We start from the raw sequence: 72,089 nt of genomic DNA, 5'->3' as shown, positions 1-72,089 counted from the left end.
TGGGGATTCAGAGACATGGATAGATTCGCAGGTGACTGCAGCAGTTTGGCTTAGTAAAATACACTATTGTTGAGTTCTGGATAGATGGGAGTGTTAACACATGGGAAATAGCTCTCCTCTTTGTCAGAAATGGAATACCAGAACTAATAGATTGAGGTGCTCATTTTTAGATTGAATTATGTGATCAGATGTGGCAACATGGGGAATATTCTCAATCAAGGGCAGGAACAGTGGCCTACAGTTATTTACCTAATGATTTCAGAAAGGTTGGTGCCAGAATGTAATCAGCTTCACCAATTTCTTAATGCATGCATGTGCACATAGTGGGTGAATGGGCCATATTATTACATAGAAGAGCTTTTGGCAATACATGCACTGTACAATGTGTTCTTGAGTGTTACTTAGTCTCACTCCATGATTGAGTAACCGTTTCTTACACAGGGTCACTTGGTGAATGAGTTTAAATACCTGGATCCATCTGGGAGATTAGACTGTTGCCGGATGGATAGATATAATTCACAAATTATTGTGCTGCTACACATTGCATGGACCAGGCGGGCATTGATGACGTTCTTGTGCCGGATTTTACATGGGTTTTTGCACTTTAGACCAGACTACAGCACTTGGCAATACTGTGGTTTCATGCTTTTTGTTTACAGAGTTAGAAGTAAATGCAAGTGATTTGAAGGAGGTTCCGAGGTGTTCACACCTTTGTGTGGTGAGTATACATATTATGGACAACATTTGTTCATAGTACAGATAATGATAGTACAGAGAGTGAGTTCACGTTTCTTTTATTTTTAATGCAGAAATGAAAGATGACTTTGAGCCTGATGAGACCTGAACAATAATGACAGGTCGAAACGTCAACTCCCCACCTTGGCTGGTCTATATATTTAAATTATGAGAGATATTCTATACTACAAGATACAAACCCAATTTAAAGTATTGACAATCATATGACAACTAGGAAGTTGTATACAATGTCATTGTCAAGGTTTTAGCATAAAGAAAAAGTACATAAGTGTGTACCAGGAGAACTTATCATGTACTGTGTAATAAGAGAGTTGTATTTGAGTACATTCACAGGGTCGTCCTTGTAACAAATACCAATCTCGTATATTTAAAAGACAACAATTATAATGCTTTTAATTAATTGAACAATAACATTTCCTTACACAAAAAAAGAATTGGGCTCTACAGAGCGCATTTCTCGAGTTGACATATACATGTAAAGTTCATTATGGCGGTGATAGTCACAGATGGACACATATAGCAGTTTATTTTCATATTTGATCACTTTTGAGAATGCAATATCTCAAGATTTTCCATTATGGCTGTGTTTTATGGTAAACTTCTGTTCCTTAACTGCCATGTGTAGGGTTTCAAAACATTCTCTAGCCCATGAATCCAACATTTGCAGACCTAAGCTTTTATTTTTCAAATCGTACTTAGTCGAATAATTGGCTGTAAGTATTTTATCGGCTGTGTTCAGCTGTTTTTGATGCAAGTTAGGCACACAGTTTTGAGGGCCGTTTTTTAATACACCGAATAAAAGTCTCGTTGATGATGGCAACTTTTGCTTTCAGTTGTGCTTGTCTAAATACTTCAACTTTCCCTGGACACCAATTACTGGAAAATACTGATTTGTTAAATGAAGATGTAAGATTGCAAACAAGGTGTCCGGGTGATGTGGAGTCATCTGGTAACCTTATGTTTGTGCTCCTGTTTGCTGATATGCAATGAATTTGCTTTGTGAAATATTGTCATCATTTTATGTCTTTGCTTGATCGCGTGTGTTTTTAAGCTATTAAACAATGTTTATTCCTCAGGGAAAAACAGGGCCTAAGGCTGTCGTCAGGCAGATTTGTTCACACCCCCTGATTTTCCAGATGAAGCTGAGTAATAAATGCGGACTAGAATGATCACCTTTGGGCGTAGCAGCGTCATAACACAAAATGATTGGGCCTCCGTGCAGAATATGAAGAGGGGCCCTTGGGTCTCTCATTTCTCACAGATATTCATTGGCCTTGTGCTTCTTGGGGTACCTCCAAAGATATTTGGGGTCCGTGAAGTGTTGGGGGCCTCCATGTATCACATGGAATGCAAGGGTCTGCATCACACTCCTGGAGTGTATCCCTGAATCCCAGATATAATGTAGAGTGAAGTTATGAAATCCACACTCTCACAGGTTAATCTGAGATAATAGGTGATTAAGTCTGAGCCACTTGCAAAAACCCTTCCACGCTTATGCACATTGTAAAGTTTATGCGGCTGAAAGGTATTTCCCTCTGTCAATTTAGCCAAGACTTTTCTCAGAGCTTCTTAACAATGAAAGTAGTAATATTTCCAAGTTCAGTTTTCCATCCATGTGCAGGAAAGGGAATACTTCCTTTGCTACTAAAGGAGTAAAATTGTTGTGTAAGTTACTTTAACACATAGGTACTTGCAAACATTTTCCAAGGGGCCAGAAAGTATGCTCTGTGGTGTAACCAAAAGTTGTATTCATACTAACGGGATCCACTTTTGCAAGCTAAGGGTCAAATTCCATGGGCATCACTCACTCCTTCTTGGATCAAGAAGGAATTACCAATTTTAGACATCAAAAACATGCATGGGGAAGCTAAGAAAAATGTTGAGAATAAAAGTAAAATAGTTGTGGAAGGCGATCAGCAATTTGATGGTCTAGAAAATATGTTCTAAGTTGGAGTTTGTGTTAAAATTAAACTACTCTATCATGTGAAGAAATGTGAATCTAAGTTTTCAAAGCCTTTCAAAGTTATCAGAATAGGTAAAGCATCTGTTAAACTCTATAATAGATCCCAGTAGAATAACAACAAATTAGCTAAAGTTGTAGAGAGGCATGTTGCTAAAGATAGAGATGATAATGGTTGTGAGAGTGACATGTATTCTTCTTCACAAATGCTTTATTTTTCAGATCTTAAGGCCAAATTGCAACTTGAGGAAGGTGGCCCAGGAGGAGGTTCAGGTATTAATGACTTTGAGCCCACTGTTTTAGCTGGTTCTAGTGATGATTTTGTTAAAACCAAATGCTCTTCTGACTCTGAATTTGAGGTTATTGAACCCAACACTTCGTCTTCTTGTAATGATCACACAGGTGACCATTTTTCAAAAACTATGAACCTAATATTTTGTCTGTCTGCTTCTAATGATGATTCTTTTCGCACAGGTGGCTAAGTTGTGGGAAACCCTTTCCTCAAAAGAAAGATCCCCACTCGCAAAAACCTTTTGGATTTTGTGTTATATTAATTTTGTTACTTATGACTTGGTTTCAGATTTGTTATGTGTAAGTGAAGAGATATGTTGTAGTGTGTTAATTGTTCTCATTTAGTTGTTAATTGTATCAGTTGTAACCACTTTTTTATATAACCTTTGATGCGCACAAGATGCTTGTATTTTCTTTCATGAGAGGATTTTCGTATCTTGGGTTCTATTGCTTGTAGCTATGGAATGTTTATGGAATGTTTAAGTTTAAGTTCAGTTCCCAGTCTGTTGGAGTTTGGTCATTCATTTGGATAGTAGTTACCTCCATTGCTGGGGACACTTACTTGAATAAACTCATTCTTCAGCACATACTGATGTCACTCAATCCTTACCACACATAGCTAAATGCATAATAGCATGGTAGGATGCCTACGATGGAAGCGAGTGTGTGATGATCTTATTGATTGGCACTATTGACATGACGTAGAACAGATTCTGCTGTGCATCTGATGAGGATCTCACTATGCCCCATTTTCTCAAGATAGTGGTAAAGTTTTCGGTCTAGTTATTTTGGACAATTGGGAGAAAAAGCAGGAGTGTCCACGACACGTCTTCCTTGATTCACACCACAATGGGGATTCAGAGACATGGATAGATTCGCAGGTGACTGCAGCAGTTTGGCTTAGTAAAATACACTATTGTTGAGTTCTGGATAGATGGGAGTGTTAACACATGGGAAATAGCTCTCCTCTTTGTCAGAAATGGAATACCAGAACTAATAGATTGAGGTGCTCATTTTTAGATTGAATTATGTGATCAGATGTGGCAACATGGGGAATATTCTCAATCAAGGGCAGGAACAGTGGCCTACAGTTATTTACCTAATGATTTCAGAAAGGTTGGTGCCAGAATGTAATCAGCTTCACCAATTTCTTAATGCATGCATGTGCACATAGTGGGTGAATGGGCCATATTATTACATAGAAGAGCTTTTGGCAATACATGCACTGTACAATGTGTTCTTGAGTGTTACTTAGTCTCACTCCATGATTGAGTAACCGTTTCTTACACAGGGTCACTTGGTGAATGAGTTTAAATACCTGGATCCATCTGGGAGATTAGACTGTTGCCGGATGGATAGATATAATTCACAAATTATTGTGCTGCTACACATTGCATGGACCAGGCGGGCATTGATGACGTTCTTGTGCCGGATTTTACATGGGTTTTTGCACTTTAGACCAGACTACAGCACTTGGCAATACTGTGGTTTCATGCTTTTTGTTTACAGAGTTAGAAGTAAATGCAAGTGATTTGAAGGAGGTTCCGAGGTGTTCACACCTTTGTGTGGTGAGTATACATATTATGGACAACATTTGTTCATAGTACAGATAATGATAGTACAGAGAGTGAGTTCACGTTTCTTTTATTTTTAATGCAGAAATGAAAGATGACTTTGAGCCTGATGAGACCTGAACAATAATGACAGGTCGAAACGTCAACTCCCCACCTTGGCTGGTCTATATATTTAAATTATGAGAGATATTCTATACTACAAGATACAAACCCAATTTAAAGTATTGACAATCATATGACAACTAGGAAGTTGTATACAATGTCATTGTCAAGGTTTTAGCATAAAGAAAAAGTACATAAGTGTGTACCAGGAGAACTTATCATGTACTGTGTAATAAGAGAGTTGTATTTGAGTACATTCACAGGGTCGTCCTTGTAACAAATACCAATCTCGTATATTTAAAAGACAACAATTATAATGCTTTTAATTAATTGAACAATAACATTTCCTTACACAAAAAAAGAATTGGGCTCTACAGAGCGCATTTCTCGAGTTGACATATACATGTAAAGTTCATTATGGCGGTGATAGTCACAGATGGACACATATAGCAGTTTATTTTCATATTTGATCACTTTTGAGAATGCAATATCTCAAGATTTTCCATTATGGCTGTGTTTTATGGTAAACTTCTGTTCCTTAACTGCCATGTGTAGGGTTTCAAAACATTCTCTAGCCCATGAATCCAACATTTGCAGACCTAAGCTTTTATTTTTCAAATCGTACTTAGTCGAATAATTGGCTGTAAGTATTTTATCGGCTGTGTTCAGCTGTTTTTGATGCAAGTTAGGCACACAGTTTTGAGGGCCGTTTTTTAATACACCGAATAAAAGTCTCGTTGATGATGGCAACTTTTGCTTTCAGTTGTGCTTGTCTAAATACTTCAACTTTCCCTGGACACCAATTACTGGAAAATACTGATTTGTTAAATGAAGATGTAAGATTGCAAACAAGGTGTCCGGGTGATGTGGAGTCATCTGGTAACCTTATGTTTGTGCTCCTGTTTGCTGATATGCAATGAATTTGCTTTGTGAAATATTGTCATCATTTTATGTCTTTGCTTGATCGCGTGTGTTTTTAAGCTATTAAACAATGTTTATTCCTCAGGGAAAAACAGGGCCTAAGGCTGTCGTCAGGCAGATTTGTTCACACCCCCTGATTTTCCAGATGAAGCTGAGTAATAAATGCGGACTAGAATGATCACCTTTGGGCGTAGCAGCGTCATAACACAAAATGATTGGGCCTCCGTGCAGAATATGAAGAGGGGCCCTTGGGTCTCTCATTTCTCACAGATATTCATTGGCCTTGTGCTTCTTGGGGTACCTCCAAAGATATTTGGGGTCCGTGAAGTGTTGGGGGCCTCCATGTATCACATGGAATGCAAGGGTCTGCATCACACTCCTGGAGTGTATCCCTGAATCCCAGATATAATGTAGAGTGAAGTTATGAAATCCACACTCTCACAGGTTAATCTGAGATAATAGGTGATTAAGTCTGAGCCACTTGCAAAAACCCTTCCACGCTTATGCACATTGTAAAGTTTATGCGGCTGAAAGGTATTTCCCTCTGTCAATTTAGCCAAGACTTTTCTCAGAGCTTCTTAACAATGAAAGTAGTAATATTTCCAAGTTCAGTTTTCCATCCATGTGCAGGAAAGGGAATACTTCCTTTGCTACTAAAGGAGTAAAATTGTTGTGTAAGTTACTTTAACACATAGGTACTTGCAAACATTTTCCAAGGGGCCAGAAAGTATGCTCTGTGGTGTAACCAAAAGTTGTATTCATACTAACGGGATGAGGGGAGATGGGAAAACCTTCAATCAAACTAAACACTTGTATTAAATATGTGATAAGAGAACAGGACTGTAACTTCCATTTCACCCATGGCGGGGAGAACTCCCTGCAGTTCACTCACTAAAATATGGTGTACAAATTTCTATCGAGGACTCCTGCACCGAGATGTTGGGTCTCTGGCTTTACCAAATTGTTTGATAATAATCAAGTTATATCCTTCCTACGCTGTTGTCCTCATAATTGCCTTTATGTGACAGAGGTGTGAAATGCACTGAAGGTGTGCGCAAAACTCACAGCAGATATTTGGTTCTGGCACAGCTTGTGGTTCTCCTCAATCCTGTAGCCCAAAACAAGCCAGGCTTTCATGTGGCTTTCGTCTGCCACCTATGCTCTAACTTCTTGTGCCAAGAATTAATGATAAAGCATTACATTTTGATGTAAAACAAAGGTGGAAAAGAGATACCCATCTAGTGGCCAAATTGTGCAACATGAAACTATTTTACCCATGGGCTAGAGATCACCCTGTTTCACAGTGCACTCACTAAAATATGATGTATTGATAAAATTACTAATTTTGTAACAAGGACTCCTGCACTTTGGTGTTGGTACTCTGGCTTCACCCACTCATTTGATGATACACAAATCATATCTCTCATATGCCATGTCCTCATAATTGCCTTTATGTGGTGGAGGAGGGAAATCCACTAAAGGCTTGAGCCAGGCTCACAACGGATACTTGGCTCTGGCTCAGCTTGAGTTTTTCTTGGATCTTGGAGCCCAAAACGACCCACACTTTCATGTGGCTTTTGTCTGCCACCCATGCTCTAACCTCATGTGCCTAGAATTAATGGCAAAGCATTACATTTTGATGTAAAACGAGAGAGGGAAAGCGATACCCATCTAGTGGCTAAATTGCGCAAATGAAACCAGAAAGCCTGGAAGCAAACCCTGTTTCTCCACTTGGCCACATTTTGTGACCATTGGAACCTGTTTCATTTCACTTTGCCTCCATTTTCTTTATTATCACATTGTGAACACAGATAAATGCATAAGCTCAAGATGGGAGCTATACAAAACCTTCTCTTAGTTTTGATTTAATGAACTATAATGGTGAGCATTGTATAATAACAACCTCGGGCACCCAGAGAGTGCACATGGCAAATGGCTTTCCTCATAGTTTACTAACATGATTGTTGTCAGAGCAGAGGGAAATATGAATATTTTAAACTTCTCAATGCAGTGATATAGGGCCTAATTATGACATTTGTGGTCCTAGGACCGCCAATGCTGTGAAGGCAGTCAGACCGCCCCACTAAAGGTGGTCCAACCCCCATATTACAACCCGGGCGGTCGTACCACCAGGGAACCACCATGCCCACCAGGGACATGGTTTCCGATGGACTGACGGCAGTCGGAGTTGTGGTCAGCCATAGTGGCACTGAGTTCAGCGATGGCGCACTGATCACAAGTACAGTTTCTGCCAGCCTTTTCATGGCGGGGACCCCTCCATGAAAAGACTGGCAGAAACACAGTACATGGGGCCCCCTTTCCCAGCATCCTCTTTTTTGCAGACAATGCACTTTCTGAGGGTGCTGGTGGGCTGTGGTATTAGCCTCAGCTCCGAGACCAATACCGTAGCACTGTTCCTGCCAGGCTGACCGGTGAGAATAATGTAATACAATGTTCCTGTCGGTCAGCCCAGTGAGGACATCGTAATACGGCGAGGGTGAGGCAGCCAGGTTGATGGCCACCACATCGCTGCAAGTTTGACAGTCAGCTCATCCGACTGCCAAACATCTTAATGAGCTTCAAAGTCAGATGTGATTCCTGATATGTGTGCATTTTTATTTTTTCGTGTTGTGCTAGGCGCAATACTTCAGTTATTTTTTTGTAGCTCTTGACCAGTTTTTTTACCCTTTATTTTTCTTTTCCTGAGTGGAATTTTTAGCAATCGGTGCATACAAGACTGAGCTAAGAAAGCTGCATAGAATAGGCCGTAAATAATGTTTGTGTAGGTTTCTATAGAAACCACAATTTCCACATCTGTAAAAATCATATTATTTTGGGGTTCAAACTACTGTATTTTTAGGCTGAACAATTAGTCCAATTAATTTTTTTACATTATATATTGACAGACTAAGTTGCAAAACAAGAATGGTTATACAAACATTACGGTTTAGACGCAAGTGCCCCTAATTCAGAAAGTTAAAAATGATTCTCCCAACACAAAATCTATGCCTCACCCCCCAAGGCACCCAGCACTCTGTTCCTCCTTCCAAAGCATATGAATTTAATCTGCCTGTAAATAATCAAATGTGTTCAAGGTCAAGTGGGTAGGAGGAAGCTCCCTTTTCCTTCAGTTGGCACGTGTGATGTGCTAGGATGGGCGCCAAGTGAAGCGCTGGCTTCTCACAAAGGAAGGCAGCATGTGCCAAGTGATGTCAGCCTGCCAAAAAATGAATCAAAGTCTGCTGCAGCGAGCATGGCTCACAAATTGAAGACAAAAACAATCATGTGTCAGAAAGTCTCTTCTTTCCAATCTCCTGCAATAGCCCCTCGCAAACGTTGAAGTTTCCCTGCCAATGCAAGGTACACGAGTGGTTCAAAAGTGACCACAACCCAGGCTCCTCAATAATATGTCTCCATATGTTAATACATGATATTTTAAATGGTGCTAACCAATCAATTTTGATGTTCTTAACAAAAAGCTGTTACTCTTTACGCAGACACTGGTCCTTGTTTCTATCTACATGGAAAAGATGAAAGGCTGAACAGCCTTTACCGGTTTCTGCAGATCACCAATTTGATTCAATTGACTTAGGAACGTATTTACAAGCCCCTCTGCACCGCCACAACATCACTATTAATGATGGTCCAGCGGCGCACACTGCAGAGCCATATCTACAAGGCCACGTACTGCCACCCTGCATGGCTCTTCATGGCCTTATAGATATGGATTGAGGCAATACAGCACAAGTTGCTGCATTACCTCTCCTTGCAACAGGGAGGCGTGCCATCAGTGTTACGGTGGATGTCCCCACGTAACACACATGGCATTAGACACATTCCCAGATTTACAAGATTTTATAAAGCTGAGAATGTGTTAAAGGCTACTCTTTCCCAGGGGATGCGTAAAGGAGGCACAAAGAGGAGAAATACCTTTATTTCTCCTTGTTCTTTTCCTTTTTTTGGGTGCTACATTAGAAAGAGGAAACACCTCTTGTGATTTTTTTTGTGCAGGAAGGTGTCACTTCCTGCACAAAAAAATCATCCCTGCCTGGCGTTTCTGCCCTTTTCGTTTGATGCAGGGCAGAACAAAATGAAGGTTTGAGGCACTGCCTTGCACTGCCTTGCACCAAAAACCTGTAAAGATGACTCTTAGGGGGTCATTCTGACCCCGGCCGGCGGCGGAAGCCGCCGGCCTGGTGGGGGCCGCCAGAATACCGCTGCGCGGTCAAAAGACCGCCACGGTTATTCTGGGTTTCCCGCCAAAAGGCCGCCCGCCAGCCCAGCGGGAAACACCTTCCCACGAGGAAGCCCGCTCCGAATGGAGCCGGCGGAGTGGGAAGGGTGCGACGGGTGCAGTAGCACCCGTCGCGATTTTCAGTGTCTGCATGGACATGCAGACACTGAAAATCTTTTAGGGGCCCTTTTACGGGGGCCCCTGCAGTGCCCATGCATTTGGCATGGGCACTGCAGGGGCCCCCAGGGGCCCCACGACACCCCTCACCGCCATCCTGTTCCTGGCGGGCAAACCCTCCAGGAACAGGATGGCGGTGACGGGGTCTGTTGGAAAATGGGTTATTGGTAAGGGCAGGTAGGTACCTACACCTAGCAACAAGCCACTAACCTCCACCTAGGTACAGTTAGGTCTCAGTAAATTAATCCCAGCTCAACCCTTGGTAGCTTGGCAACGAGCGTCAAGGCTTAACTTAGGAGACAAAGTGTAAAGCATTCAAATATCACAAAACAGTAATCAAATAAAACACAGGAAACAGATTAAAAATCCAAAACCAATTTATAAAAATAGTTTATATTTTTATCTTTAAAATGACACAAAAACGATTAAAATCGGTTCAGGGGAACCGGAGATATGAATTTTTAAAGAATTACTATTTTTCTAGCGCTTAGAAACAAAAAGCGCCAATCGGGTCATCTGGTTGCACCAGGACCGGGGCAAAGTCAAACTTTCAGGCCGACCGCGATGGAGCCCTGCTCGGCTACAGGTCGCGGGAGGCCTCGGTTAAAAAGTTACCTTCTGACTTAGTCTTTATTTTGAAGTTTTTCTTCACCGGGACGAACCTGCCAGTTGAATCCGACCTCCTGGAGCCCTTGTCCGGATACGCGATGTGGGTTTCCTCGGTGGAGACTTTTACCTTCGGACTTAGTCGTTTTTTCGAGATGAAAATCCTTCGACCGGGGTAAACCTGGATCTTGATCCGACGTCCATGGAGCCCTTCTCGGATACGATGGCTGGGAGGTCCCGGTCAACTTTTTACCTTCGGACTTAGTCTCTTTTTTGGATGTTTTTCTTTACCGGGACGAACCACGAAGTCAGGCCGGGTCGCGGTTGAGGCAAGCCGGCTAGAATTCCTGCGGCGGGTCGGTCCCTCTCTGGAGCTTTTTTCCAAAAATTCTCAAATCTTTTCCAAACTTCTGGGGCTTCACCCAGATGTTCTTTTAAGGTTCTTTTGGGGTCCACAGCTCACCCCAAGGGTCCAGAAGTTCTGTGATGGTCCTTGGGGGGTGCGGACTTCAACTCCCAGAATGCACCTGGTGCAAACTCCTTTTTGGCCTCTGGACAGTGGTCAGCTGGTCGCTTTCTTCAGGAGTTGGTGCAGGGGACTCTGGTTAGCAATTTTTCACCTGTAGCAAACAGGGAGTCCCTCCTTGAACCAGTTGAAGCCAGGCAAAGTCCTTCTTGTGGTGAAGCCCAAGTGTGCAGCTGGTGCAGTTCTTCTGAGTGCAGGGTCCAGGTGCAGGCCAGGGGTCCAGCAGGGCAGTCCTTCTTCTCCTTAAGTTCTTTCTTCTTGAAATTTGGTGGGGATCTGAGGTGTGGGGGCAGGTCTGCCAGTTTTATCCTTGCTCCTGGGTGAAAAGCAGGGGGGCCCTGGTTCTCCAATCAGGGACAGGGTCGTCCCCCTGTGATGACCACTTCCTGGGAAGTGTGGCAAAAATCCATCCCAGAAGGCAACAGTCTCTAAAAATCCAACATGGATGAATCTGATTTTTGGAGGTTACATCTGGCTGAGCCCACCCACTGGTGTGGCTAAAAATCATAAACACACCCCTCTCCTGCCCTCTCCTAATCTAATCAAGGGGGCACCTAATTGTCTGGGGTTGCAGGATGTGGGGGTGTTGCTGGGTGCTCCAGATGTCCTTCTCTGCCTTTGAAGACCAGTTTGGCAGCCCTCCCCCTTCCTGCCTCACCATCTGCTGAGGGGAGATTCTCTCCCCCAAGCACATTCCTTTGTGTGAAGCCTGGCCACTTCACACCTCATCAAGGCAGCCTGGCAGAAGCTGCTGCAGGCTGGCCAATCAGAGCACAGCAGCAAAAACAATGCAGAGCTGAAATTGGCAACTTTTTAAGTAAAGTCTAAACTTTTTACCTGAACAAGTTATATTAAATCCAACAAATGGAAGTTGTGGGATTTATTACAACAATTAATTTGATACCAAATTCTTGGTATGTAACATTTAAGGAGACTTTAAAATTTAAAATAAAGTCTGCCCATTCTAGCCTATGAAGGCCATTTACTTCAATGAGGGAAAAACGAATTTGGCTGTTTTTACCTCACCAGGGCTTATAAATCTATTTTTATAAAGTCCCTGCTTATAGTTACATGGCACCCAGCCCTAGGGGCACATAGGGCACACCTTAGGGGTGACTTATATGTAAAAATAAGGTAGTTTAAGACTTTGGAAGTACCCTTAATTCCAAAGTCGAATTTGCATTTAACTTTAATTTAAAAGCAGCCAGCAAGGCAGGCTTGCTTTTAAAATGACACTGGGCACCTCAGCAGTGCACCTAGGTGTGCACCACTTATGCTGTGGTCCCTAAACCTACATGCCCTACCATATACTAGGGACTTATAGGTAGGTTAACTTAGCCAATTATAATTAGCCTAATTTGCATATCCATTTTACACAGAGCACAGGCCCTGGGACTGGTTAGCAGTACCCAGGGCACCATCAAAGTCAGGAAAACACCAGCAAAAAGAGGAAAATGGGGGCAAAAAGTTATGGGGCCTCTGCAATCAGCCCTGTTTTCTCACACAACCCCCCCCCCCCAGCCCACACGCCAGGAGACTCAGCCCAACCCTGGGAGAGTCTTCCTGGCTTGTTAGGCGAGGAAGACAGTGAAGAAAACTGGCTGTCCCTTTGCAGGGCCTACTCTGCCTTATATCCTCCTGTCAGGGTCACTCCCTATGGGTAGTGAAGCCATCCCAACAGTAAAAGGACCCAACTCAAACTGAAACTTTCCTCTAGGGGGGTCTTCCTCCTTTCTCTCTGCCAACTTGGGTAGTGAGGTGCCCACCTCCCCTACTCCAAACTTTGCTAGGGCAACACCTAGCTTACCCAAAGAGGTCACCCAACACTTGAGCAACCCCACCATGACCAATAGGGTCAGGGGGCCTACTTTGCTATTGGCCCTGGGGTCTGCCTCCCAGGCCAAGTACAGTGCTGCCAGGAAGGCTAGCACCCAGCAGAGGCTACTGACAGCTGTCAGTACCCAGAACCACACCCTAAGCTCTCCACTGACAGGTGGCTGAGCTGCTTTAGGGGCATCTTTGGGGTCCTGGCACCCCTCTTGCTGTCTAGAGTGGGGGGCTACCACCTCCTGTGGCAGACACCCTCCTTCCACTCTCCCTTCTGTCAGTGCAGGGGCAACACCTTGCATCTGGACAGCTGCCTGACTACTCAGGACTTCCTTGGGGTCAGGTGAGGCCTCACCAGTGCCAGTTCTGGGCTCCCCCCCTACTGGGGCAGAAGGCCTTTGGCTCCCTGGAACTCTCTTTAAGAGTGGCCTACCCTTCCTTTTCTTCTTTCCTTTTCTTGGGGATCCCTGTCTCCTAAATGTAGGGACTGACTCCCCAGGACTTTGGGTTGGGGGGGCGCCCTGGGCGACCACCCCATCTGTGACCAGACTCACCTCTGGGAGGTCATTGCCCAGGATACAATCTAGGGGAAGGTCAGCACTGACTACCACCCTAATCCAGTCAAGGATACCCTTCCTCTCTAGGGGCACTATGGCTACAGGTTTGGAGGTGACCTCCCCTGTGGCTATCCTGACTTTCCTTGTCTCTCCTGGGACATACATGTTTGGGGTCACTAACCGGTCACTCACTATAGTGTGACTGGCACAGGTGTCTCTCAGGCCAGTGGTAGGGATCCCATTCACTTGAATGTGGTGGAAGTGCCTACTCCCACCCTCAGGGATCACCAGCTTACCATCTGGTCCTGTCTCCCAGCTCAATGCTAGGAGGGCTTCATCATCTGAGGAATCCTCCTCTATGGCTACACTGGACAGCCCAGTGCTAACCACCTTCTTTGGACAGGCTGCATCTCCTCTGAAGTGACCTGTCTGCTGACAGTCAAAGCAAGCCCTACTGTCCAAGAGCTTTTTTAACCCTGGGTCTAACTGTCTCTGCTGGTCAGAGTGGGATTTACTCTCCTCCTTCTTAGGGTTCTGGGGTACAGAGGGAGTCTCTGTGGTGGGCTTACCACCTCCCTCCTTAGGTTTTTGGGGACCTGTCCCCCCCTTCTTGGAGTCTCCCCCCTGGGACTTGACAACCACCCTGGTTCTCAACCACTCATCAGCTGCCTCCCCTAGCTCTCTAGGGTTGGTCTGCTTAGAGTCCACTAGATGCTGGCGTAACCTTTCTTGGGTACAATTGGTCCAGATGTGCTCTCTCATGATCAGATTGTATAACCCCTCATAAGTATCTACTTTGTTACCAATAATCCAGCCCTCTAGTGCCTTTAGTGAAATGTCCACAAAGTCAACCCAAGACTGGGTACTGACCTTCTGGGTGTCCCTGAACTTCATTCTATATTGCTCTGGGGTCAGACCAAACTTCTTGGCTAAGCACCTCTTCATACTAGGGTATGAATCTGCCTCCTCCCCACTTAAGGTCAGAAGCCTATCCCTCCCTGAGTTGGGGACCAACTCCCACAAAAGGGAACCCCAGTATTGAAGCCTAACCCTTCTCATTTGGAGTGCCCTCTCAAAGGCCCCCAGCCACTTATCTATGTCATCCCCCTCTACATAAGCAGGAACCACCCCCTTGGGTAATCTGGGGCAAACTCCCCCACCCATGGACACCTCAGCTTCTTTATCGCTGCTTCCATCTCTTTTCTCTTTGTATGCCCACTTTTTCTTTTCTAGGGCCAGCTTCTCTGCTTCCAAAGCTATGTATGCTAGCTGGGCCTCCAGCTCTCTTTCTCTGATGGATGGGTTCTCTCCTCCTGAAAGGACCCCCTTCCCACCACTAGCTTTGGATCTGCCCCTAGTGACTGTATTTACTGAGGACCGTTCTTCCTCATCCTCACTTAGGCTCAGATGCCTTCCCTCCCCTGAGTGGTTAGAGCTAGCATCCTCCCTTCTTTCTCCCTCCTCTGGAGCTTCCTCTGACTCTACCTCTTGGGCCTCAGCCCATGCTGTCAGGGATGTGATCAGGATTTGCTTCCTGAGATCAGTGGTTGCAGGCAACCCTCTTTCAATACACAACCCCCTAAGCTGGACTACTGTCAGTGTGGGTAGGCTAGCCAGATCAAGCTCCATGGTTCCCTAGTTTTGTGTCAACAAAAACTTTTTGCAAAAATTGGAAACAAGAATTTAGAAAAATTACAAAAATTCAATAATTGAAATTAATCCAAATTAAAAATTAAAAACAATTTTTGCACTAGGACAATTTAAAGGATTTTTAATTTGTTTTACCTAAAACTGTAAAGTGATATTGAACACAAGTACAGGATCCCGTCGCTGCTTCCAATTATGTTGGAAAATGGGTTATTGGTAAGGGCAGGTAGGTACCTACACCTAGCAACAAGCCACTAACCTCCACCTAGGTACAGTTAGGTCTCAGTAAATTAATCCCAGCTCAACCCTTGGTAGCTTGGCAACGAGCGTCAAGGCTTAACTTAGGAGACAAAGTGTAAAGCATTCAAATATCACAAAACAGTAATCAAATAAAACACAGGAAACAGTTTAAAAATCCAAAACCAATTTATAAAAATAGTTTATATTTTTATCTTTAAAATGACACAAAAACGATTAAAATCGGTTCAGGGGAACCGGAGATATGAATTTTTAAAGAATTACTATTTTTCTAGCGCTTAGAAACAAAAAGCGCCAATCGGGTCATCTGGTTGCACCAGGACCGGGGCAAAGTCAAACTTTCAGGCCGACCGCGATGGAGCCCTGCTCGGCTACAGGTCGCGGGAGGCCTCGGTTAAAAAGTTACCTTCTGACTTAGTCTTTATTTTGAAGTTTTTCTTCACCGGGACGAACCTGCCAGTTGAATCCGACCTCCTGGAGCCCTTGTCCGGATACGCGATGTGGGTTTCCTCGGTGGAGACTTTTACCTTCGGACTTAGTCGTTTTTTCGAGATGAAAATCCTTCGACCGGGGTAAACCTGGATCTTGATCCGACGTCCATGGAGCCATTCTCGGATACGATGGCTGGGAGGTCCCGGTCAACTTTTTACCTTCGGACTTAGTCTCTTTTTTGGATGTTTTTCTTTACCGGGACGAACCACGAAGTCAGGCCGGGTCGCGGTTGAGGCAAGCCGGCTAGAATTCCTGCGGCGGGTCGGTCCCTCTCTGGAGCTTTTTTCCAAAAATTCTCAAATCTTTTCCAAACTTCTGGGGCTTCACCCAGATGTTCTTTTAAGGTTCTTTTGGGGTCCACAGCTCACCCCAAGGGTCCAGAAGTTCTGTGATGGTCCTTGGGGGGTGCGGACTTCAACTCCCAGAATGCACCTGGTGCAAACTCCTTTTTGGCCTCTGGACAGTGGTCAGCTGGTCGCTTTCTTCAGGAGTTGGTGCAGGGGACTCTGGTTAGCAATTTTTCACCTGTAGCAAACAGGGAGTCCCTCCTTGAACCAGTTGAAGCCAGGCAAAGTCCTTCTTGTGGTGAAGCCCAAGTGTGCAGCTGGTGCAGTCCTTCTGAGTGCAGGGTCCAGGTGCAGGCCAGGGGTCCAGCAGGGCAGTCCTTCTTCTCCTTAAGTTCTTTCTTCTTGAAATTTGGTGGGGATCTGAGGTGTGGGGGCAGGTCTGCCAGTTTTATCCTTGCTCCTGGGTGAAAAGCAGGGGGGCTCTGGTTCTCCAATCAGGGACAGGGTCGTCCCCCTGTGATGACCACTTCCTGGGAAGTGTGGCAAAAATCCATCCCAGAAGGCAACAGTCTCTAAAAATCCAACATGGATGAATCTGATTTTTGGAGGTTACATCTGGCTGAGCCCACCCACTGGTGTGGCTAAAAATCATAAACACACCCCTCTCCTGCCCTCTCCTAATCTAATCAAGGGGGCACCTAATTGTCTGGGGTTGCAGGATGTGGGGGTGTTGCTGGGTGCTCCAAATGTCCTTCTCTGCCTTTGAAGACCAGTTTGGCAGCCCTCCCCCTTCCTGCCTCACCATCTGCTGAGGGGAGATTCTCTCCCCCAAGCACATTCCTTTGTGTGAAGCCTGGCCACTTCACACCTCATCAAGGCAACCTGGCAGAAGCTGCTGCAGGCTGGCCAATCAGAGCATAGCAGCAAAAACAATGCAGAGCTGAAATTGGCAACTTTTTAGGTAAAGTCTAAACTTTTTACCTGAACAAGTTATATTAAATCCAACAACTGGAAGTTGTGTGATTTATTACAACAATTAATTTGATACCAAATTCTTGGTATGTAACATTTAAGGAGACTTTAAAATTTAAAATAAAGTCTGCCCATTCTAGCCTATGAAGGCCATTTACTTCAATGAGGGAAAAACGAATTTGGCTGTTTTTACCTCACCAGGGCTTATAAATCTATTTTTATAAAGTCCCTGCTTATAGTTACATGGCACCCAGCCCTAGGGGCACATAGGGCACACCTTAGGGGTGACTTATATGTAAAAATAAGGTAGTTTAAGACTTTGGAAGTACCCTTAATTCCAAAGTCGAATTTGCATTTAACTTTAATTTAAAAGCAGCCAGCAAGGCAGGCTTGCTTTTAAAATGACACTGGGCACCTCAGCAGTGCACCTAGGTGTGCACCACCTATGCTGTGGTCCCTAAACCTACATGCCCTACCATATACTAGGGACTTATAGGTAGGTTAACTTAGCCAATTATAATTAGCCTAATTTGCATATCCATTTTACACAGAGCACAGGCCCTGGGACTGGTTAGCAGTACCCAGGGCACCATCAAAGTAAGGAAAACACCAGCAAAAAGAGGAAAATGGGGGCAAAAAGTTATGGGGCCTCTGCAATCAGCCCTGTTTTCTCCCAGGGTCGGAATCCCCATGGCGGCGCAGCAAGCTGCGCCGCCATGGAGGATTCCCATGGGCAGCGGAAAACCGTCGGGAGACCGCCGGTTTTCCGCTTCTGACCGCGGCCAAACCGCCGCGGTCAGAATGCCCATGGGAGCACCGCCAGCCTGTTGGCGGTGCTCCCGCGGTCGTTGACCCTGGCGGTCAATGACCGCCAGGGTCAGAATGACCCCCTTAGTGTTCATCCTTAGGAGTAGGAGTAGGATAAATTGCTCACCTTTCATTTTGATAATAATAGCGGCAATCTTCCAAGCAATATTTCACTTTCTGCACAATATTATTTGTAGAAATAGTAGTAGTGGGATAATCAACATCATCATGAATAATAATGTTAATAATATTTGATTTTGCTGCTATTTGTTTCTATTTTTATATTTCAATTTATTATTATTAATATTAGGAAGAAATCTGCTGATAGTACTCCTCCTACTACTACTTCTGTCCCCTATCACTGTAAATTATTTTTATATATTTATTTCATATTTTAAACATACAACAAAGGAAAGAAAAAACAACTGCACTATTAACTTGATTCTGAATTCACTTGTTAATTAAATAAAATATATTATATTAAAGAAAAATATTTTCCTGAAGTTTAAATTAAAAAAGAAGGTCCCACTTAAAGTACAACATTACAAATTGTATTATGCGTTAACAATGATTAAAAGTGATGTATAGAATTAACTAAAATTAATTTACCAATATTTTATTAAACCATAAGTGTACATTATTTTTTTATTCAGAAAACGTTGTTTCAATCTTTTATAATTATTTAATAAACAAGTTAACTTTAATATGCGTGTTCATTTGTATTTTTAACTACTTTAAATATTTAATGTATTTAATCTTTCTTTCCTATCAGGTTTTATTTTAAATCCCTACCCCCAATCTTTCTCTAGGACGATTTTAAAGTACCAGTGGCTGACGATGTCTGGTGCTGGACTTACTTTAACTCCGAGCCGGAGTAATTAACTACTGTTTCTGGTTCTTCCAGATAAAACAGAGCATCCCTGTTGGTTCAACAAGCATGACTTAACTTTTGCACAGCACGGGAGGCCACTCCGTATGCATCTGTACTATGTTTATCTCAAAGGGTCAGACACCTTTTCTCCCCTCACCACGATGCTTAACCTAATTATTTTCACAGCAAATTCTCATTGGCTAGAGGGTTCAATTAAGGGCAGTGCACATAAGAGTGCCATTTGAGAGTTATTCAAGTTTGGGGAGGCACTGGGTCAGTCAAGTCTAGACATTCTGCAATATATGGCCAAGGTAAACTCACCACAATGTGTTTAAACCATACATATCAACATTCCAGATTCACAGCAGTGCCCATGCAACAAACATCACATACATCATTATGACACCCAATTCCAGTAGTGCCATGATAACACAAACCTCACTACATATGAATTTCCCATAAATTATGGCACAGAATTCATTGAATGTGCTGCCATATATAGTGTCTGTGTACTAACTCTTGCGTAAAAGTCAGATGCTCAGTGTAGGCAACAGTGTGGCATACTCCACCCACATGTGGGACCCATGCCATTGCATATGAAAAGAAGCACGACTGCATGATGAAAAAAGTTTTTGACATTCAAAGGCTAAGGAGCTGATTATGAGTTTGGTGGTCCTGTGACAGCCAGGTTGGTGATGGCAGTCCAACTGCCAACAGTCTGGTGAAGTAGACCGCTGTATTATGAGTTTGACGCTCGATGAAATAGGAGATCTCCAGTGGTCTGTCGCCACCACCATGCAGCACAGTCCACGGGGGTCGACTGGAGGCACAAACAACCTGCAGAGACTATGGTGGTCATTACAACCCTGGCGGACGGTGTTAAAGCGGCGGTAAGACCGCCAACAGGCCGGCAGTAAAAAATTTGGAATTACGACTGTGGCGGAAACCGCCAACAAAGACAGCCAATTTAACACTCCGACAGCCGCGGCGGTACAAACAAACAGCGCGGCGGGCACCGCCAACAGACAGGCGGAGGACAATGTACCGCCCACACTTTTATGACAGGCCAATCCGCCACCTTTTCCGGGGCGGATACACCGGGATAAAAACACGGTGGAAAAAGGAATTTCGAAGGGAAAATGCTCACCTCTACACACTCCACGAGGAAGGAGGACACCATGGACCCGGAACTCCAAATCCTACCAGCGATAGTCTTCCTGCTCCTGTACCAGGAGCTCCAACGCCGGCGGCGAAGACCACGGTGAGTACTGCACCTACGACACAGGTGAGGCAAAAAACAGGGACACACACACGCAACACTCCCACCCCCACCCTCACCCACTACAACACACACACTAATACATATCTATACATTATAGTTACACCCCCCAAACCCCCCGGAAGAATGCAAAGACAAAAGGAAATGAGTGTAACCATTGTAATATATCAAAATGCAGTAGGCAAAAATATACATATATACACTATCAACAAAATGTACACCAAGAATAGTAGTCCAGGTATTGCACCACTCATAGTCCATGGACCACTGGGCCCAAAATGCATGGGCGAGGCCCACACACGATACTAGATCAAAACAGAGAGAACACTGCAGGGGCATCAGATAGAAATACAACAGGCACCTCAGGTGGAAGGGAAGGGGGGGCACCTCAGCCGGATGAGTGCACGACGCCAGATCAACAAGGGGGCCCCATGCCCATTGATGAATCCTGGGGAGTGCAAAGCCAAAGTCTCTCAAGTCTCTCCAGTGGGTGGGTTGCCCACTGTTCAATCCTGGGGAGTGCAAAGCCACAGTCTCTCAAGTCTCTACAGTGGGTGGGTTGCCCACTGTTCAATCCTGGGGAGTGCAAAGCCACAGTCTCTCAAGTCTCTACAGTGGGTGGCTTGCCTACTCCATTATCCTGGGGAGTGCAAAGCCACAGTCTCTCAAGTCTCTCCAGTGGGTGGTTTGCCCACTGCATTATCCTGGGGAGTGCAAAGCCACAGTCTCTCAAGTCACTCCAGTGGGTGGTTTGCACACTGCATTATCCTGGGGAGTGCAAAGCCACAGTCTCTCAAGTCTCTCCAGTGGGTGGGTTGCCCACTGTTCAATCCTGGGGAGTGCAAAGCCACAGTCTCTCAAGTCTCTCCAGTGGGTGGGTTGCCCACTGTTCAATCTTGGGGAGTGCAAAGCCACAGTCTCTCAAGTCTCTCCAGTGGGTGGTTTGCCCACTGCATTATCCTGGGGAGTGCAAAGCCACAGTCTCTCAAGTCTCTACAGTGGGTGGTTTGCCCACTGCATTATCCTGGGGAGTGAAAAGCCACAGTCTCACAAGTGGATGACAGTCTCCACTGGTTCTGGAGGGGGACTGGTGCCCAGAGTGCTTCATCCTGTTGAGGACAGAGGTAGTGGATGCATGTCTCCACTGGTTCTGGAGGGGGACTGGTGCCCAGAGTGCTTCATCCTGTTGATGACAGAGGTAGTGGATGCATGTCTCCACTGGTTCTGGAGGGGGACTGGTGCCCAGAGTAAATCACTCACCCCGTTACGGTCCCAGTTGCGTCAGTGCCCCAGCCGCTTATGGGCTAGCGGTGCTTGAGTTGGCGGCGCCTTGTTCAGCGGTGCTTGCTCTGTTCAGCTGTGCTTGATTTGGCGGTGCCCTGTTCAGCGGTGCTTGAGTTGGTGGTGCCCTGTTCAGCGGTGCTTGCCCTGTTCAGCGGAGCTTGAGTTGGCGGTGCCCTGTTCAGTGGTCCTTGATTTGGCGGTACCCTGTTCAGCGGTCCTTGATTTGGCGGTGCCCTGTTCAGCTGTCCTTGATTTGGCGGTGCCCTGTTCAGTGGTGCTTGAGTTTGCGGTGCCTTGTTCAGCGGTGCTTGCCCTGTTCAGCGGTGCTTGATTTGGCGGTGCCCTGTTCAGCAGGCCTTGATTTGGTGGTGCCCTGTTCAGCGGTGCTTGAGTTGGCGGTCCTTCATTGCCCAGCTGGGCTGGGGCTGGCGGTCCTTCATTGGGCAGCTGGGCTGTGGCTGGCGGGGCCCTCCTGGGCAGCTGGGCTGTGGCTGGCGGGGCCCTCCTGGGCAGCTGGGCTGTGGCTGGCAGGGTCCTCCTGGGCAGCGAGGATGGGGCTGTCGGTGGCCTCCTGTGCAGCGAGGATGGGGCTGGCGGTGGCCTCCTGTGCAGCGAGGATGGGGCTGGCGGTGGCCTCCTGGGCAGCTGGGCTGTGGCTGGCGGGGCCTTCCTGGGCAGCTGGGCTGTGCCTGGTGGGGCTCTGCTGGGCAGCGAGGACGGGGCTGGCGGTGGCCTCCTGTGCAGCGAGGATGGGGCTGGCGGTGGCCTCCTGTGCAGCGAGGATGGGGCTGGCGGGGCCCTCCTGGCCAGTGGTGATGATGGTCTTCTCCGCCGTGTTGCTCCTCCCAGACTTCCCGGGTTTCTTGTGCCCCTTCCCCACCTTGGGAGGAGTCACAGCTGAGTCCACACTCCCACCGGGACCCCTGGGAGCGGCTTGGGTGGCTGGAGTCTTCCCCCTCTCCCGCCGGGCACTGGCCAACTTCTGGTGCTTCACAGGGGGGGGACTGGCTGTGCTGTGGCTCCGTGCCACACTGGCTGTCCTGGTGGCCGGTGCACTCCGCATACCTGTGGGAGTGGAGGAAGAGGTGGTGGTTGTAGGAGGTGTACGTTTAGTGACTTTGGGTGCAGGTGCATGCGCTGGAGGCTGTCGTGAGGTGGATGACTGTTGGGTGGGTGTGTGCCTGCGTTTGTGTATCTTAGGAGTTGGCGTCACAGAAACACTGGGAGAGGACACAGGGGACGTGTGTATGGTAGTGGGGGTGGTGACTGCACGTGAGCGGGGTGTGCTGGTGAGGGACGTAGTGGCTGTAGAGGTAGTGCATGCAGGTGTGAGTGTAGACGAGACTGGGAGGGAGGAGGGAGACGACGACGAGGGGGACACAGTGGAGGCAGTGGATGTTAGTGTGCCTGTATGTGTGTGATGCTTGCGTGAGTGCCTGTGGGATGTGTGGTGCTTATGTTTGCCTGAGCTTCCCTTGTGTGGTGAGGTGTGCGCAGGCTGGTCTGATGGTGTGCTTGGGATAGGCAGAGGTACAGGGGATTGGGTCTGGGTGGAGGAAGTTGGAGGGGGGAGGCTAGACACAGGGACAATGGCTGCCATCAGTGCTGAGGCCAGAGTTTGAAAGGATCAGTGAAGGGCCGCCTGACCAGAATGAATGCCCTCCAGGAATGCATTAGTTTGTTGCAACTGCCTTTCTACACCCTGGATGGCATTCAAAATGGTAGACTGCCCAACAGTGAATGACCTGAGGAGGTCAATGGCCTCCTCACTGAGGGCAGCAGGGGTGACTGGGGCAGGGCCTGAGGTGCCTGGGGCGAAGGTGATGCCCATCCTCCTGGGTGAGCAGGCATGGGGCGAAGGCTGAGGGGCTGCTGGGAGGGCAGTGCTGGTAGGGGGGGTGGTGGCTGTACCTGTAGATGTGGGGGGCAGAGATGTTGCCGCCACCACAAGGGAGGTCCCATCAGAGGACGAGTCCATGTCTCTGGTTTCAGCTCCTGTCCCCGCCGTGTTGGTAACCTTGCCCTCTGTCCCACTGGTGAATTCAGAGTCCGTAGTGTGGCCCTGCATGGCCATGTGGGATGCAGCTCCCTCGTGCTCCGGTGCCACTGCTCCTCCGCCTGATGATTCTAATGCACACAAGAGCAGGGAGACCACAAAAAAGGTGGGGGGGAAACAGAAGAAAGACATGTTGAGTACATGGATTACCGCTACCGTTGGCGGAGAAGACAGACACAGAAGCCCCATGCACTATGTCGCGCTCTTGGGCTCTACAGTGCAATTCCTGGGAAATGGCCTACAAGGCTATGGACGACATCTGCACACATAGATGACACAGGTGCATGAATAGCTGTACTTGCCACTCTACAGAGGTGGGGTGGGGGGCCACAGGGCATACCTTACGGAGGGGCCTAGCCTACGGAACCCGCCCTGGCCTAGGAAAACCCACAGCCCTCCTCCCCCACCCAGACACCTTCACTGCGCGCAAAGTCAGCAGAATGAGAGTGTACTCACCCCCTTGTGTCTGCTGTGATGCCCTCAAGGCCTATCCAACTCCTGGCCACCGCCAGGATCCTGAACATCAGGGGGGTCATGGTTCGACGGTCACCCCTCACACGTTGGGAGGCCATCCCCAGCTGAGCCTCCGCCGTCTTCTTGCTCCAGCGGCGAATGTCCTCCCATCTTTTACGTCAGTGGGTGCTCAGTCTGTGGTGGACCCCCAGGGTCCGGACGTCCTTGGCGATGGCATGCCAAATATCCTTCTTCTGGTGGGCGCTGACCTACATGAAATGTACAGGGGAAGAAGAGAACTCATTACCAACTGCGCCGTCAATGTGAGTGGCCCCCATCCCTACCCTTGCCATGTGGCACATGCAACCACCGTCTTTCATGCACGCAGAACTCTGCTCCCTTCCTTCTTACTACCTGCCCTCTCCACACAGGCATAGCCCATACAACATGCTCCCTGTGTACTTACCTGTTGGTCTGGAGGACCAAAGAGTAGCGTGTACTGGGGGAGGACCCCATTGACGAGCTTCTCCAACTCCTCCGATGTGAAGGCAGGGGCCCTTTCCCCAGACGCACGAGCCATTGTCTCTTCCAGACCGAGGTCACAGCAGCACTTGTAGTGTAAGTCATCTCCTGTCGAAGATCAGGTATCAAGTGATTATACAGATAGAAAATGGCGGTCACGTCCGCGGCGGTCACGTCCGCGGCGGTGCGTAACATCACCGCCGCCGTACATCGTCATTGGCTCCTGGGACCCATAGGGTCCAATGTTAACCAATGCAGCATTGCGCCGCGGTCTTCGACCGCCTACTGCAACGGTGTACAATGCCAGCGCAGTTACCTCACATCCCATTGTCCCACTTCAGAGGTCAGGAAGCCACCATTTCAGGGGCCCACATGGCCTAATTTCCAAATGCGTCACACATACCTAGGCCTAGTCTCACCACACATACAGGCCACATTTTGTGTATGATTGGTGTTCTAGGTAGACTGTGGGTGCATATCTCTGAGTTGTTTGACTCTGTGGTCGCTGTTGTCCTTCATAGGCACCGTCCGCTGGGACATGTGAGGAGATGGCGGAATCCTCCGGTGTACCGACTGCTGGTGGACCTGTCGACAATGGAGGAAAGAAATTTGATTATCACCTACAGGTTTGACCGTGCCACAATCCAGGAACTGTGTACCCAGTTGGAGCCTGACCTGATGTCAGCAATCCTCCTTCCCACAGGAATCCCCCCTCAAGTGCAGGTGCTATCAGTGCTCCATTTCCTTGCAAGTGGGTCTTTTCAAACAACAGTGGCCATGGCATCAGGGATGTTCCAGCCTATGTTTTCCAACGTGTTGTCCAGAGTGTTGTCTGCCCTGCTGAAACACATGCAGAGCTACATTGTTTTCCCTCAGGTGGAGGATTTGCCTACAGTGAAAGGTGATTTATATGCCCTGGGACATATCCCCAACATCATAGGTGCCATTGATGGGACCCATGTGGCTTTGGTCCCCCCTCACAGGAGTGAACAGGTGTACAGAAACCAGAAGAGTTATCATTCCATGAATGTACAGATGGTATGTTTGGCAGACCAGTACATCTCCCATGTGAATGCCATGTTCCCTGGCTCAGTGCATGACGCCTACATCCTGCGGAATAGCAGCATCCCTTATGTGATGGGTCAACTCCAGAGGCACCGTGTGTGGCTATTAGGTGACTCTGGTCACCCCAACTGTCATGGCTACTGACCCCAGTGAGGAATCCCAGGACAAGGGCAGAAGAACGCTACAATGAAGCACATGGGCGAACTAGGAGGGTGATCGAGTGGACCTTCGGCCTCCTGAAGGCCAGGTTCCGCTGCCTCCATATGACAGGTGGATCCCTATTCTACTCACCAAAGAAGGTGTGCCAGATCATCGTGGCCTGCTGTATGCTTTACAACTTGGCTTTGCGATGACAGGTGCCTTTTCTGCAGGAGGATGGTCCAGATGGCGGTGTTGTTGCAGCTGTGGAGCCTGTGGACAGTGATGAGGAGGAAGCAGAGGAAGAAGACATGCAGAACAGGGACTCAGTGATCCAGCAATATTTCCAGTGAAACACAGGTGAGAATACATTCCTGCCTACTACATGTACTTTTACACTTCTACCTCTATCCTGTCTGTCGTTTTCACCCAGTGTATGGTCACTGAGTTGTCACTTTCCCTTACGGTTTCACAGATGTGGGTCCCAATGTGTCTCATCTGCTTAGATTCCTCATGGACTAGAGCTGTGTGACATAGGTATGTTGACATTACTATTTCAGGATCATTTTGTCACTGTAATTGCAAATACACTATTTCGAAATCACAGACAGACTCCAGATTTTTTGGTGCTTTAGGTGTGTTTATTTCAATACAAAATATTGGAGGGGTAAGTTAAATGGTGAGGGGTGATGGCAGTGGAGTGTCCATGGCAGAGTCCAGTCTATTAGTCTCACGGGTGCATTGCCCATATGGGCATAAGAAGTGGAGCTGGGGTAGTTTCAATATGGACAGGATGACAAAGTGGGACAGTGGGATGACAATCAGGGTTGTCACATTTCTTGGCGGGGGTCTTGGCATCGTGCTCTGTCTTGTTCCTGGATCTCAGGGACCGTTTGCGGGGTGGTTCTCCGTCTGCAGGGGGTGGGTGTGCTGGTGTGGTGGTCCTGTGTCCACTAGCGCCGGCGGAGGTGGTGGGCAGTTCATCGTCCATGCTAGTGTCAGGGGCCCCTTGTGCCACAGTGTCCCTCCTGGTGTCGAGTACTTCCTTCAGCACCCCTGTGATGGTGCCCAGGGTGGAGCTGATGGTTCTGAGTTCCTCCCTGAACCCCAAATACTGTTCCTCCTGCATCCGATGGGTCTCCTGAAACTTGGCCAGTAACGTTGCCATCGTCTCCTGGGAGTGGTGGTAGGCTCCCATGATGGAGGAGAGGGCCTCGTGGAGAGTGGGTTCCCTTGGCCTGTCCGCCCCCTGTCGCACAGCAGCCCTCCCAGTTCCCCTGTGTTCCTGGGCCTCCGTCCCCTGGACTGTGTGCCCACTGCCACTGCCCCCAGGTCCCTGTTGTTGTTGGGGTGGTGGGTTCTCCTGGGTTCCCTGCAGTAGTGGACACACAGCTGATTGACGTGTCCTGGGGACGGAGGTATGGGCCCGCTGGGTGGGTGCTGTGCTGGTGGTGCCTGAGGGGGGAAGGTCTGTGGTGGCCTGTGCCTGTGTGAGGGGAACCGACTGTCCCGAGGCCCCCGATGGTCCGGGCTGGTCATCTAGATCCAGGTGGACAGAGCTGCTGTCATCACTGTGGGCCTCTTCTGTGGGTGGAGTGGACATGTCTGGACCCTCCTGTCTGGTGACGTTGGGTAGTGGTCCTGCAGGGGTGGAAAGGCATGATTATTGCATCTGTGTGTGTCATGGTGTGCAATGGGTGGGTGACCGTGTACCCCAGTGCTGGCATTCCTGTGTGGGAGCTTGTGTGATGATTATTTAGGGGGGTGTATGGGTATGTGCAGTGGGCATGCTTTAGTGATGGGTGTCCATGCCTTGTTGTTGCATGCAGGGCTTGGTGTTGGGATGTGTGGTTTGTGATTTCTGGTACATTTGTGAGGAGTTAGAGTGATAGGGGTGAGGGCGAGGGTGGGGGAATGTGATGGCATGCAGGTAGGGTGGGGGTTGTAATAGTTAAGATGTGACTTACCAAAGTCCATTTCTCCACCGACTCCAGCGAGGCCCTCAGGATGCAGAATCGCCAAGACCTGCTCCTCCCATGTTGTTAGTTGTGGGGGAGTAGGTGGGGGTCAGCCTCCAGTCCGCTGAACCGCCAGGTGGTGTCTTGAGACCACGGAACGCACTTTCCCCCGTAGGTCGTTCCACCTTTTCCTGATGTCCTCCTGATTTCTTGGGTGTTGTCCCACTGAGTTGACCCTGTCGACTATTCTTCGCCATAGCTACATCTTCCTTGCAATTGAGGTGTGCTGCACCTGTGCTCCAAATAGCTGGGGCTCTACCCGGACAATTTCCTCCACCATGACCCTGAGCTCCTCCTCCGAGAACCTGGGATGTCTTTGCCGTGCCATGGGGTGGTGTAGGTGATGTGTGGGGTGGAGTGTGTGGTGATAAGTGTGGTGACATGTAGTGGTGTGTTGTGTGAGGTGCGTGGAAGTTGTGTGGGTGATGGTGTTGTGTGCCTGTGGATGCTAGTTTGTTGATGGTGGTGTCTCTCTATGGCCTTCGGTCGTGAATTTTGGTCGTAGGGGTTTGTGGGTGATGTGGGTGTGTGTTTTATATTGTATTGGGTGTGTGGAAGTGGTATGTGTATGTGTATCAGGTGTGTGTATTTCGAATTGTCCAATGTGGCTGTGTTTTGTAAGGGTGTGTGTATTTTGAACGCGGCGGTGTGTACCGCCAATGGAATACCGCGGTTGAAAGACCGCCGCGTGGATTCGTGTGTCGTGATAGTGTGGGCGTATTTCTGTTGGTGTGACGCTGTCGGTTTTGTTTTCGCCAGTTTATCACTGACCTTTGGTGTGGCGGACTTGTGTGGGTGTCTGCATTTTGGCGGATTCCGAGATGTGGGTCATAATAGCTGTGACGGAATTCCGCGGCGGTGTGTTGGCGGCCTTCTGCACGGCCGTAAGCGACTTTTACTGCCAATGTTGTAATGACCCCCTATGTTTCTGCCAGAACTACTACAAGGTTCACACTGCCAATGTGACCGCCGCTTTCCAATCAACACGTATCAGAAGGCAGAAACAAGCAGTTTAAAGACACTCACCTGCAGACAGCAACACACGTCTGGAACCGCCTACTCTGAAACTAAATGGTTTCGGTATTTTTTCTTTTTGCAGCTCGTTTTCCTTTAAGGAAAACGGGCTGCAAAAAGAAAAAAAAAACCTGCTTTATTTAAAAGCAGTCACAGACATGGTGGTATGCTGTCTGCAGCAGGCCACCATCCATGTGAGTGCCTAGACTCGCTATGGGGTCGCAAACTGCGACCCACCTCATTAATATTCATGAGGTGGGTCTTTGCAACCCCATAGCGAGTGGCAGAAGGTGTCTGAGACACCTTTCTGCATTTCATTTTGCGAGTTGCAAATTGCGAGTCGCTAGTACTCGCAATTTGCAACTCGCAAAATGAAACCTACCTACATCTGGTCCTAAGTCCCTGATATGGCTATTGATATGGCCAGAGATGCCCACATCGTGCAACACAAAAAATATACATACCACTGCAAACACAACACAATGCCATGACACCAACATTGCAGCAATACACACATACCGATTACACAACACACACTCCTCCCTTGGGGGAACAGCACAAAACAAACTTACATACTTCAGAAAACACCGCGTGGAGCAGCAAGCAGGCCAAACACACAGAACTACAGACACATAAACAATGTCACCCAGGAACAACAGAAATCTAAGGAAGGAAATGCAGGACAAACGTGTATCCAAAACACCAACAACTAGTTTGGTTTCTCCAAGAAACTGTTTTGTAGTCGAAGCCCATATGCCAGTCCAAAAATGTACACCCAAAACGCACAGTGTTGGGCCCCTACTCGACTCCTGAATGCTATGTAGCCTCCACAGGTAGGTGCATCAAGGGGGCAGGCATGCACCTCAGGGATTATTTGGACTTTGGAGGGGGGTTGTGTTTGAGCTTGGGAGGTGGTAACCTTCTTGGGTGGGGTCAACATTTTCATGGCAGTGTGGGGGCATGGGTGCTTGAATGGAGGCAAGGGAGGTCTTGGAGGTGGAAGGGATACCCTTGGGGACGGAAACAGATCTTTTGGGTGTGGTATGGGGGAAGAACAGAGGTCAAGCTCACACAAGAAATATTTCATTGGCACATGGGGACAGTCATCACAAGGGGTATAGGGATTTGGAGGTTGAGGGAGTGCTTGTCTGTTGTGTAGGTGTGGATGTTTTGGGTGTGTATTTGTGGGAGGTGTGCTTGTGTGTGGTGGGTGTCTGTGGGGTGGGTAAAACAGGGTGTTTATATATTTAGGGCAGAAGGGGGTGGAGGTGCTGGGGGATGCCGTGGTGTGTGCGTGGGTGTCTGTTGAGATGGTGACTGCAGGTATGGTGCATGTCCTGCATGTACGTGTGTATGTGGTTGTGGTGTCTGCTGGTTTGGTGACTGTGGTGGATGTCTGATGGTCTGCTGGTGTGATATCTGTAGGTATGATAGGTGTGGTGGCTGGATCAGTGACTGGTGTTGCGGTGTATGTAGGTGTGCCTGATGTTGTGTGTGTGATGTTGGGAGTGGGGGCTGTCAGGGAAAATCGTGACTGTTGCTGTCTGCAGGTGGATGTTGTTTGTGTGCGTGCTGGTGGTGTGTCTTGTGGTGCTTATGTTTGTGTGCGCTAGCCTTGTCTGATGTGGTAGATGCATGCAAGTCAGTATGTGTGCTTTGGGTGGGTCGGGAAGGGGGGATTTGCACTGGGAAGAGGAAGTGGGGAAGGGGACTGAAGACAAGGAGTGACTGGTTGCAATCAGTGTAGAGGCCAGAGCCTAAAGTGTTCTCTGCAGACCAGAGTTTTCACCATGAATGCTCTCCAGGAATATATTGCTTTACTGGATCTGGCCTGTCAGTCCTTGGATGGCATTCATGATGGCTGTCTTGAGATTGACCTCAGAGGACAATAGCCTCCTCACTGAGGGCAGCAGGGCTAACAGGGGCTGAGGCAGAGGTGCCTGTGGTAAAGGAGACACCCACCCACCCTCTTGGGTGAGGGGGTATGGCAACAGAGAGGGCAGTGATAGAATTGGGTGTGGCAGACAGAGATTGTGAAGTGGTGGCCCCCAATAGGTCCACCACCACTAGGGAGTGGCCACTGGAGGAGGGATCCGAGGTGCCAGATCTGGTCTTCCCCATGGCACTCCCATTACCCTCCGGCCTCACTGTCGGTGGTCTTGTGACTTGAGGTCCCTTGGCCAAATTCTTCCTTACTTGGCTCAGCCCCATCTCCTTTGCCTGCCAGTACTGATGCTGTGAAAAGAAGGTGAAGTAAGGTCATAGCATACACATGATGGCGCATCAATCACAACTTTGAGAGACAAAACATACTATCATGTCAAGTGGCCTACTGCATAAAGTGAGAGCAAAGTGTCAGCATCATGTGTCAATACAGAACCATGCATGCCATCTGGAATCACAAAGCTAACACGAGATAATCTTTGTCTCCGATAACTACAATAGCATGGATGAAGTGTAGCTACCACACTAACCATAACCTAACTGGGTGACCACTCCACATCAAACTTGTGCCACATGCAGCCCACCACAAGTAAGCAGTAGCCAACAATTGGATACCGTGGGAAGGAGCCCTAACAATTCCACTCACACAAGCCTATGCACACATCTAACTTGCACCAATATGATGTCTATACAATAAGTGATGTTGGTAAAGAAAGGCAGACAACACTGGTTAAAACATGTCATACCTGGATTAGGTGAATGAAAATATCCATGTCACAATGGACACACCCCAACAATGTACAGCTCCACAAGCCACACCTTTCATAAATGAGTCAAGGAGGTAGTAGTAAGGTCACCCAGATGTGCACCACGTGTGGTTTTGCATGGAACAGCAATGAAGTCAGGTCCCAAACCTAATGGAGAGATGTCTCCAGAATACACACATGAATGGCCCTGTTAGGCCCTGGATATCCCCCACCAACGTCTCACACCTAGTTGCATGTTTACTTCTGAGTATTGGTGTAGTAAACAACTGTACAGTGCAGGAAGGAGGGGCACAGACTTTCCTGTCACTATTAGGAGGAAACCAAATTGTTGTGTAATGAGAATCAACATCACTACCCACATAACAGACATGACAAGCATCGCATCTGTCTGTGGATGAATCCCTGACCCCAAACACATTTGTTTCAAACATCACTGCAAGTCACTCCATGATGCAGACAAACAGTCAGGGCACAATTCTCAAACAACACACAGGTGCTGTTGACCTACAACCATCATCCCAAATCAAGGGTACAAATTATCAACACCCTTCCATCCTAGCTACCTCAGTTACACATGACTTATGACATACTATGAGGCATGCATCTTTCTGTATGACAAGATATGATGATCACACTGCCCTGTCTGGGGCATCACAGTAAATGGACAACCACTGCAGATGTATCAGAATAACAACAGGACCCCATGAACATATATGTAAGAGTTGTTCAAAATCATCCCATATACATGGCTAGCACATGCCATACATCTAATGCATATATATATATATATATATATATATATATATATATATATATATATATATATATATATATATATATATACAATATATATATATATATATATATATATTCTGGAGGGAATAGAGCACATGCAGACACATTGGCACAAGGTATGTTTACTACACTGATGACAAATCACCCATGACAATGCACATTCCTCACTTACCAATGCAATGGAAAGTAGTATGCTACAGCTGCCAAGATTATACCATGTAAGTCATTTCACATATCCGATGATTACCCATGCATCACAGACTCACACAGGCACCAGCACCCAATATATAATGAAAAAGTTTGCACCTGGTTTGAAGATATCAACCCACACATATCCCCTGACACATAACAGAGGACAGTGGCTCACATCCTACTTACCTTTGGAATATAACATTTGTCAGGAGTGATCTGTTGGTGGAAACTAGCAACCACCAGGGCAGTTGAAACAGGATGTCTGAACACTAAACACAGATATCTGCTCCATGCTGGGCATTTCGACCAAGGTTTTGACCATAATTTAGTCCTAGGTCCCAGCTCCAAAAGGATGAGCACACTAGTTGAAAACACATGTCCCGTCTACACCAATTTCATCCCAGAAGATATGTGACACATGACACATGCTACATTGTCAGGGGTGCAGTCTATCCCTCCCTCCATCACCTGCTAAAGATTTGATCATGATTTTTCTATGTACTCACCCCCTTGTGGCTGCTGTGCTGACCTCAAAGGCCCATCCAAGGCCAAATAGGCCACCATCAAAATGGCAGCAATTCGGGAGGTCATGATCCAATGGGCACCCTGTCCTCATTGGGAGGACATTCCCAGCGGGCCTCTGTGGTCTTCTGTGTCCAGTGTCTCAGGTCCTCCCACCTCTTCCGACAGTGGGTGCTCCACAGGATGTGGATCCCCAGGGTCCACCCCTTCTTGGTAGTGGCTTTTTAAATCCCCTTCTTCCAATGGGTGTTGACTTGCATTGAAGCAAATGACAAGACAAAATATTATGTCTACAAGTTCCATACAAAATAGCTGAGTCACACGTCAGTGCACCTAGTTAATGACATTCTGTCCACCTGTGGCACATAGCATGTATTAGACATAGGTACATGACTGCAAACACTCCCGATTAATGTGCACAATACACACTTCCCAGCTCAGGCCTTGCACTGACCAGGTAGAAAAGCAGTGACTTTGAGGGGACATGAGCCAATCACATGACATTGACCAAGAACATGTCTCATAATGTGGCAGTCCACAGGCAAAGCGCACAACAAACAATGTACAAACATCCACTACCTCTAAATGTCACCCACTGCATACAGTCCTGACATGTCACATCAGGCCTACATACAGACCCGTAGAGTTTGTCCACTTTGAAGGAAGTGACATGATGAGCACACAAAGAGGCAAGCCTGTCCATGTGTGGACATGTGCAGATAAAGATGCAAGCAACTACTAGTTCTGGTTGTGGTGTTCTGTGTGTCACACCAACATTAAGGAACACACATCCACACATATGTGTTCACAAAACCTATAGTACTGAAAGAGAAACTTGTCCCTGCATTGTAGATGTTCTGCTTCATAACCATAACAACAGATTTGATGCTAGGGGGTAGGACCTGCTTCACCAGCTTCTTCAGATCTTCAGGTGCGGAAGCAAGGGCCCTATCACCTACAGGATGCAGCATGATTGCTCTGAGAGATGTTACACAGCAGCTCAGGTCATGGAGGTCTTCCTGGCAGCAGTGTCCAGAGTCAAGTGAGAGCATCAGCAGAAAATGCCGTCCATGTCCACCACGTACGCAGCCATCACCGCCAGCAGACACTGCCATTGGCCCAAGATGACCACAGGCAGCAATGTTATCCTATGGCTGTGATAGCATCTACCTACCACCATGCTGACTTCCTCTGGTGGTCGCGGGCGGTTCCTAATGTCCAGTGGAGTAGGTCAGGCAGCCAATATTTTAGAGGTATACAATGCAATTAAATGATATATTTTGATACGTCACAAGTATCAACATTCTGTCCTTGCGAATATTGAGTGTTGGCGTTGTCCTGTCATGTAGGTCAATCGTTTCCATTATAATATAGGTATGTGGTCATGCTGATGTGACAACATATTTTGGGGGTACAGCTACCACCCTGTCCCACATCTGTAATCCAGGATTTGGGGCATTGAATCACAGGCAGTTTATGGAATAATTTGGAAGTGAGGTTGCTGACCAGATAGAGGTTTTGTACACATATGTAGATAAGCAAGGCGTTAATGTTTCACAAATGTGCAAGTTTTATCCCTGATGTGTGTTGTGTATCATGTTTGCAGTGACTCACATGACATGAAACTTTTCATATCTGACATGCATGATGTAGTTTGCTAGGGACACATTGAGTGACTGCCTTTTTTTCTTATTGGCCCACGTAGTTATCCTGAGAGGAGAAGGATCAGACACCCTCCTGTGCACAGTCCACTAGCAGACCACAGAGAACAGACATGTCATACAGATCCACCGCCTGGATAGGCAGACAATCATGGATCTCTGTCATCAGTTGAAGTCAGAAATGATGCCAGCCATACATCATCCAAATAGTATACCACCCATAATACAAGTCTGATGTAGCCAGAAAACCTGGCCTGTATGATGCATAGCATGAGATGTGCTGTCTCATGGTGTCAGAGATACCCTTATCCACTAATCCTGAACCCTATAGTACCTCATGCAGTCACAATAATCACAGAACATCATATACGTACATTCAAGTGAAGTACTGATTGATGAGATCAGCCCACGTCTCCATCTTCATCCTCATCACTGTCATCCTCAGCTGGCATTTCAGGAGGCTCATTTGGTGGGACTGCCAGCTCCCCTTCATTCTGTATATTGTAAATAAACATTTTGGTGTGAGTGACCACTTGTGTAGTTATGTTGCTAGGAATCCTCAGCCTGACACTGCCTGTGACATATCCCTCCTTCCATTACCATCTTAAGAGTTCCTCATTTGCGACACATGATTTTCACATTGAACATCCCACAATGATGAAAAATCACTATCAGGCATTGATTGCATGCTAGTTGTGTTTATTCACATGTGCTCTGAGCATAAAGTTGGAAATTGATTTAAAACATACATCAAATAGTGAAGGAATCAATCATGATGGGTGTAATCAGTAGAGGAGCTACCACAACATTTGAAGTCCAAAGTCCAGTGTCCACCTATCCTGGAAAATGGATAGTGATAGTGACAGTGAACAGTCAACAGAGTGATTCTGTGGCACACAAAGGAGCTTTATGAGGAAGGGTAGCTTCCTGGCAATAGCTGAGGTCTTAGCATCTGCACCTCCTGGATGTTTGGATGAACGTTCCCGCTTTTGGGGATGTTCTTCAGCTACAGAGGCAGCGGTGTCTGAGGCAAGTCCTTCCATTGGTAGGGCCTCCCTTCCACTGGCTGACACAGAGGTCGATGGGGCAGATGTGACTAGGCCAATGTGAGTGGTCTGGGGTTGTTCTCAATCCCTGCTCAGGGGGGGTGTTCATGGCCCTCAGCACCCCTGTCAGGGAGGCCAAGGTGGCATTGTGGACCACCCACTGTTGCAATATTTCATGGTGGTAATCCATCTGTATCTGTTTGATCTCCCTGAGTTTGGTGTGCACGTGGCCCATCAAGCTTTGGGATTGTTGGTAGGCTCCCAAAACTTGGGTGATGGCGTCCTGGGCAGACCCATCCCCAGCAACCTCATGCAGCTGGTGCACCCTATCCCTCCCACAAAACCTAGCCCCATGTGCCTGCACCCTTGGCACAGTTTGGCCCTTACCACCATCAGTGTCAGAGGTGTCTGGATGTAACTGAGGTACCTGGATTGAGGGACACAAGATTGTTGATTCTGTCTTCTGGGCCCAGGTTTGGGGGTGATTGGCTGCTAAGATGTTGATGCTACAGGGCTGGGAGGAGTTGATGTTGTCAGGGTGAGGCTGACAGGTGTCATCTGACCATGTTCCCCAGATGGCCTAGCGCTGTCCTCAACGTTCACACATCCAGGAGTGGTATACTCACTGAGGCCATTATCCATGGGGGGAGCATCAGTCTCTTGATAGGTGTCTGTGTAGCCAGTGGCAGGTAGACCTGTTGAAATGAGAGACAGAATGTTACAGGTTCCATTATGACATGTACCTACAACAGCTTACAGTGACATATGATTAAGGCCATGTACACATTGGCTTTGCATGTTTCCCTTTTGTGAGAGACACACCTGCTATCAACTGTATAGACCTGACAATTGTGGAACAGAACAATTCCATTTCAAGTTGCCTTGATACCGAATGTCTGAGTATCTTGGCACTTGGATGTCCGTTCATGGACTCCTACCTTTCCAGCAGTGTAGTCAACACAGTGGCTGTGCATGATGTGCCTTAGGTCACCTCAAGACCTAGTAGACTGTCATGCAGGCAGACCTGGATCCTTGTTGTATATGTTAGTTGCAACCATGTGGTCAGTGCACTGTGAATATGTGTTCTGCCACAAGCATTTAGATGATGCATCTTGGTACCATTGAGTTGTCCTGCATTCATTGGGCATATAGGTCGGGCTGTCTTTCATGTCAACATTATTTTAATCTTGGCTTATGTACTCAAGATAGATGGAGCTAGTTGATTTGGCACATCACAGAGTGTACTATGATCTGTATGTTGGTCCCTCCCAGGTAGGTAATCTGCAATTGCAAACTGACAGACAGCAGCACAATGTCACTGTGGACAGTGTCCTAGTACTGGAGTTAAAGGGACTGTACTTCCTTGGACTTACAGTCATGTTACACCAAGTACTATACACAGCATACATGTCATCTTCTCAGGTAAGAAGACTTTCATAGGGAGTTGATGTACATGGAAGTTAGGACAGATGAACAGTGAGCATGTGTTTTGCAATGAGTAGATAGTGCCTTCTGACCTTGGCATTACTGTCTTGGCCTTTTCTACCCACATCCTATACAGTTGACATCCCCATAGGTGAGTACATGGCAAAGGCTGAGTAGAGGGGGAATGGTCTTAGTAGCAGAGAACACAGTATTGGCTGAGTGGAGTGATATTACCAGTGCCTTCTGACCTTTGCGGTGCTGTCTTTGTCTGCCCCATCCACAACCTACACAGTTGACATCCCCATAGGTGAGTACATGGCAAATGCTAAGTAAAGGGTGAATGGTCCTAGTAGCAGAGAACACAGTATTGGCTGAGTGGAGTGACTTAACCAGTACCTTTTGACCTTGGCAGTGCTGTCTTTGCCTCTGCAAAATCCTTTCAGGTGGTTACACTCCAATGTGGATTTGACAAAGGTAGTGATTTGGACTGGGCTACACTGTTCTGGTATTAGTGAGAGTGGAGCAGTGCCTGCTGGGAGTTGTAGTGCTGCCAATTCTTGTACTACACCTACCATACAGGTATGTTGTCCCCCAGGTGGGTTTGGTTGGCATGTAGGAGGCCATAAAGGGGTTTATGGACAGGTGGACACTGGACTGTTGAGTGGTGTGACATTGTAGGTGGGGAAATGTGATCAGTGAGCATGCATGCCAATCCATTTTGTAAGGAAAATGTTGTTGATGTGACTTACCCGACTCGACTCCCCCAGGTATTGGACCGCCTCTTTCTTGCCCTCCAAAGTCCTAGTGATGTTGGGATACTGGCTGTCGTATGGCAGTCCTGGCTATGTATCTCGTAATACGGCGGTCTGTATGATTGCCAAAATGGCAACCACCATTGCGGTGGTCTTGCAGTCAGAGCATTAAACCTGTAATGAGCCCATAAATCTAACATTAGGAAAGGTAGCTTTCAATATACATTATGAAAGCAAGGTCCTGCTGCATAATGTCAAGATTAAAAATTTGCAGTTTAGATCCACTTGAATGTTGTTAAAGTTATCATGGGCTGAATCATGCTCTCAATTGAACCTATAGATGCTTACAATATTTAAAAATCTATTTAAGTTTAGCATAGGATAACTTGAAAATTGATTCTTGAGATATATAGATGATGTGAAAAGTTTAAAATCATTGGCATACATACATTTTGTTTGTATATCACAAGAATGACATTTCACTTGAGAAAAGGTTAATATGTTACTGCATTTAATAAAACAGTTTAGAACCAGATTGTTGTATTTAGATGCTTCTCTGGCTTCCTGTAGCTAAGCCTTGTTTTCTACCAGTCCAATGTCTCCTACCACAAGGGGCAAACATGAATTTCAAAAAGTTCATAGATCTGGTCCTACAGAGCTTCCAGGATGTCAGCCCCCTCCTTTATGATAGCTATTAGTCTAGAATGAAGACAAACAATGCAGGAGCAAAGGTACCACTTTTCAACAGTCAGCACACATGAAGATGTATTCTGCCTTTTAAGTTCAAACTGCATGCTACAAATGAACCTCCTTCATGAATCCCTTTGATGTAGGGATTTACATAAACAATCAGGTATCTGACTTAACCCCTTCGCTGCCAGGCCTTTTCCCCTCCTGTGCTGAGCCTTTTTTTTGGCTATTTGGGGCAGTTCACGCTTAGGCCCTCATAACTTTTTGTTCACATAAGCTACCCACGCTAAATTTGCGCCCTTTTTTTCCAACATCCTAGGGATTCTAGAGACTTTGTGGGTTCCCCTCAAGGAGACCAAGAAATTAGCCAAAATATAGTGAAAGATTTGATTTTTTCAAAAAAATGGGAAAAAAGGGCTGCAGAAGGCGGCTCGTGTTTTTTTTCCTGAAAATGGCATCAACAAAGGGTTTGCAGTGGTAAGATCACCATCTTCCCAGCTTTCAGGAACAGGTAGACTTGAATTAGAAAACACAATTTTTCAATACAATTTTGACATTTGACTGGAACATACCCCATTTTTACTATTTTTTGTGCTTTCAGCCTCCTTCCAGTGACCAAAATGGGTGAGAAACCAATGCTGGATCCCAGAAAGTTAAACATTTCTAAAAAGTAGACAAAAACCTGAATTCAGCAAGGGTCATTTGTGTAGATCCTACAAGTGTTTCCTATAGAAAATAACAACTGAAATAAAAAAATATTGAAATTGAGGTGAAAAAAACAGTCATTTTTCTCCACGTTTTATTCTGTGACTTTTTCCTGCGATGTCAGATTTTTGAAAGCAATATAGTCAGCTGGACTCTTCTGGTTTCGGAGATATACAGGGCTTGTAGGTTCATCAAGAACCCTAGGTACCCAGAGCCAATAAATGAGCTGCACCTTACAATGGGTTTTTAGTCTATACCGGGTATACAGCAATTAATTTGCTGAAATATAAAAAGTGAAAATAGGTATCAAGAAAACCTTTGTATTTCCAAAATGGCCACAAGATAAGGTGTTGAGAAGCAGCGGTTATTTGCACATCTCTGAATTTCGGGGTGCCCATATTAGCATGTGAATTACAGGGCATTTCTCAAATAGACGTCTTCTTTACACACTGTCTTAAATTTGGAAGGACAAAATGTAGAGAAAGACAAGGGGCAATAACACTTGTTTTGCTATTCTGTATTGCCCCATGTCTCCCGATAAAAATGGTACCTCACTTGCATTGATAGGCCTATCACCCGTGACAGGAAATGCCCCAAAACACAACGTGGACACATCACATTTTCACAAAGAAAACAGAGCTGTTTTTTGCAAAGTGCCTAGCTGTGGATTTTGGCCTCTTGCTCTGCCAGCACCTAGGGAAACCTAGCAAACCTGCACAGTTTTGAAAACTAGACACCTAGGGGAATGCAAGATGGGGTGCTTGTGAGGCTCTGACCAGGTTCTGGTACCCAGAATCCTTTGCAAACCTCAAAATTTTGCCAAAAAAACACTTGTTCCTCTCATTTCGGTGACAGAAAGTTCTAGAATCTGAGAGGAGACACAAATTTCCTTCCACCCAGCGTTCCCCCAAGTCTCCCAATAAAAATGGTACCTCACTTGTGGGGGTAGGCCTAGCGCCCGCGACAGGAAAAGCCCCAAAACACAACGTGGACACATCACATTTTCACAAAGAAAACAGAGCTGTTTTTAGCAAAGTGCCTAGCTGTGGATTTTGGCCTCCAGCTCAGCCGGCACCTAGGGAAACCTATCAAACCTGTGCAGTTTTGAAAACTAGACACCTACGGGAATCCAAGATGGGGTGACTTGTGGGGCTCTGACCAGGTTCTGTTACCCAGAATCCTTCGCAAACCTCAAAATTTGGCCCAAAAAACACTTTTTCCTCTCATTTTGGTGACAGAAAGTTCTGGAATCTGAAAGGAGCCACAAATTTCCTTCCACCCAGTGTTCCCCCAAGTCTCCCGATAAAAATGGTACCTCCCTTGTGGGGCTGGGCCAGGTGCCTGCAACAGAAAAAGGCAAAAAACTTGTAGAGATTGAGAGGATAGCACAGCGAGTTGATAAGCACATATTTTTCTTTTATACATCTTTTAGGTTGACTATGCTTTGGGGACCCATGCAAGTGAGGTATCATTTTACTTGGGGGACTGAGGGGAACGCTGGGTGGTAGGAACTTTGTACCGCAGTGGTGATCCTACAAAGAAAGTGAGGAAAATATGATTTTTTTATGCAAATTTGAGGTTTCTGGGTAAGAAAATGTTGGGGGATCCAGGCAAGCCACACCTCCTTGGACTCCTTGGGGTGTCTATTTTTAAAACATGTCTGGGTTTGGTAGGTTTCCCTAGATGAAGGCCGCATCGGGACCAAAACCATAGGTGCCCCCCCAAACACAGGTAGTTTTACAATAGATCATTTTGGTGTATCCACATACTTATGTGATGTTCCAAACACTAAAATTGTGAAAAGAAATGCACTTAGGTTTTGTTAAAAAGACCATTCACCCACCAACTAAGTTGGTGGCATGCTTCGTCATCGGGGTCCCACCCGAGGCACATAGCGTGTCACAGGTGTGCTGCGACGTCTGCTTACAGCGGAGCTGGTTTTGTAATTTTATCCACACACACTGGTTGGATTTGGCACGAGGGTGAGTGATGGTTCAGTGGATCACATTGTATTAACAGGAGATTTCCCCAAAATGAAATGCACTGTTAATAACTGAAAGGCCAAAAAACGGAACCAATGACTCACAGCTCGTAAGCTGTAAAGCCACGGTAAGGCACCAACCGCTTTACAGTCCATTCACACACCTTTCATACATGACATGCACAAGACCCTTCACGCTGCCAGCCACTGGCCCAGCACATTACAACATTTGCATCTACAGACAGCGCCACTCAAGGGCCCATCACTTACATATGCCCACATGCCTGATACACCAATCACACCAGCTGATGGGAGTGTGTGGACTGGTGTTTGGCTGGCAGTGTGTTGCAGTAGCCAACAGCAAGTAAATATGTACACCGTCAGCCAAGCGCCACTCCACACACAATGGCATCACTTTTTTTTTTTTTTAAACAAAGAAACCACTAACTAATTAGAAATAATTACAAAACTACAAACACAAAAAGTCTAACTAAGTACATGACAGAAATGCCAACCATGAAACTGAACACATGAAAATACAAAACAGGGAGTTTACACTCATGGTTGTTCCCAGTAATTCTTCTAGGTGTGGTAATTCTTAAAAACAACCACCCACACACAGCCCAGGCTTTGAAGGACAATCTGGGCAGTATATTTGAGTCTCCCTCCGGATACCTCTTCGAAAACACACTCTACATTTCTTAGCTGGAAAGTCTTTTTTGGGTGTGGGAGGAATGTGCTCAGCAAAGTGGTGATCTTTCAATCTAGCCACATCCTCCACCACTGCTTCTCTAGGAACTCTGGCCTGTTCCACCACAATAAGGCTCTCTATCACTGACTCTTGAAATTTCACAAATGTCATCTTTGACTCTGGAGACCTATCCTTAAACACAATAAAAGCATTAAAAGTTGCTAAGTGTAAGAGGTGAATTGCTAACTTCTTATACCAAACGTAAGACTTACAAATAGCAGTATAAGGTTCCAACCTCTGATCAACTCTATCTACACCTCCCATGTGCTTATTATAATCTAAAATGCACACAGGTTTGTGCACTTCAGCAATCTAGCCCCAAACAGTCACGGGGGAAGTACTCTCATCATGGATGGTACTTACCATGTAGACATCCCTCCTGTCTGAAATTTTCAAAGCTACCAACTCATCATTCCGCAAGGCACTGCACTGTCCTCTCTCAAGTTTTTTACAGACAAGCTCCCTTGGATAGCCTTTCCGGTTACAACGAATTGTGCCACAAGCAACAGTGTCCACTCTAAACAATTCCTTGAACAACTGCACTCCAGTGTAAAAGTTATCTACATACAAATGGTGACCTTTGTTGAACAGTCGTCTACCAAGTTCCCACACAATTTACTCAGTAACTCCAAAAGTGGGAGGACAACCAGGAGGGTCAATACTGAAATCCCTACCAGTGTAGACACGGAAATTATACACATATCCTGTACTACTTTCAGACAGCATATACAATTTAATTCCATATCGTGCCCTCTTGCTAGGAATGTACTGCCTAAAAACCAAACTACCCTTGAAGAGGACCAAAGACTCGTCCACAGCTATTTCTTTGCCTGGAACATAGACCTCTGAAAACCGATCTACAAACTGATCAAGGGCAGGCCTAATCTTACAAAGACAGTCAGAATCAGGGTGATCTCGTGGCAAGGCTAATGTATTGTCAATAAAATGCAGCATCCTAAGAAGAAGCAAATACCGATTATGACTCATGGTTGCAGGAAATATAGCTGTTGCCATCAAGGGACTAGTAGACCAATAAGAAGCCAGTGACGGCTTCCTTATCAACCCCATCAAAAGAGTCAAACCCAAAAACCTTTTCATCCCCTCCAAGTTTGTGGGAATCCACTGGGTAGCTCTAGAGTGTGGCCTAAGTCTAGCAGCATTGTCCCTCAAATACTGCTCCGCATACAAATTAGTCTGCTCAACAATCTCTTCCAAGAACACATCATCCACAAATAACTCAAAGAAATTGACAGGCAAAAAGTTCTCTGTATTGTCTCTACACCCCGGAAGACCAGTAAAGGCAGGCAACTCTGGCTGCTCCATGTTTGGGGCACCCAGAGTTCAGGTCTTCTAACGGGAAACCTTTCAGCCCCAGGTCGCTGCACTAATGGCACATCAGTGTCCTCCTCTAAAACAGGCCCTTCATCTGCAGTGAGTGTGGCTTCCTCATCAGAAGATTCCTGTCCGACAGAAACTTCACTGCCAGAATCTCTCACTTCCTACTCTGCCTCAGATGCAGAGTCTGTCTCATAATCATGATTAGACAATGACTCAAAAACCATACCAACCACTTGCTGAGCGGTCATCCTGCAGCTAGCCATGATCTTTCCTACGGAAATTAACTCGACAAATGCACCACCAACAACCAGCACTGTGTCAGATAAGTAATTAAGTGTAGCTTTATTAGTAAGAGTTATAAACTCAAAAACTATACCGCTCACTTGCTTGAAAAAGCTTGAATCACTAGCAAGTACTCTGTACAGACACAGCATTCACCAATGATATCCCACTAAAAAGAAATAAATAAAAGCAAATTAGAAATAAGACCACACAAATATCATTGTGCACAAATCTAAGGACAATTTCACGTAAACCTGCATTTAGTACACCACCTACAAACATGTCATTCATGCATAGCAACAATACTCCTTTGGAGTAAATTGTTTTAACTTACCTAAAACATGCAACTATGCAAACCGCAGGTCAACCACCACCAAAACCGCAAGGAGCCACAGCAAAGAAAGCAAAAGCTTTGAACTAGAACAAAAAGGAGGACAAAAAATTATCACAAATGCAAATACTTCGACAGTTGACAAATATCCCACCATCAAGCATTTAGAAATTGGTGCCTAACTAGATTCTGCCATAGTGGCAGATAGGTCTACTAAAAAATAGGCCTATCTGCCCCAAGGAAGGCAGAAAATACCTTTAGTAGTGTGTCCCTACGGGGAGCGACCCTTGCCCAAGGGCCCACCCACAAACAAAAAAACCAAACACACACACTATCCCTGGTGCCTAAGTGGCTTTTGCCCCCTTGGGGACAATGGGCCTAAAAAAAAAAATAGGCCCATCTGCCTCCAAGGGGGGCAGAAATGGCTAACAGTTCAATGCTCCCCTTGGGGGAGCGCCCCTTGCCCAAGGGGATGCCCCCCCACATAGATAAACATATTTGAAAAATCCCTGAAGTTCTAGTGGTTTCTGCCCCCCTTGGGGGCAGATCAGCCTAAACATAATAGGCCGATTTGCCCCCCAAGGGGGCCAGAAATGGCCACAACAAACATGCCCCCCAAATGGGAGTGACCCTTGCCCAAGGGGCCGCTCCCGACACACACAGCATAATCAAACAAAAAAAAAAAAGAAAATCCCTGGCGTCTAGTGGGCATTCCTGCTGGAATGCTCAAAGAGACACTATGGGAAAGGAAAAGCTTTTCCTTTCCCCAGGTGTCTCTTTGTTCCAAACCCCCCACCCGCCAGAGGAGAAACTCACCTGTTTCTCCCTCATCGCACTGGAAGCAAATGGTTTCTAGTGCGACCAGCACCCTGTAATGATGCCAGCGCGTGATTGCGCGCTGACGTCATTACGGGGGGTGGAAGGGGAATGGCTTCCCCTTCCATCCCTGCCTTGGGGGGTGGGAGGGAAGCCCACAGAGGGAGCGCTAGCGCTCCCTCTGAGCTCAGTGCTGAGGACGTAATTGTTATGTCCTTGGCACATGAGCACTGTGCCGCGGGACGTAACCGTTACATCCGTGGCACAGAAGCGGTTAATTCAAGGGATGGAGTGGGGTTCCTAGGAATGTTGTAGTGCTCCATGAACATGAACAGGGTGGATGTATTCAAACAGGTGATGGATCTTTGTCAAACATTCCCCCATGATTTTGAAGAAATGCAGTTCTTGTGGGATATATTTTGCCATTTGTCAAACAACTGTTGAAAAAATAAAGGCATTGTGCTAGAATGTTAACAAAATTTGTTAATGGAATTCAGTTAGTCCTTAAATGGGTCAACCCCATGAAGTACTGAGTCCACTATTCTTCTATAAGGGTGTTGTTGGAATCTTACCAGACAAGACGATAAAGACCGCTGCTTGTGAAATAATGTCCGATGTGGAAATACAGTCTGCCTAGGAAAAGACTGTTCCTGCTTCATATTGGATCTTTGATTCTAAAACTAAGGGCCTAATTATGAGTGTGGCGGTTCTCCGACCACCACATTCACTGCTGCTGTTGGACTGCCACGGTTGTGGCAGCCAACCTCCACATTACAAGGTTGGGTGGCAGCTCTACCAACATACTACCATCTCTGCCGGCATATGAGATCCCGATGGGCTGACGGTGTGCAGGTTGGAATCAGCCAGGAACCTTGCTGAACTCAACTCTGCCCTGCTGATTACAACCTGGTCCTCCTCCAGCCTTTTCAAGGCAGCTTTGCCACCATCAAAAGGTTGGCACAGAACAGGTGCAGGGAGGGCCACGGGGCATGGGCAGTGCAGAGGTCCCCCTCCCCAGCACCCTTGTAATGAGCACTGTCTACACAGTAGACAGTGCATATTACAAGGGTGCTGGTTCCACCTGCAGATGACAGCATTGCGGCCAGCTCGATTACTGGATGGCGACAATGCTGCAGACACTTTCCTGCTGGGCTGACCAGCTGGAAAAACTTAATGGGGACGGCGGGGAGGTAGCCAGCCTGGGTATCATAATCAGGCCCTTACTCTGAGAACCAAGGAAGCTGGGCTCTTTCTGATCTTGAGGCAGAAAGGGGATTCTGGACTCAGTCAGGAGTGTGAACTAATATTTCCTAATACTATGAAGATAGAAGATTCCAAGGGCACTCTGTTGCACTGTCTTAGATAAAACCAGCAAGCCTAGTACAACAGAATGTTATAACTATAGTAGTGACAGAAAATAAGCACAGGTGCAGTGTCTGTTTAAATACTGGTTTTCATCAGCTGTTTTCTGAACATGGACATTTCTTGCATCTAAGTGAAAATGTTTTTTAAAATGGCATAATGTGTCCACAACAATTCACTTTTAAACATAGCTCTACTTGTTTTACTGCCCTAAAATGGTGAGAGAGATGCCTCATAATGGCTGTTTTCTTCATAATTATGAGATCTCTGACATGTTTTAAATCCCCACCACAGAATGCATTACAGTGTAATTATTACAGTGCTTTCTTAACCTAATTCGGTTGCCAATTTTATTAGTGCTGGACATAGCTTGTGTATTGACTGTAGCCTAATTACACAAAACTACAGCAAAAATACACAGAATTCCCCAAGTAGCATAACCCAGAATTTATTGCTATTTTCTTACCACAAAATGAGCCCTAACGTCCAAAAATAGACCAGAGGATAAACCTTGCATTAAAAAAGTAACGCTAAATGCATATGAACAAAAACATCAGCTGCCAGCAGAGACTTGACCTCAATAAGGGCCTAATTATGAGTTTGGCGGTCTGTGTACTGCCATGCCGGTGGTGGCGGCCATCGGCTTGGCAGTTGGACCACTGTATTATGAGTCATGCTGGCCTATGGAACAAAGACTGTTGCGGTCCCGCCAGCACTGCTAGGCAGCACAGACTGCCGTGGTCACGAGGCAACACAAACAGGCTAGCGGATCCTGTGTTTCTGCCGGACACATTATGAGGTTGCAAACCACCAATTGGGCCATGGGGCTCCACCCACCGCATCTCAGAAGGTGGAAACTGAGAGTATGAAAGGAGCAACTCACCTGCAGTCAGCGTTACACGTCCTGTGCCAACATGGAGCCCATCCCAGACGTCCTGCTGCATCTCATTGAGGGAGCCCAAAATCCACACTGCTGTGGACACAACTGACCGTAAGTACACACACCTACCTGTGTCATTAAGCTCAACAACTGATTGTCGTGCCATCATAAACATGAGATGGGGGTCACACTAAGTGGGCCAAGTACACTTGTCATTGTGTACACAGTCGGAGTAATTCACAAACAAGGACACATTCACAACCACAAAGCGCCCTTTTTAGGCAGGCAACTCACATTGCACCACTACACCACACAAAAACACATGTCTGCACACAAAAATACATGTCTGGCCATCTCAGGCAATTTCAGGGAATTGTACACAACACTTAGTCACACAACACCAACAACACAGCAACATCACAACTACCAATACAACTGACTCCCTCACATTGCACACATGCCATGGTCTGTCGGCAGGTACAACACATATATGTATGGATCTGTCATGGAACAAAAAAACACCTCTCCTATGAACCAGCCCTGCAATGGACCCACATATCACCCACATTGCAACTCAATAGAAGGACAATGGAATGCACAATAGACAGAGAGACAAACATACAAAGCTCACTATGCAAACAATACAAAACAGGAACACTCAGGGATGGATTCTGCACTGGGACACATCACACTTTGCACATGCCCCTAAGACAACATTTGCACAGGAAATGGCCCTACCTGTATCTCAGGGACAAACAGTACTAAAGCCAAGTGACCTGCCTATCTGCAGAATGTGGAAGTGCAAGTCAAGAAAGCAAATACAACTGCAGTTGTATGGGACATACATCTAGATGAAGTAGCTGCAAGATACACATTGCTAAATGGACACATGCTCAGTTAAATGCAAACAAAGGTAGTACAATTGAACACTGTCCATGTCTGCACAAATAAAACTCAAGCTGCAACACACAAGATTAATCTACTGTCCATATTGGTGACAAGTCTAAAGCCATACATGCTGACATTGGACCACAGAAGATGAAATACTTACTACAGCAAACAGACCACTATGCAATGACACCACAATTGCATTAACAAACACATATCCAGACAATCAACATATACCTTTGTCTTGGGTGAGTCCAGCACTGCCCACAAAGTCAGATATTGCAAACAGCAAATGGATCAGCAAGCAGACTGCAACACACACAACTGTAGACAGACAACACAAGTTACTCAGGAACAACATAAAGGTAGAAAAAGAATTGCAGGACAAATGTATATCCCAAAGAAAACATTTGGGTTTGTTTTATAGCAGATGTGAAATGTCCAAGGCCATTGGCCAGTCCATCAGTCTTTCTGCACACATTACTGTGCTCACTCCTGTCTTGTCTTGCTGCCAGAGAACCTCCATAGGAAGGGGCCTCAAGTGGGCAAGCAGGTACCTCAGAGATCATCCAGGGGTGGGTCCGATTTGGAATGGGTGGGTTTGGGTTTGGGAGGGGTGGATGTTTTCTTTCGACGGGTGGGCTTCTTCTTGGGGGAAGGGGTATGGGTGCTTTTGGGGGGGCAGTTGTGACAGGGAAGAGTTGGAAGTAGAAGGGATGGGTTGGGATGTGGGTTGGGGCTTCTTGGGTTTGGGAGTGGGATGGAGCAAACAGGGGAAAGGGAAAGTTTACAAAGGAAATGTTACTTTGGAAAACAGAGATGGTCATCGGAAAGGGGTATGGCTTTGGAGGTTGAAGGAGGGACTCCCAATAGACAAGAGAATCACATTCAAACTTCTCACCCACGCATACAAAGCCCTCCACAATGCCGGAGCAGAATACCTCAACCAAAGACTTCCCTTCTACACGCCCACCAGGCAACTCCTCTCCGCCGCCCTCACTGCTATCCAACATGTCCGGAAGGCCACAGCCGGAGGAAGGTCCTTCTCCCACAATGCTGCCAAGACCTGGAACTCCCTTCCTATCCACCTCAGAAGATCTCCCACTCTATCATAATTCAGAAAGGACCTCAAAACTTGGCTCTTCACCTGATCCCCTCTGACCTTCACTTCTGCCCCTCCATGCCTTGAGACCCTAACGGGTGAACTGCCGCACTCTACAAATACATTGATTGATGATTTGATTGAGGGAGGGGTTGGCTAGTGTGTTGCTATGGATGTCTTGAGCATGTGCATGTGCGAGGTATGCTCATGTTTGGATGTTGTCTGTTACATATGTGTGTGTGTGTGTGTGCGTATGTTTGCATTTCTTGGGGGCTGTGAGGTGGAGATGCAGGGTGATGTGGGAGTTGTGGATGTGTGAGTGTCTGTTGGAGTGGTATCTGCAGGTATGTTGGGTGTGGTGGATGTCTGTGTGTCTGTTGGTGTGGTATCTGTGCGTAAGGTGGGTATGATGGATGTCTGTGCATCTGTTGGGGCAGTGTCTGCAGGTATGGGGGGTGTGGTGGGTGTGTCACTGTCTAATGTGGTGATGCCTGTGGGTATGCTTGATGTGGTGTGTGGGCTGGTGGGAGTTGTGGGGGTATCTGTACATGTGGTAGCTGATGTGTGTACTTGTGTATGTTGAGTGCTTGTGTGGTGGTGTGTTTTTGGTGTTTGTGTTTATGTATGCTGCTTTTGCGTGTTGCGGTAGGTGCATGTGGATCTGTCTTTGTGTTTGGGATAGGGAGAAAAATTGGTGATTTGTATTGGGAAGAGGAAGGTAGAGAGGGGGACGGAAGGTGTGGGTTTACCAAATGCCATCAGTCAGGAGGCCAGAGCCTGAAAAGATCTCTGTAGGCCCGACGTGGCTCTATGAATGCTTTCCAGGAAATCATTGGTCTGCTGAAGTTAGCAGGTCAACCCCTGTGTGGCATTCACAATGGCAGTCTGACCCACAGAGATACTCCTCAGGAGGTCAATAGCCTCCTCCCTCAGAGCAGCAGGAGTAACGGGGACTGGGCAAAGGTGGCTGCATCAAAAGAGATTCGCACCCTGTTGGGAGAGTGGGCACGGCCAACTGGGTGTGGAATAACAGGAAGGGTAGTGACAGAACTGGGGGTGGCAGACAAGGGTATTAGAGGAGTATGTCCTAATGGGTTTACCACCACTAGGGAGTGGCCACTGGAGGAAGAATCTGATGATGAAGATGTAGATCCGGCCTCCTCCGTGGTACTCCTCTCACTCTCTGGGCCACTCAATCCATCTGAGTTAGTTAGTTTTGTCCTGACCTGAGTCCCTGGGACCAAATGCTTCCCCTCTCTGCTGTGTCCTGTCTCCTTTGCCTCCCTATCTCCTTTGCATCCATGTGTTGATGCTGCAAATATAAATAGAAATAACATGTCTGTAACTACACTTGAACAAAGGTTGTAAATAGCACACATTACCATGATGTCAAGTAGGCCCCAGCAATAAACTCCATCTAAGTAGCCCCTACATGTACCATACCATATGCATGCATGCATCTGAACTGTCAACAGTTGCCCACTGGAAAATCATGATCTCAGACAACTCCAATTGGCTAATGTTGTGCAACCACAGTAAACATTTAACAAGTAGGAGATCACATCACAATGCTTTGCCTCATTGAGCATGCATCACTTACCTGTTGTCATGCAATAGTAGGTCAATACCAACTGCATTCCCACAGATCCCACACAAGGTAATGCAGACATAAATGTGTTACATATACAATAGCACAACAATGAGAAATGATGCTCCTACAACATGCCATGTTGCTGACAGCAGTACAATAGCCTGGAGAGGGTGTCCAGGAAATACTTATGTCACACTGAAAATATATAAACAGTTCACTCTTCACCAAGTGACATTTGCCCCAGTGGAGTCATGCAGGTAGTACCAATGTTGCTCTGATAGGCCACACATTTTGCAAGGAAATGTACACTGTAGACATCATGTGTAAATGGACAGGGAGATATGTCCCTAAAATCCGAAACACAATGAATCAGCAAGCCTCAGGGAAATCACCACTAATATCTAGCACTGCTTACAATTACATACTTTGATTGCATCAGTAGAAGTCATTAGTCCTTTGTATGTTGGAGAGACATAAAGGTTTGCAAGTACCTGTTGAAAGCCCTCAACATGTGCCCAATGGGAAGCCACATCACTGTCTGTTTTGGTCCTACAAACCTAGAAGTCTGTGGATTAATTGTTCTACCCAAATGCATGTCATTTCGACATAGATTCAAGACAATCCATGATGCATGCTATCAGGCAGATAACAAACTTTCCCCATTACAAATGTGCAGTGCACTTTGCTACATAATGCCACATCAATGGCCTGGAAATGTGCATGGTGGCTAAGACATCTTATCCCTCATTGATACTGCAGTTTTATATGCCAAATGCCATGCAATGATAGGTTGACAATATGTGTCAGACAACAATCAATGGTGACACATTCCTGTCTGTGGCACCACATGAAATGCACTCCCATTGGAAATGCCCTATTCCAAACCAAGGTTTCCATGCACATTTATGTGAAGAAATACAGGAATCATCCCATGAACATGGGTAGAACCTGCATGAAACAGCAGTGTACACGTTGTCAAAAGAGAAAGGGACACATGCTAACATGTAGGAACATTGGCAACAGTGATGGCACACAAATCATGTCCATGGACATTCCCCACTTGCCAAGGGACAGTATTGACCTGTAGCTGCACCCAAATAACAATGTCTGCTCTGTTACAAGTAGAATGGCTGTTAGAAATGGAGTCTCTGGGTGGCAATCAGTTTGCACTCTGTCTAAGCAGGGACCCTCACTCTAGTCAGGGTAAAGGAGATACACACCTAGAATAACCCCTGCTCACTCCCTTGGTAGCTTGACACAAGCAGTCAGGCTTATCTCAGAGACAATGTGTAAAGTATTTGTACTAACACACATAGTAATACAGTGAAAACACCACAAAAGTGACACAACATCAGTTTAGAAAAATAGACAATATTTATCTAAATCAAACAAGACTAACCAAAAAACAAATCCAACATACACAAGCAAAGTTATGAATTGTTAAAGTAAAAAGAGTCTTAATCCATGGAAATCAATGAATGCTTTGTTTTTACACAAAGTACCTGGTTTGCATCAAAGATAAAGCTGCACAGGGCAGCGTGTGTTACAAAAGTCAGCAATGTGTCTATGTTTTACTCACAAGTGATCTGTGCATCATTTCTTTTCCAGTCGGGTAGGCAATGAGTCATGTTTCTCTCCTGCAGAAGAGTGATGAGTTGATTTCCGGACAGGTAACCTCGGGTCCATACAGGTTAGTTATGGTTTTGACACCCAGGGACGATGCATGCAAAATTCCAACGCACAGTGGTGAAGAGCCATGCTGTGTGGGTGATACGTCAATTTTAGCAGCCACACATGGGTAATGTGTCTATGTCCCAGCTGTGATGCAGGTGGTGCATCGATTTTTCAGCCACGAAGCTGGTGCTAGGTCGATTTGTCTCCTGCACGTCTCCTGTGCATGAATTTTAGTCTTGGTTCAACCAGCTTCTCCTCTCAAGGGCCGAGGGACTGGATTAAGCACCACTTGGCAGGGTAGAAGTCTCAGCAAGGCAGTCCAGGTGCTGGTAGAGGAAGTCTTTGATGGCCTTGAGACTTCAGAACAGGGGGCAAGCTCAGTCCAAGCATTTGGACATACTTCACAAGCAGGAAAACAAAGCAAAGTCCAGTCTTTGTTCTCTTAAAGACAGAAGCAGCACCAGCAGGCCAACCCAGCAAAGCATACTCACAGGCAAAGGGGCAGTACTACTACTCCAGCTATTCTGCTCTACTCCTTGGCAAAAGTTCCTCTTGATCCAGAAGTAATCTAAAAATCTGGGTTTTTAGGTCCACTACCTATACTTCTTTCTACCTTTGAAGTAGGCAAACGTCAAAGGAAAGTCTTGGTTGGTCACATAATCCTGCCTTGCTTAGGCCTGGTCCCAGACACACACCAGGGGGTTGGAGACTGCATTGTGTGAAGACAGGCACAGCCCTTTCAGGTGTAAATGTCGGCTCCTCCCTCCCCACTCTAGCCCAGGAGACTCATTAGGATATGCAGGCTTCACCCCAGCTCCATTTGTGTCACTGTCTAGAGGGAATTCACAAACAGCCCAACTGTCAGTCTGACCCAGATGTGGATTTCACAGGCAGGCAGAGGCACAGAATGGTTAAGCAAGAAAATGCCCACCTTCTAAAAGTGAAATTTTCAAACAGACAATCCAAAAAACAACTTTACCAAAAGATGTATTTTTAAATTGTGAGTTCATAGACCCCAAACTCTAACTCTCTATCTGCTCCCAATGGGAAACTGCGCTTAAAAGATATGTAAAGGCAGTCCGCATATTAACCTATGGGAGAGATAGGCCCTGCAACAGTGAAAAATCGAAATTGGCAGTATTTCACTGTTAGGACATATAAAACCCATCAGTACATGTACTACCTTTAACATACACTGCACCCTGCCCATGGGGCTACCTAGGGCCTACCTTAGGGGTGACTTATATGTACAAAAGGGGAAGGTTTGGGTCTGGCAAGAAAGTACACTTGCAAGGTCGAATTGGCAGTTTAAAACTGCACAAACAGACAGTGCTGTGACAGGTCTGAGCCATGTTTACAGGGCTACTCATGTGGGTGGCACACTCAGTGCTGCAGACCACCAGTAGTATTTGATTTACATGCCCTGGGCACCGCTAGTCCAGTTTACTAGGGACTTACTAGTAAATCAAATATGCCAATCATGGAAATGCCAATTACACATACAATTTACACTGAGAGCACTCGCACTTTAGCACTGGTCAGCAGTTGTAAAGTGCCCAGAGTACCAAAACCAGCAAACACAAAATCCAGCACACAGTCAAAAACACAGGAAGCAGAGGCAAAAAGACGGGAGAACCACACCAAGGATGCCAGGTCTAACAATGGCTATCTTTACATTACAGACAATAGTAAGGCACCATCCCCTGTCGGACGCTGAAGACAAGTAGCCCCTGGTTGGCAGATGCCATTATACTCATTTAACCAGACACATGGCTGAGGACAGTGATCCGTCACTTCCTTTACTTTAGTCTGTAACACTGAGGAGTGGTGACCTGTTGCATAGAATTTACTACCACTACAACAACACACAGTACTTGATTGATCAACGTACACAGCCATATGTTGTCCCTGGAGATCAAATTTTTTGTGGATTGTACACAGTTGTGTCCTAGGTTCATGGACCAATAGGCAAGGCACATCAGTATGCAACACATTACATAACTACACAAACAGTTACTCATCTACATGGTCAAGCATGGCTCATCCCTGTTCGTCAGGAGGAGATGTCATAATAACCTAAAACATTAACATGGCAATGGGACAGGCAGGTATATTCCCTGTACTCACCCACTTGTGGCTGTTGTGCTCCCCTCAAATACCCATCAAGGTCTGGGTACACCAGCAGCAGGATGCATGACATTATGAGGGTCATGGAATTATGGGAGTCATGGCCCAAAGTGTGCCCCACCCATGTTGGGAGGACAGCCCCAGCTGGACCTCTGCAATCTTCCGGGCCCAGCATCTCAGGTCCTCCCACCTCTTCCTACAGTGGGTGCTCCACCGGCTGTGGACCCCCAGGGTCTGCACCTTCCAGGCGATACCTCTCCATTTCTCCTTCTTTTGATGGGCATGGACCTACATGGATGCAAGTGACAACTCAAGAGATTGCAATCATGAGTTTTCACACAAAGTTTTGAGTCACACACAAGTCAGAAAAACCAAGCTGGACAATTTCAATTTGTTAAAACATCCTAAATGTAAAGCACACAAGCCAATAAGTACAGGGATATGCCTAAACACTTTTGTATTCATCTACAGACTAACCCACCACCCTTCTTATAGCCTACAATGATTAAGCAAGCCTACTTACATCAGGTAGCCCATATTCCAGCAACATGTACTGTGATGTGAACCACAATGAAATACTACACAAACATGTGGCTTCTGAAGGGTTAACTCCTGAGGCTTGACTGTACCAACACTTTTAAAAGTCTGCAAGATTGACTCACTGCATGTAGTCCCTACAGGCAACTTCCATTGTACAGACATCACCATTATACTTGAGTGACAATGAGGGGGCTGGCATGGTGGGCGCAGAAATTGTATTTCTTGTGCATGTGTGGACATGTGACCTATCAAATGAGGACTCATGCCACTTCAGGGGGTGGCTCCTGTGCTATGCACCTGTACCACAGAACACTCCTTTGGACATATGTGTCTACCCCACAGAGATTTCATCCAACATACAAAGGTATCCATTGTATAATTTCTGTTATGTGACCAAGCTGGTGAGTCACATGTCATGGCCATGTCAGGGAGTGGTCACAGTGCCACAGTTGCATAGTCACAGTGGCCCTACCCCAGCCTATACTATAGCTCATACTTGAAGATGCATGTGACAGGCCTGGGCTCTGCAGGCCGGGGGGCCATCAGCAATTTGGCATGTGGTATGTTCGGCAACCTGGAGGGCAGAGTGAGTCATGAAATGCCTTCCAGACTAGTTTGGCAAGGCCAGATGTGGGGTAAAAGATCTGTGGTACTACAAGATCCTCAAATTACTCATCCAAAATGCATGCACAACTCATGCTGTCATGCAAATACATGTTGTCTAACATTTACAAACATTGTTAAAAAATCTCAGTGGATGACAGTAATGTCTCCTTACCTAGTTATGTGTATCCAACACAAGGAGGATCTAAGAAGCCAAAACACCTCACACAACACAATGTGATTGAACTTAACATATGTCCCTATCACCTGCTGGATGTAGTATGATTGCTCACAGAGGTGCCACACAACAGCTCAGGTTGTGAAGGCATTGCTGGCAGCACTGTCAGGAGTCAGTCTGAGAGAATCTGCACAACATGGTGGTCACGTCCATCAAGTACACAGTCATCACCACAGGTGGACTTAGCCATTGGGCTGCAACCACCATATGCAACAACATTAGCCTATGGCTATGTCTGCCTTGGTTGCAACCACATACCACCCTGACAACCTCCGCTGACAATTGCTGGTGGTTCCTAATATTCAGTGGAGTAAGTCAGGCATCCGCCATTTTGGCAGCCTGAAATGCTGTGTTTGATTTTATAAACTGTATCACACCTACATTGTATGTTTATTTGCATCACAAACATCCTTATTCTGTCTAGTCATATAGGACTTTCTAGTCATCCACCATTATAGTCTTTTGAATGTCACAGGTGGCATTTAACAGTGGTGCGCAGGCCACCACCCCGATGGTCTTTTTGCTGATCAGAATATACAGTCACTTTTTAGAGGAAATTGTGTAGCACATCTTTAAGTTTCATCCAAATCCATGTTGTGAACACTTCAGGAAAACAATGAGGGTCACATATGACCATTGTGTAGTTACCAGCTGTGATGTGTACTGTGTGTCATGTTTATCCAGTCTGAAATGCTTTTTCACATGATGTTGCTGGCATGCATCATGTATGTTTCTGGGGACATACTGACTAATGTTATAAATCATGTCTTGTCACACATAGGTAGCCTTGGAAAGGGAGGATGCAACAACCTCCTGTCTACCGTTCACTGCCAGACCTTCAGGCCATGGAAGAATGCCACTTCATCCTGCTTCATCCAACCATCTAAATAGGCAAACAATAATGGATTTACGTTGTCAGTTGGAGCCAGATTGTATGCCAGCTAGTAGTTATCCAAACCAACCTACCACCCATTGTACTAATCATGTCAGTATTGCACATCCTAGCCACCGGGGCCTTCCTACATACAATGACCCTATCTGCTGCTATGTCCCAACCTATGTTCAGTCTGGTGTTGACGGATTTCCTCTCAACAATGGTGAAACACATGACAGCTTCACACAGCACAGTCACAGGCAGGGCAGCTCTTCTTCCTCAGCTCTTCTCCAGGCAGAGGTTCCTCTTGTTTCCAGAAGTGTTTCTAAAGTGGGTGGTTTTGGGTGCCCTTCTTATACCCAATTTCTCCTTTGAAGTAGGCCTACTTCAAAGTAAAGTCTCTTTTGAAGTAAAATCCTGCCTTGCCCAGGCCAGGCCCCAGAATTCACCAGGGGGTTGGAGACTGCATTGTGTGAGGGCAGGCACAGCCCTTTCAGGTGTGAGTGCCCACTCCTCCTCTCCCTCCTAGCACAGATGGCTCATCAGGAAATGCAGACTACACCCCAGCTCCCTTTGTGACCCAGACAGGAAATCCACAAACAGGCAGAGTCACAGAAATGGTATGAGCAAGAAAATGCCCACTTTCTAAAAGTGGCATTTTCAAACACACAATCTTAAAATCAACTTTACTAAAAGATGTATTTTTAAATTGTGAGCTCAGAGACCCCAAACTCCATATGTCCATCTGCTCCCAAAGGGAATCTACACTTTAATCATATTTAAAGGTAGCCCCCATGTTAACCTATGAGAGGCGCAGGCCTTGCAACAGTGAAAAACGAATTTAGCAATATTTCACTGTCAGGACATATAAAACACATTACTATGGCCCTCATTCTGACCTTGGCGGGCGGCGGAGGCCGCCCGCCAAAGTCCCGCCGTCAGGTTACCGTTCCGCGGTCGAAAGACCGCAGCGGTAATTCTGACTTTCCCGCTGGGCTGGCGGGCGGTCGCCTTCAGACCGCCCGCCAGCCCAGCGGGAAAGAGGCTTCCACGATGAAGCCGGCTCGGAATCGAGCCGGCGGAGTGGAAGCTGTGCGACGGGTGCAGTTGCACCCGTCGCGTATTTCACTGTCTGCGCAGCAGACAGTGAAATACATGTAGGGGCCCTCTTACGGGGGCCCCTGCAATGCCCATGCCAGTGGCATGGGCACTGCAGGGGCCCCCAGGGGCCCCGCGACCCCCCCTACCGCCATCCGGATCCTGGCGGTCGGACCGCCGGGATCTGGATGGCGGTAGGGGGGGTCGGAATCCCCGCGGCGGTGCAGCAAGCTGCGCCGCCGTGGAGAATTCAATGGGGCGGCGGTACACTGGCGGGAGCCCGCCAGTGGTGCCGGTCCGACCGCGGCTTTACCGCCGCAGTCGGAATCCCCATTGGAGCACCGCCGGCCTGTCGGCGGTGCTCCCGCGGTCCTCCGCCCTGGCGGTCTTTGACCGCCAGGGTCAGAATGAGGGCCTATATGTCCTACCATAACCATACACTGCACCCTGCCCTTGGGGCTACCTAGGACTTACCTTAGGGGTGTCTGACATGTAAGAAAATGGAAGCTCTAGGCCTGGCAAGTGGGTACACTTGCCAAGTCGAATTTACAGTTACAACTGCACACACAGACACTGCAATGGCAGGTCTGAGACATGATTACAGAGCTACTTATGTGGGTGGCACAACCAGTGCTGCAGGCCCACTAGTAGCATTTGATTTACAGGCCCTGGCACCTCTAGTGTACTTTACTAGGGACTTACTAGTAAATCTAATATGCCAATCATGGATAAGCCAATTACATACACATTTTGTAAAGGAGCACTTGCACTTTAGCACTGGTCAGCAAAAACAGCAAAATTAGAGTCCAGCACACATCAACAACCTGGGGAACAGAGGCAAAAAGTTAAGGGACACCACGGCAAGGATGAAAAGTCTAACATATACATATATATACAATCAGAGTCGGAGCTGCTGGAAGGTGGGCCTCATGAGGGTACTGCTCTTGAGAACCAATCAAACGAACCTTGGCAGTGCTTCATCAGGTCATTGAACAAATCTATAACAAAAGAAAGAACTTCCAATCCATCAGCATGCAAGTTGCCTGTTTGGCAGATCTCTACATCTCACATCTGTGCCCATTACCCGGGTTCAGCCCATGATTCCTTCATAATGAGTAACAGCAGCATACCCCAGCTAATGTCAAAACTTCACCCAGAGAGGGCCAGGCTGGTTGGTAAGTCACATCTGTCCTGATTGTGTGGGTGCAATCTCAGGTGCTACAAGTGAGGTACTCATTTTTACACTTATGTCCCATTCCTTGACAGGAGACTCAGCATATCCAAACTGTCCCTAGTGATTGATGCCAATGTGGAATCCAACTACACCAGGGGACGTCTGCTTCAATGAGGCCCATGGAAGAACATGGTGGCCAGTGGAGTAGGCTTTGGGGCTCCTGGAAGCCAGATTCCACTGTCTGGACCGGACTCGTGGAGCCCTCCTCTACTCACCCGGGAAAGTGTGTCAGATCACTGTGACATGCTGCATTCCACACAACCTTGCCCTGTACAGGAATATCCAGAAAATCCCAGAATGGAGGGAGTTGCAGTGCCACCGGCTGAGACAATGCCAAGTGAGGATGACAGTGGTGAAGAGGTTGAGTGTTTTGGAAACAGCTAGGGAGCTGATACTATGCAACATTCAGCCAAAGTCTGCTTGATAAGATATATTTTGGCACATCATCACTTTGATGATGTTGCTTTGTTTATATCAATTTCCTTGCAATGTACTTTGTTTTCCATTTTCTTGCTATGTGACTTATGTCATAGGTATGGTTTCAAGCCTAAACTCCTTGTTTTATTATTTGTACAGGTACCTTCACCATGAAAATTTCTTGTGGGTATTTCAGAGTTGTGAGATTTACAGGTATCCGATGCTGATCTGACATTAAAAATGGGCATCGTCTTTTCCAGGTAATGTAGGTCGCAGAGTTTAGATGTGTGAAACCTGTACCAAGATAGTTGAAACAGTGTTTCAGTGGAAGTACACAAGGGCACATTGCACTTGTTTTGTGTTTTGTGGTGGGCCTGATGCACCATTTGTGTCATCATGTGGTCTGAAAATATGTAGTCCGAGCTTTTGATCAAGTCATTTTTCCTTCACATTGGCTAAACCATCTTTTTGTACGACCTGCCTAGAACTGTAGATGTGCTTCTTCATTGCAGGCCACAGTACCTGTGCCAGAACACTGACATATTTGTGTCATACCACCAGACACATGGAAAATTTATTATGATGGTCCTGTGATCAGAGACTGTTGTACTGCCACCTGTTTGTATCTTCGATTATGTGATGTTGGATTACTTTGGTGTGGCATTTAATAAGGCTCAAGCTAATGACATCAACCACTTCAATGTTTGCCTATTCTACAGGACAATGCCTGACAAATCCCTTCTTTCTATGGTCTGGGGCTCTGTACCATGAAATATGTAGTTTGACTCAGTATAAGTCACACATTCTTGTTCCTAAGAGTCCAGACATAGTGACAGCCTATGTGCTGTACATTGAAATAAAGTTTTTGGTTTGAGCAGACACTTGCACTGATGTTTGGTGAATACTGTATATAATCCTGAGCTAGACATGTTGTACGTCTAACATATCCCTGCTTGCACAAGTAGTTTATGTCTTCATCGTATGGTTCACATGGTCTTACATCTCTACTTAGTGAATTGTGAAAATTAAGCAAGCAGACAATGAGTTTGTGATGGGAGAATTTATTACAATGCTAATTCTGAAAAAAAAAAAATGGACATAAAGTAACAAACATGTAAAGTGAAGGGCTCAGTCATAGTGAAGAAAACCATTGGAGCAGATGCCACATCAGTGGGAGTCTAAAGTCCAGAGTACTCCTCCCATTGGAACTGGTACCTAGCTCTGGATCAGTCAATAGAGGTCCTTTAGGAAGAGGTCACTTGCTAGCAGTGGTGGGTGTCTTGCCAAGTGCACCTCTTAGATTCTTAGCGGGATATCCCCGCTTCTCTGGGGGAGATCTGCTGCTACAGAGGCAGGGGTGTCTGGGCCGAGTTCTTCCTCTGGCAGGGCCTCCCTTCCAGAGGCTGGCACAGATGTTGATGGGCCTGGTGTTGATGAGCTAAAGGAATGGGTAGACTGTTTCTGGAAAGCCCTGCTCAGGGTGGTGTGAATGTCCCTCAACACCTCTGTTAGAAAGGCCATGTTGGCATTCCAGGCCTCCATCTGTTCTCACATGTCTCTGTGCATGTTTCTCTGTAGCTGCTTGATTTCTAAGAGTTCAGTCAAGACCTGGGCCATCACACCTTGGGACTCCTGATAGACCTCCAAGACATGTCTGATGGTGTCCTGGCCAAGATCAGCCCCAGTGGTCTCACCCCGCTGGCCAATAGCATCCATACCACCCACCCTACCACACAGGCCTATTCCCTTTCCACAGGGTGACTTCTCCAACTAGTTCTGGACCCTCATTGTCCAAAGTGTTGTCCTGCACCTCAGGATCCAGGACTGGGGGTCATGAGATGGTAGACACTGTGCTCGGTACACAGGTTGGGGGCTGAATGGCTGCCTGTGATGTTAAAGCAACCAGGCTGGGAGGTGATGTAGTGGCCACAGTGAGACTCACTGTTGTCTCCTGACCAGGTTGCCCAGATGGACCAGAACAGTCCTCCATGTCCTGATATCCATGAGTGTCTTCCTCACTGAGGGCTCCATCCAGAGAGTAGTGGCAGTCTGTTCTGTGGAGTCTGTGTACCCAGCTGCAGCTTGACCTGTTGATATGTAACGTACAATGTCATTGTTGTATTGTAACATCTGCCTCCGATGGCTTGGTGTTACAGGAAGCCTTGTACAAAGTTAAGTTGCAGTTAATCCTATTGTGGGAAGTAACTATGGTTTTGGGTGTATTGGCATGCCATGTGTGAAGCATGCCAATTCATTTTGACTCAAGCTGCTTCTGAAATATGCAGATCATTAGCAGTTGGGAGAATGGCCTGAAATGCCATCTTGCCATGAGTGACACTGGTAGGCAAGATATGGCTTTGCCCATTTGGAGGCCTAGTTGAGCGCAAAGCAGGCAGATCTAGGACTTTGTTGTATATGTGACTGGAGTCATCATGTGCCTAGTGCAGTGTGAATGTGTCTACTGCAAATACCAATCTAGTGATGCATCTTGAGGCCTTGTGAACAGTTGTTATACACAGTGGTTAAGGTATCATTCCAGTCCTCTAATATTTCATGTTGGGTTAGCAAGATGGAGTTATGTTGACCAATATGTCTGTAATTTGGGCATGATCTGTGCTTGATCAGTCCCAGGTGAGTATAATTCATTTGATAGTTGACAGACAAGGGTACTTTGACAAGTGGCCACTGTGCTGGTGTTTGGAGTTAGGTTGGTCTGGCACTAATTTCCAGATCCTCCTAAGTATCTCTGTCTCAGGCACTCATTTTTGGATCCTCCTAAGTATCTCTGTCTCACTAAAGGCTAAAGACACCTTGATACTATATACGGAGACATCTGTGGTATTGAGGATTTCCTCCTCAGCTAACTAGGTAGTACCTATCTAAAACTGTAGATTGTTCAAGCTTGAACCTTAAAAGGATCAAACGCCAGTTGGTGTCCTTATCTCTGAACACACATTTACCATTAACATGGCGAACCCGCAATGGGTGATAATTGCAGTACATACACGACCACCCCTTACTGCACACTTATTGGCAAATAGCTAACGGCCCAGGGGGGTCCAGTCACTTTTGTTGTTGAGGCACATCAAGCGTACAGAACAGACATTTTTTATTCTTGGGTCACCTTTACAGCAGCAGATGGAAACACAAACATATTCCATCATTATACCCCTCTAGCAATACCTGCACAATACAGAGCATATACATATTTAGAAATACCTTTATCTTATCAAAACCATAATAATTGGCCTGATCACACCCTACCACATAAGACATTACACATTAGGGTAGGTCCTCTGAGCAATGAAGGCCCGACCTGGCCTCTATTGACCACAAATACACCACACCCTGATACAGCAAAGCTTAGTGGTAGCTGAAGTCCACCACTTATATATAGAGCTCACTAGAATATACAGACTGTTAGTACAGTTTGTAATGCAAACACTAAATATTAACCCAGCACGTGCTGCCCCAGCACAACCACACGCAGTTACGCCAGGCATTAACCCTGCAACTGTACATTCGATCATGGATAAAGCACCTGACAAGCGGGAAGAAATTCTGTTTTGGTTAGCTCAAAAAAGAAATGTGCTGGAAGCAGTCTTTAACCCTACGGGTCCTCAGGGACAAACATAGAATCCTCACTATGTGCTTGCCATTTGGGATGGTCCTTACATTACAACACACGGGGCACGGTATTTATCACGCTCTATACTACCACACATAGTATACACCAACACTTGCCAATTTTCTGGAGGTGTTAAAACAAATTCAAGATAAATATGGGCTGCCCGGCCCCAGATATGGGGATGCAATTAATGGGCAATTTTGCCACTGTGTCTTAAATCATATTAAGTAACCTTAAAGGGAAAGCAGTTGCACTAGTAGTAAGTATGCGGCTCCGGGACATTCCTGCACAAGATCAAGATAGTTAGCTGCCAAAGATTATGGCTGGGACCTACTCTAGTATCATTCGAGATAGTCAGGGTGCCAGACCACTTAAACCACAATTACAAGGTAGATCTAATAAAGGTTCTACTGAGCAAGCACCTGAAGGTTCTAAAAAGCGCTGGGATAAAAAACAATCAACACCTAAAAAAGGAAGGGGAGAATCTCCGCATTCAGTGACCCCTCAGAATAGATATAATCTTAGAAATAGAGATAATATAAAAACGCCTGACAGACATCGATATACTAATATACAGGACTCACTGGAAAAATGCAGTGAGAGAGGTGGGTGGTCAGAACAGCGTACAGAGAAAGTGAAACTGAGAAAGGACTCACAATGCTCGTCTGAAGTTTCTGTCAAGAAAGAAAATAAACTTCCCCAACAAAAACCCCAGTTTAAAAAGAAAGAAGTGGCAGTAGTTGTGATACGACATGCCACTCAGGAAGAGGGCTTTACTGAAGAAGAGGAAGTGGGCAATGGCACTGCTAGACAGTGCAGCAGAGGACACCATAGTTCTCCAGGATCTTCAAGAGCATCTGGAGGTGAAAGCAACTAATGACTTCTTATAAGTGGAGATTGCAGACATGCATGCCTCTATGCCTGACAGGATGTATAAAGTAACTATACAGTTACATAGGTTCTCCTTATTTTAATGAGGCTACTGGATTCAGGTGGCAGAATAGCATAGATTGTGGGGTACTTAGTGCAATTCCACACCATGTGATACCTGTCAGCCTAATCCGGGTTTTCTGGCTAACTAGCAGCACCTCATCCCCACCCAAGAGCAGGGATGATTGTGGCAATCATGGTCGATCAGATCTCATCCCTTTCAGTTAAATTAGTCTCACACAGGCAAAGACAACAAAGGCAAAATATAGTTCTATAAGTGTTTATTGAAGTAACTGCATCTTAGATAAAATGGAATGCAGTGTCATAATTAGGGGGATAAAACACAATAAAGGCAAGAGTGTGACAAGGAGAGTGAAGCAGAAAAAACAGTCCCACCATACTGTCATTAGGAGTGATATATAGTTCTCCTACCTACGCTATGTTCGAGCACAGCATAATAAGCCTAATCCACCCTTCAGGTTTCCCACTGGGAATACATCATCCCTCATCTCTGAGTAGGGAATCCTGTAGTCTAGAAAGGCACTATCCCACGTAGGCCAGGGGTTCGGCAGTCTAAGCAAACAGCTGTAGCGAGGCAATCAGCTTTCAGCATGCAGTCATGGTCACCTGGCTAGAATCTCCCTATTGTGCTGTGCAGTCATATCATTCCCTCTACTTCATAACACTTAGCAAAGGGTCCTTCCCCAGGTGAGTACACTTTAATTGAGAGTTTTCCGAGCAGGGGTCTTTAGACAAGAGAACACTGGTCTGGTATTTGGAGTCAGAGAAACAGTGCCTCCTGGAAATTGCAGTCAGGGTATTCCCTATCGATAAATAGTATCCACCAGGTGAGTAGACTTCATATGTGGATTACCAAACAATGGTATTTGAACAGGAGAACACTGGGCTGGTGTGTGAAGTAACAGTAACAGAGCCTCCTGGCCTCAGAAGTCATGTCACTCCCTGTACTAAACACACTATACAAATGTGTTCTCCCCAGGTGAGTGAACTTCATTTGTGGTTCACCAAACATTGGTATTTGGACAAGAGAACACTGGCCTGGTTGTTGGATTTACAGATACAGGACCTTCTTAGCTTTGGCAGTCATGTCACTATCTCTACTTCCCACACTTGACAAGTAGTATCCTGTCAGGTGTGTGCACTTCAATTGAGAGTTACCAAACAGGGGTCTGTTGACAAGTGCACACCAGTCTGGTGTTTATAGTTGTTAAAACCGTATCTCTTGGGAGTTGCAGTCAGGTTTACTCACTCTAGTATACACACTTGACAAATGTTTTCCCTCCAGGTGAGTCAGCTTAATTTGAGAGTTCACTAACAGATGTTTTGGGGCAAGTGACCACTGGTCTGGTGTTTGGAGTGTTTAAAATAGTGCCTCCTGGGAGTTGCGGTCAAGTAACCCTCTCTCTAGTATACACCCTTGACAAATGTTCTCCCGCCAGGTGAGTAAACTTCATTTGAGAGTTCACCAACAGATGTATTGGGGAAAGGAAGCACTGGTCTGGTGTTTGTAGTTAGTGAAACCGGGTCTTCTGGGAGTTGCAGTCAGGTAACTCTCTCTAGTAAAAACACTTGACAAATAGTATCTTCCCAGCTGTGTGCACTTCAATTGAGAGTTAAGAAACAGGGGTATTTGGGCAAGTGAGCACTGGGCTTAGGGTTGGATGTACAGATACAGGGCCTTCTTGGCCTTAGCAGTGATGTCACTCCCTCTACTTCCCACACTTGGCAAATATAATCCTCCAAGGTGAGTACACTACAATTGAGAGTTTCCAAACAGGGGTAGTTGGGCAAGTGAACACTGGGCTGACGGTTGTATTTACAAACAAAGGGGGTCATTCTGACCCCGGCGGGCGGCGGGCCCCGCCCGCCGGGCGGAAACCACCCAAACACCGCACCGCGGTCAAATGACCGCCGCGGTGATACTAACTTTCCTGCTGGGCCGGCGGGCGATCTCAAGAAGATCGCCCGCCGGCCCGGCGGGAAAGGCCCTGCAAAGAGGAAGCCGGCGGATTTGCAGGGGTGCGACGGGTGCTGTTGCACCCGTCGCGATTTTCAGTGTCTGCAAAGCAGACACTGAAAATCATTATGGGGCCCTGTTAGGGGGGCCCCACGACACCCGTTCCCGCCAGCCTCTTCCTTGCGGTGTAAACCGCCAGGAACAGGCTGGCGGGAAGGGGGTCGGAATCCCCATGGCGGCGCTGCAGCGCCGCCATGGAGGATTCCCTGGGCCAGGGGTAAACTGGTGGGAAACCGCCGGTTGTCCTTTTCTGACCGCGGCTTTACCGCTGCGGTCAGAAATTGCCCATGAAGCACCGCCAGCCTGTTGGCGCTGCTTCCGCGGCCCTCTGCCCTGGCGGTTTCAAACCACCAGGGTCAGAATGAGGGCCAAAATGCCTTCCTGGCCTTAGCAGCCATATCACCCCCTCTAATTCCCACACTTGATAAGTGGTATCCTCCCAGGTGAGTGCACTTCAATTGAGAGTTATCAAACAGGAATTTATTGTCAGTGCACACTGGTCTGGCGTTTTGAGTTAGTGAAACAGTGCCTCCTGGGAGTTGCTGTGAATTCACTCTCTCTACTACACACATTTAGCAAATATATTTTTCCAAGGTGAATTAACTTCAATTGGGAGTTGCCAAACAGGGGTGTGTGGACAAGTGAACACTGCTCTGGTGCTTGGAGTTGCTGAAACAGCACCTTATGTGAGCTGCAGTCAGGTAACTCCCTGTACTACAGACACTCTACAAATGTTGTGTATTACATATCTGTATGCAGACAGCGTTTGGGTTTGGGCACGCATTTACATTTTGAGACATACCATGAGTCTGGTTCTCATTTTTTGATGTTGAAAGACTTACAGCGCTCATTTCGACTTATGGTATGTGATGGGCCTTGGTAGCTGTGTTGTTGGGTCCACCAATACAGATTGACAGTGTTTAAAATGCTAAAAATCAGAGAAAGTCATTCTTTTAGGCCTGAACACCCCCCATTTTTTGACTGATACAGGTGGTTACTGACTCTACTCCGGCTGTGCCCTAGGCTCTGCTAACCAGGCCCAGGGTCAGTACTCTGTTTAAAAGGTATATGGTAGGTAGGCATGATTACATTTGGCTCAGAAAACCTACCTGTAAGTCCCTAGTATGTGGGAGGACATGTAGGTTTAGGGACCCCAGTGGAGTTAAGGCACTTAAGGGTGCCAAGCTGTGGTGTGCCCGCTGTCATTTTAAAGGCAGCCCTGCCTCGCAGGCTGCTTTTTAAAATAAAACTAAGCCTAAATTTGACATTAGAATTAAAAGTACTTACAAAGTCCTATTTTTGCATATGTCACCCCTAAGGTCTGCCCTAGTAGAGTGTATTGCAGCTATAAGTAGGGACATTAGACATTATGGCCCTCATTCCTACTTTGGCGGGCGGCGGTCGCCGCCCGCCAAGCGGGAACCGCCAGAAGACCGTACCGAGGTCAAAAGACCGCGGCCGTCATTCTGACTTTCCCGCTGGGCTGGAGGGCGACCGCCAAAAGGCCGCCCGCCCGCCCAGCGGGAAAGCACCAGCAACGAGGAAGCCGGCTCTGAATGGAGCCGGCGGAGTTGCTGGTGTGCGACAGGTGCAGTTGCACCCGTCGCGATTTTCAGTGTCTGCCAAGCAGACACTGAAAATCAATGTGGGGCCCTGTAAGGGGGCCCCTGCAGTGCCCATGCCAGTGGCATGGGCACTGCAGGGGCCCCCAGGGGCCCCATGACACCCGTTCCCGCCAGCCTGGTTCCAGAACCAGGCTGGCGGGAAGGGGGTCGGAATCCCCATGGCGATTCAGTGGAGGATTCAGAGGGGCAGCGGGAAACCGGTGGGAAACCACCGGCTTCCCTTTTCTGACCGCGGCGGTAATAGCCCCAGAAGCACCGCCAGCCTGTTGGCGGTGCTTCCTCCGTCCCCTACCCTGGCGGTCTCGGACCGCCAGGGTAGGAATGACCCCCTATGTTTTATATATCCTGGTGAGGGAAACATTGCCAATTTCATTTTCCCCGTTGTAGTACATTAGCTCTATAGGCTAACATGGAAAGGCTTTATTTACCACTACTAAAGTCTATCTTTTATACGAGTGAGCTGAAAATATGATCCAAAGTGTCAAAATAATAGCTGAGATACAACCAACAACCTGCCAAGGTTATAGCTATTATAACTAATATAGGCAAAACATTTTAGAACTCTTTCCTAAAGTTACCTAAAATAAGCCCTGTAGCAACCTCTTCTGATTAGTCAGCCTTTGGCAGGCCAGCCAGGCTGCTCTGATGAGGCATGAAGTAGCCTGGGCTGAGATAAAGGAGCCATCTGGTGGGAGAAGATCAGAAGCAGCATATGGCAAGACAGGAAGGAGGCTGGGTAGCCATCTGGTCTTCCAAGAGAGAAACACAGAGAGTACAGGATTCAGGCCTATCCCCACTTCCTGCACCCAGACAGATGGGAGGTCCTGTAATTGAAGTAGGAGGGAGGCTGGAAGGGGAGTAGAGAGGAAAGTTAGTCACACCTGTTGGTGGGCTTAGCCAGATGTGAAGCATCAGGAGAGATTTTCTCCATTTTGGATTTTTGAGAAACAGTTCTTCTGGGACAAAAATGTGCCACACTTGTAAGGAAGTGGTCAGCAGAGAGGGTGGCTCCCTGTACCCCATTGGTCAAGGGTGCCACCCTGCTTGTCAGCCCAGAAATCTGGATTAAAGTCAGACAGCTACCCTGCAACCCAGATTCCTGCTGGAAGAAATCAGAAAGACTGCCCTGCTGAACCCCTAGTCTGCACCAAGAAGGACTGCACTTGGAAGGACTGCACCTGCTGCACATTCAGGGCTTCACTACAAAGATGACTTTGCCTTGCTTCAAAGATCCAGGAGTAGGCTTTCTGTAAGCAACAGGTACAAAGATGCTACCAAGGGTCCCTTCATCAACTTTTCCACAAAGCTGACCAGCGGACTTTTAAGGATTTGGTCCAGTGCATTGTGAGAATTGTAGTCCAAACTCTTGTAGGAGCAACTCAAAGCTTCTGGAACCTTGGCTGGTGTTGTGGACACTTCAGGGCCCCGAATGGATCTTCTGGAAGGTGATCCAGAAGTTTGGAGACATTTGGAGAAATTTTGTGAAAAAGCACCATAAGTGGATCCACACGTCAATGAGCGGCAATCGGGTGCTGTCGAATCATGACATGGCCTGAAATTCAGGTTCATACCGCTGAAAGCTCCAGAGGTCTGCGGGTCAACACCAAGAACCACGACTTCCAGGATTTCTCTGAGGCCTCGTGGGGAATCAAGCCAATGGCAACCACTCGGAAGGCGCCCTGCTGAGGATCCTTGCTTGAGGTCAAAGAAAAATGAACCAAAAAAGGTACAAATTTTATTGAGGCCTACCGCTCAGTGCATCTGACTTGGGGCAACTGCGGTCGTCCTCACACTTTCACTTCGATCCACTCAGGTGCAACCAGATAGCTGCAGTCGGAGATTTTAACTTTTGGATATATAGTTCTAGTTTCCTGCATTGAATTTGTGTAATTTGGGTGTCATTTTAAAGATAAAAATGTGTCTCATTTGTGTAACTCAGTCTTGAACTTTTATTGTGTATTGTGTTTTACTTATTTACTGTTTTGTTGATACTAAATGCTTTACACATCTGTCTCCCATATTAACCGTGACTGCTCGTGAGCCAACCTACAAAGGATTGAGGTGGGGTTAATTTTTTGGGACCTTAACTGTACCTTATTTGTGAATGTGGTGTTATTACTAAGTGTAGATACCTACCTGCCCTTACTAACAAACCACTTTCCAACAGTCATGTTTATCATACTTTTACAGTCAGTTAATCAGGGTGAGTGAGCCGTGACACCCAGCGGTAGAAACCTTAGGATTTGTAGATGTCAAATTAATAGGGTATTGTTAAGTTTACATATAGCCCAGGGGCAATGTCTGTGACAAAAAGACAGCTACCCTAAACAATCATTTTACTTGCAGCTGCTAACCACATTTTCTAAATCCGATGTGTCCAGTTTATCACCTGTGGACACCCTAAACCTACAAGAAACTTATACATGTCTGGTACCTCTAAACTCAGTAAAAACAGAAATACGAGATTGGGGGTCAGGTTTTGGCAGGGATATGTTCCTGCATGAGGGAAACTTGAAGGAATGACAGTGTTTTGGAAAACAATTTCTATGAATTTTGGAAACATCTTCCATATAGTCCTGCGTTTGATATCCGTCATCAAATTACAAGTGTCCCATAAATGGTGATTCTGCCACAATTTTGTGATTGGCATTAATTGTACATACTTAATTGTACAGGCTACACTTATTTTGAGGCTACAGTGAGCTATTGATGCAGGGTTTGCACCACTACAGAGCTCTGAATGTGCCAAAATATATACAATTTGCATGGGTGCACAAAAAGACCAACAGACAGATTTGTTTTACCAACCTAATGCTATTTAAAAAAAAAAGCTTTAGCATAGAGTTGTGAAAACATCCCAGTTGGAAAAGGGTTAGATGTGTCTCTTCATAGCAAGATCTGCATGAAATGCAGGTTATCTGTCCTTGGTTTAACTTGACATACAAACAAAAAACTAAACCTATCTGTAGTAGGTATGTGCAAACATTAAGGCCCTCATTATGACATTGGCGGTAAATCCAAAAAATTACAATAAGTGTCCTAAGGACACCTTGGGTACCAAATACGGAATCCCAGGTATCCCTTAAATGAGAGAGATCTCAGGATAACAAACCACAAGAAAAAAGAAACATAAGCTGATAGAAATTAGGCAGACACAATACAAAATGTATTTAATTAAGATAATAATGTCATAATCTAAATGAGCAAATACTGGAACCTAATAAACCAACAATAAACCCTCTAATAAACATGCCGCAAAGAGGACCCTGGAAAATAAAGAAATACTAAAACCCAAAAATCACAATCATACAATGTTAATAAATATATAAAGACTCAATTGATTGCATTAAGACCAACACGGATAAAGCCACAAAGGCTGCAAAGTATAAACATGCCTGACGGGCCACTGAATCTTCATCAGTGGTAACATAACACGAGTAGTAGTCCAGTAATGTTGTGGTATAGAGAAGCCCAACTAAAGCAATCCTCAATGTCTATTATATATTTCTTATGAGTCCTACTTTCAGACTGCAAACTTCCTTCTTAATTAATCAAATAGAATCTTTGGTCTTTCCTCATGTTGAATGGATAAGTTGATTGTGGATTCCGAAAAAAAATCCATGTTGGCCACAGCAAGTGTCTTGTTTATGAATAATAATGCTGACATACATTTCGGTGACCAGCGTCCTAGAAAAGATCACCCACCTTCCTTAGGGCACTAGCCGTTATCTTTGTCTAAACAATTCCAGGGCACAATTTATTACATGCATAATCTGATATTTAGATGTATACCACAAGCAAATGATGACAAAAAGGAAATTGGCCCTCTGTTAGCCAGATCTTATTTCCTCTGTGAACCGGATTCTATTGTGCCTCACGAGGGGCCGAACAATCAGTAGATTCTTACATGTAAGAATGGACCACCTCCACTCTCCCCGGCACACCGGGCATGCGGAGAAAGGTCCAATAGTGTTACTCACTCATAAGTTTATACAAAAATAGGTTCAGCACGTTCATAAGATGTGCATGGTCTTCAAAACTACAAAACTCTCATCAGAAGGAGGGCACAATCCTGGCGGACGAGGAACTCATAGTGCTTATGGATGATTGGTGGTAAATCCCACTTACTGTCGGGGTGACAGGCGCCAACATACCGTCACGGTGGCGAATATCCGTTCGCCATATTATGACACACACACACCAATCCGACAGAATACTGCCACATACACAAATACGCCAGCCCAAAGGTCAGTGATAAAGTGGCGGTTCCAACAGCCATACCGTTACGCCAACAAAACAACACCCACCTCATTATGACCCACAAATCACTGCGGCAGACATTCAATGGTGGTAAACCATTGGCGGTACATACCACCACGCTCAGAATGGACACCCTCAAACAAACAACACTGCATTGGCCAATATGAAAAACCACAGATCTGACAGTCATACACACACCACACCCACCCACCTACAGCACTATAAAACACACACCCACAATACCCACAACCCTTTACAAACCACAACTACTGCCAGGAGATTGATACG

Source organism: Pleurodeles waltl, chromosome 9 (assembly GCF_031143425.1).
Source record: "Pleurodeles waltl isolate 20211129_DDA chromosome 9, aPleWal1.hap1.20221129, whole genome shotgun sequence".
NCBI lineage: Eukaryota > Metazoa > Chordata > Amphibia > Caudata > Salamandridae > Pleurodeles > Pleurodeles waltl.
This window is presented reverse-complemented; position numbering follows the sequence as displayed.